The sequence below is a fragment of the Dreissena polymorpha genome, chromosome 13, assembly GCF_020536995.1.
Source record: "Dreissena polymorpha isolate Duluth1 chromosome 13, UMN_Dpol_1.0, whole genome shotgun sequence".
In the NCBI taxonomy this organism is placed as follows: Eukaryota; Metazoa; Mollusca; class Bivalvia; order Myida; family Dreissenidae; genus Dreissena; species Dreissena polymorpha.
Genome location: NC_068367.1, coordinates 7458351 through 7530439, shown reverse-complemented (window position 1 = coordinate 7530439; position 72089 = coordinate 7458351). Strand labels below are relative to the sequence as shown.

General features: G+C 33.8%; 5 protein-coding genes across 14 annotated transcripts; 2 read left to right on the top strand and 3 right to left on the bottom strand.

The window, feature by feature from the left end:
- The first annotated feature begins 23521 nt into the window (after positions 1 to 23521).
- On the top strand, positions 23522 to 36827 carry LOC127856132 (uncharacterized). Of its 7 annotated transcripts, none has more exons than XM_052392134.1 (7): positions 23522 to 23929; positions 24600 to 24767; positions 25610 to 25739; positions 35438 to 35473; positions 35884 to 35949; positions 36243 to 36281; positions 36655 to 36827. In XM_052392134.1, exons 1-7 carry the CDS (start codon positions 23788 to 23790, stop codon positions 36761 to 36763), a joined length of 690 nt encoding a protein of 229 aa, XP_052248094.1. In that variant the 5' UTR covers positions 23522 to 23787; the 3' UTR covers positions 36764 to 36827. The 7 variants fall into 7 exon arrangements, with proteins under 7 accessions (XP_052248094.1, XP_052248090.1, XP_052248092.1 ...); XM_052392130.1 differs by lacking the exon at positions 35438 to 35473 and adding an exon at positions 25973 to 26008; XM_052392132.1 differs by lacking the exons at positions 35438 to 35473; positions 35884 to 35949 and adding exons at positions 25973 to 26008; positions 26419 to 26484.
- LOC127856131 (putative nuclease HARBI1) lies at positions 27353 to 41531 on the bottom strand. Of its 2 annotated transcripts, none has more exons than XR_008037862.1 (6): positions 40319 to 40521; positions 39847 to 39958; positions 38867 to 39093; positions 38154 to 38261; positions 36908 to 37536; positions 27353 to 27493 (listed from the first exon to the last, which is right to left on the bottom strand). XR_008037862.1 is itself a non-coding variant. In XM_052392129.1 (6 exons), the coding sequence occupies exons 2-6, from the start codon at positions 40504 to 40506 to the stop codon at positions 27957 to 27959; spliced, it is 801 nt and encodes a 266-aa protein (XP_052248089.1). In that variant the 5' UTR covers positions 40507 to 40517; positions 41293 to 41531; the 3' UTR covers positions 27353 to 27956. The 2 variants fall into 2 exon arrangements, 1 of the variants encoding a protein (XP_052248089.1); XM_052392129.1 differs by lacking the exon at positions 36908 to 37536 and adding an exon at positions 41293 to 41531 and having other exon boundaries at positions 27353 to 28122; positions 40319 to 40517.
- Positions 41532 to 44722: 3191 nt separating this feature from the next.
- On the bottom strand, positions 44723 to 46389 carry LOC127855854 (uncharacterized protein KIAA1958-like). The gene is made up of 3 exons (XM_052391737.1): positions 46132 to 46389; positions 45687 to 45859; positions 44723 to 45530 (listed from the first exon to the last, which is right to left on the bottom strand). Exons 1-3 carry the CDS (start codon positions 46387 to 46389, stop codon positions 44792 to 44794), a joined length of 1170 nt encoding a protein of 389 aa, XP_052247697.1. The 3' UTR covers positions 44723 to 44791.
- A 789-nt stretch (positions 46390 to 47178) lies between these two features.
- LOC127855536 (perlucin-like protein) lies at positions 47179 to 52324 on the top strand. 3 transcript variants are annotated; one of them, XM_052391255.1, is made up of 6 exons: positions 47179 to 47211; positions 49327 to 49421; positions 50223 to 50323; positions 50974 to 51060; positions 51770 to 51893; positions 52201 to 52324. In XM_052391255.1, the coding sequence occupies exons 1-6, from the start codon at positions 47194 to 47196 to the stop codon at positions 52229 to 52231; spliced, it is 456 nt and encodes a 151-aa protein (XP_052247215.1). In that variant the 5' UTR covers positions 47179 to 47193; the 3' UTR covers positions 52232 to 52324. The 3 variants fall into 3 exon arrangements, with proteins under 3 accessions (XP_052247215.1, XP_052247216.1, XP_052247214.1); XM_052391256.1 differs by lacking the exon at positions 47179 to 47211 and adding an exon at positions 48354 to 48471; XM_052391254.1 differs by lacking the exon at positions 47179 to 47211 and adding an exon at positions 48388 to 48471 and having other exon boundaries at positions 49289 to 49421.
- A 6567-nt stretch (positions 52325 to 58891) lies between these two features.
- On the bottom strand, positions 58892 to 67497 carry LOC127855535 (universal stress protein in QAH/OAS sulfhydrylase 3'region-like). The gene is made up of 4 exons (XM_052391252.1): positions 67233 to 67497; positions 64805 to 64885; positions 64044 to 64150; positions 58892 to 61354 (listed from the first exon to the last, which is right to left on the bottom strand). The coding sequence occupies exons 1-4, from the start codon at positions 67321 to 67323 to the stop codon at positions 61148 to 61150; spliced, it is 486 nt and encodes a 161-aa protein (XP_052247212.1). The 5' UTR covers positions 67324 to 67497; the 3' UTR covers positions 58892 to 61147.
- Between the last annotated feature and the right edge of the window lie 4592 nt (positions 67498 to 72089).

Here is a 72089-nt window from a genome sequence, read left to right as displayed (position 1 = left end):
ACTTGTTCAATTTGTTCATAAATGGCCAATGCAACGTAAGCAGTAAGAAGGACATGTTGAGCTTTTACATAAACGCCAATATACCATGTATGAATGTTAATAGCAGCAACCAGTTGTTTTATTGCACGTATTGTTCAAACACTGCTGTGGGGATGGGTGTTCACATTGATATCTATGATATCCCGTTAAACATTCTTGACATCTATGAGTATACATGGAACTTCCATTTTTACATTGACCTGAACATTTTTGGTCACATCCATTACCAAACCTGCCTATAGCGCCACCGTAAAAGAACAGTGGTCCTATACATTTATCATTTATCATTTATTACCAGCAACATTTATCACACATGTACGAGCATGGCTTTTCACAAATTGATCCGTAAAAGCCATTCATACAACTTGTACAATTACCCCCCTCACTTCAGGTGTTACAAGTGGAAGGACGTTTTGCATGGTTTATATACTAAAAAGTGTATATGTCACAAGATCCATCACTGCGATTCGACTTGCATGGTCGTTGGCATGTCATTGCATATTTACGAAAAAGACACATAGTGCATGATGTTCAATTGGTACAGTCAGCACAATGACCCATACCTCATTCTACAAGCGAAACCATGGAAGCAATGTTTGCATCGACACACTCCTGTTGCGATGTCGCAACCGTCTTGACAATATGGAGAGCAATCTTAATTGCAACAAGCAGAAAAGAACCCATTCAGTACTACTAATGTTACACGAACAGTTCAAGCATCCAATTCGACAAGTATTAACACATGATGTAACCCAATAGCCTTGCGTACAAGATTGACACACCTCACACTTCATTCACTTTTGCCAGCAGAGATAGTAACCTTCAGTGCAACTATAACACGTAGTGCCTCTGCAAGCTGTACAACCAACAGAGCACTTGGCTGTAAATTAGTAAAATGATTATTATAAGTACAATGTATACAGCCATAACTTGTTGATGATATTAAAATGTTCATAATTAAAAAAAAACAGACCACCAGTATAAATATCACAATCACCACATAAGCAGCAGCTGCAGCATTAACAACGACAACAGCATATTTCTTGAAGGAAACATTCGAGCACACTTTCGAGTATGAATAACCAAAAATAAACGAGTTCGACGTTATGGTCTGGTAGCATGTATTTCGAACCAAAGAAATAGTTTTATTCCTTTTTTACCTTCCTGCTTAATATGAAACGCCTGTATTCAGGTATATTTTAAGAATCAATATATTTTTGGCAAGCTGAAAACAAAACTTATGCACAAATAAAGATATACCTTGTCATGGTAGTAACGACGTGGTATGTTATGATACAAACTGATGGACGGATAATCGGGATTGCAGTCAACGTAAGTTATGTTTCAAGACGATGATTCTTCAAATAATCAGTGCCACGAGGGTTTACACTTTTGCTATATTTTTCAGTACGTAATATTCACCTGCATACACAATACACATTAAAAATGTTTAACACCTAGAGTCACAAAACGGAACAAGATACTCCGAGGCTGATATTTATCTTATTAACTGGCGTTTAGCAAATATTTAAACGAATTTGGAGTATTGATTTAACTGCCTTGTTTATTACTAAACATGTTTGTACTTTATTGAAATTCATTCAGGCGTGCTGCATGCATTTCAATTTGAGCACGTTAAAAAGGATACTAGATTTCAGAAGTAAAATTACAAAATAACAATATTAATCTTAAACAATTATATTGCGTTTTTGTTACTTGAGTACTGTTTAAGTTCAGTATGTATTCCCATAAAACCGCATTAAGTTGTGTATGCTGTATGGCATATGTATGTCCACACGTTGCCATGTTTATGAATTGATGAATGCACACCAAAAATACTGTGTATTTATGTAGTCAAGACTATCCGCATTTTTAATAAAAACGAACATAAATATAACAGTGTAAAATATCAGTCGCATGCATTTATATTCAAAAGCCAAACTGAATGTGGTTAAAGCGAGTATGCACGATTTTTATATGTGTTAAATTGCAATATATTGATAAAAATATGTTACAATAACACAAAATAGGCAAGAAAAAAATATACATTGAAGACGAATTTCATAAAATGCAGCAAAAACTAATTAGCGCCCCGAGCAGATTGTGACGAATATATTTCGTACATATTTTCCTACAATAACCGAAGCATTCGTCTTTTTATTAGGATCGGATTGAGTATTCGTGTATCTTTGAATAGATATCGTTGGAGGAAATTAAGATGATCCGTAAAACTAAATTTAGATTCACATCGTTCATGCATGATATACATGCTGGCAAATTCGACTGTACAGACATTGTCGATTTCAGAATAAAATATCTGGCTTATTTCGCATTTTTCGACACATGTTCTTCTTAACTTTTAATTTAATTTATATTGAACTATATGTATAAAACTTTTTTTTTACACATTTTATATAAAATCATAAATATTTGACAAAATCGTGCATTATCGCTGGATAATGTCACGAACAATTTTCAATTTCCAAAACGAAGTGTAACAATGGCTTTAACTGTCTGTTTGAAGCATACCAGTATAACGCCTTTATTATTATTTTGACTCAATCAATATGTTAGTTGGTAGAGTGACATAATAATATTCCGGGGGTCGCAGGTTCGGTTCCCATTCGGCTTCGGCCGTAAGTAAGTGACCGGCAGTTGTGAAATATCATTAATTGTGTATTAATTATGTATTTGCCTTGATTGCGGGAGGTAGAAATTGAGGGCACAAATACATGGACAAATCGTGCAATGTGGTGAACGTTACCTGATGTAAAAATGTATAAGTCGTTGATAAGCCAACTTATTACGCTGATTGAAGAACTTAAATCAAACATATCGACAACTGACCGCTGCTGCTAAATAACAAAACACAACATGATGGCTTTCAATCAATTTATTTTGTAATAAATAACTGTTCTGTAATGATACAAACAATGAACATGACGAACAATTTAATTAATAGTTCATCTATATTATACAATATTCCAAACTATCTCGTTATTCACGGTTAACTTCTTTGATGGGATATATATATATTTTAAATAGACGTAGTTTTCATGTATTGCGAACAAATTAAAATTGTGTTGACAAGATTTTAGCTTAACATTCGACTGCGTTCTATAAGCATCAGTGTTAATAAGCATTACCTTATGGATAATAGCGTATATATTTCATTTAATTATATTTTTTAGCGCACTAATGTTTAAAAAAAAGCAACTTAAAGCAGTTGTTTTTTAACGAGAGGAAATTAAAATAAACTGTGTGTATCGGGACATTGGTGCTTATAAAAGTCATTTGCTTATTAGCTCTACAATAATCATATTGGCACCATACTAATTGTAATAAAAGTTTTATATTCGTAAATAAAAAAAATAACGAAAATTACAAACTCAAAACATTTAGAACTATGTACATAATCATTGCAAATCGACTAAATAAATTCATTTTCTTCTTAGCGATTACATGGCTGATTATATTTATGCATATCTGCCTTAATTGGCACATTAGTAGCACACTCTCATTAAGGTAGCGCACCCCTAACGGGCACATATCCAAATATAATCTAATTAATTATTTTCTTAATCAGCATCATTTCACTGAACTACATGCAAATGTGTAGGTAGGCTTTCCATGCTTTTTAAAAAATATATACCGATTTTTTTAAAAACCACCCCCACGCTCGGCTTTTGTCCAGTTTATTTTCACCCCTGGGTTATATAAAAGTTCCATAATTCATTCAAATTTCCAAATATGGGCATGCAGTTGGTATGTACAGTTGCAGTAAAGGTGTTTAACGTTTAAACAAGATGAAATAAGAATTCTTTTACAGACATTTATTTTTTACAAATTTTTATCTATGGAAGAGCGCCATGAAATGTAAGTGATTTCAGCCAAGTAAAATTGGGTCGGTTAAAAATAAAGTGTCATAAAATTCAAAATAGTATCATTTAAGTTATATTTTAAACGGAGTTTTTATAGAAACACTATATACAGCAAAAACACCAAGCAATAGACAGATTTACCGTTTACTTTTTGAAATAAAAATAAAAATGCAACATGCATCATTCGTATTTTCAGCAGTAAATCACCCAATTTTGCCATTACGTTGTTTTAATTTTAAAAATTGAAGGATGTGCATAAAAATTTCAACATATTTAACAATAAACATAGCTTATATGCTATATTAAATCAAATTACGGTAGAAAAGAAATAAAACGCGTCGAAAAAAGTATGCGACGCCGGCAGGATTCGAACCTTCGCGGGTAGATCCCAGAAGATTTGTAGTCCATCGCCTTAACCACTCGGCCACGACAACTTTACACTTCTGAAAGCTTAAATTAGATATCCATAAGTAAACAGGTAAAAAGTCTCGTCGATCTTTGAAGAAATCGCGATATCGTATTTTTTCAGATGATATTTGGATCAAAGTCAATATTTATTGTGAAAATAACGTATTCTAAAGGAATTACGTAAACATATATCAAAATTCGAAGTTTGAAAAAAATAAAATGCATCTCTCGGAAATAACCGATCATTGAAGATCGGCAATGATCGTAAAATAAATCGCGGGAAATTGTTAGGGTTGCGCTACCTTAAACGGATGATCGCGCTTAAAGCTTAGGCTTAAAGCTTATTCGTTAAAAGATGGAACATTCAATAAAACAGCAATCGTTTATCAATGTTCTTTATCAATGATTCTTCCTTATGCAAGAATATTATTAGTTATAATGTAACACATAGTATATGAAATCGTCACTAAGAGATGATATGTCGGCATTTGTTAATGGCTTTCACCTTAAGCTGAATAGTCGGACTCTCGTCTTTCCGTGTGTTCGCATGTGCATCTAGATTTCCTACATCGGGACATTTACAAATGGCTATCGTTGAACTAATATAACGTAACACTTAAATGATTCTTTTCATTGCTATGGATATTTTGTCCATAAATTAAGGGTGTGTTTTCAGACGCCAGAATTTCAGTGGGAATTGAGTAAAAAAGACATATTGATGCTATAATAAGTACTAGTTATAGCATTCTTCAGTTTTAGTAGCACATTTTTCGTGAGAAAACATATTCAATGGAATTTATCAGCTGCTAAAAATGACGGAACTCAATTCCACATTTACCAGTAAATTGCTTGAATGTTCATGCATTTATTTTCAAGTTTGCGTAGTAATGCTGTCCGAAAGGGGATGACATTGAGTTTGTTAGTGCGTGAAACTAATTGCTTTATGATTATGCATTCCAGTGTTCACATAGTCCAGTATTTATTTCGTTACATCTTTTGTCTGTCAAATTTAATTTGGGAACATTCTAGAGGCTGCATATATTTCCAATCTTCAAAAAGCTTGTTGAGATCATTTGTCCATAAAATATCGCAGCCGATTTCAAAACTGCGTAAAGTAGGGTATAAAAACTAGGTCACTTAGTTACAAATAAATTAAACGCTTGTGAACATTCCATTATTCGTACGTTTGTCTAATCGTCATCAAACTTGTTCCCAACGTTTGTTCTATTGATATTTCGGCTGAGTTTAAAACATGTCTCTAGTCCTTATTAAAACATGGACACCAGGGGGCGTGAAAGTAATATGGCTGTAATGATTCATTTACAACACTCTCGCAGCCCCATTTTTCTCAAAACTTCATAAAAATAACCAAGTTTACATGTACTAAAAATACCGATATCATATAATCAATCAATGCATTGTGGTTATAAAGTAGACAAACTATATGTTTATCAATGCAACAACAGTTAGTACATTTGTGTTTACCTTTGATTTTCCTGACCTTTGTGATAGAGATAGGATTATTTTGTTACTCCAAAGACTAATCCAAGATATCATATGTGCAAAGTTACAAGTATTCTATTTGTCTTCAATTAATCGTAAAGTTTAAAAACGAAAAATAACTATCAATTGACCTTGAAAATTAAAAGCCCTTAAGCACTAAAAATCTAAGAATATTTCGTTCAATATTTCGGAAACATAAAGTTAACACCTAAACAATCCTTATAGCAATAGCCAAAATTTCAACGCTCTTTGTGGTATGGTAACATAGATTTACCAAGATAAAAAATGATCTATTATTTACTTTGTGGGACAATATATTCTTACATGTATCCAAGCAAGTTACATTCCGAAAAGGTTTGAGGACTGACACACAGACACCGACCACACTTTATAGGACAAAATGATGTACTTATATAATTCCCAACACATATACATGTGTAATTATGAATTACCATCTTATTACCCGGATTTTACGAGGACATAGCAACTGAAAATCACAGCATGCATTCTGACATTGAATCGGACCTCTTAGAGCAATTGAGTTAACACCCATAAAGGGAAGTTATCTGTCCTTCAGAAATAGTACAACAAAAAACAACCGCACGGAAGATACTATCTTGATAATGAAATACCAAACACCAAAACAGGGTGTTTTCGATATATGTATTACAAAGCTTTACACGATAGAGATCTGACACGCGATCATCTATATTGTTCAATCTGAACAAGCCAAACACATGAAACACATTATACCTATCACTGGACGTACGTTACAAGGGGCTTGAGCACATATTTCTGTCAAGCATACGTAAGTAAATATAAACTCCATTCGGATATTCTTGTGGTAAAATGCACTGCAGTTTGCACTTAATAAGGCAATATGTTTTAAAGGATTTAAATGATTGCAAGACGCAAGTCCATAAGAAGTTTCATTCTAAACAGTTGTAGAGGATGTACTATACAGCCTACATGATTAATACATGTTTTGTTTTGCGATATCAAAATAATGTTAAACAAAACGGCATACCTGAGTATGAGCGAATTCAATGGTCAAAACTTGACATGTTATTCTAGTTTGGTTGACACATGAGACCGAGACTTGACCAAGGTAGTACATGTATCAAGATAAAAGGTCTTACAAAAGCTCATCAAGATTAAGGCATTAATGTTAATACATGCTACAAAGTTGAATCTTCGGGAATTTCTTTACTGAAATGCAACTAACATGTTTTTACATGATTAGATATTGTTCATTTATAAGTTCAGTCCATTGTGTTGAATCGTCTTTGTTCAAATTTCATTTGAATATGTTATTTAAAATAGTTATATTTGGTCATCTTGGATTGTATATATACCAGACGTACACGATAGCGTAGGTCTGCGTGATAAAAATCGCTCGAAGCTTGTTGTTATTCAACACTCCAAAGACACACACATGGAATAACACAATATGAATGTAGTTCGTCAGGTATGAATGAATGGCACACGAGATGCAGATGATTGTGTGTTTTGAAGCATCTATGGAATACTAGCTTAATGTTTTTTCTATGCTTGCCAGAAGCCCATGAGAGACATTTAAAACTAGAAACTACAAATTTAATATTAATCTTGGTTGTACAATACATCAATATTCCTTACTGTCTTGTTTCAAAAACATTTGGATTGATTATTAAATATATATGCGCATGTTTCAGGCGTGCAATAATGCATTGTTTATAATCAAACTTCACAAGCTTCATGCCTTCGCTTTGAGTTTGATTGATCGGTGCAGCTGACCACAACCTTTACAAAACACAAGGACATATGTAAATACAGATCTTCTTTTTAACCTCCATGTTCGCGTTTTGGTTATTTGCCATACCGTCTGGTGTACCGGTAATTCTTATGCCTCAGCTCCCTTGTTTTGCAACAAAGGTCCATGATTTAGGTCGACAACAATGGCTTTGTAATTCTCTTTCTCTCCCTTTTTAATTCTCTTTCTCTCCCAAGCACTTCTTCGGCCGATGAAAGTAGGACATCCTTGATGCTGTTGGTTATGGTGTCGATGTAATTGTCTAAGATGTTCAAGGCTGCAAACCGGCCAACTATCTGTGCTTGAAATAGGTCTGCTACATGTATCACTGGATCGTTCAATTTCTCCAAGTCAAATCTAGCGCGAGGATTCTCCGTGTTTCGTTTGCTCTTCAACTTCAGCTTGATGGCACAGAGAACTTAGCTATAGTAACGGCGGCTATATGAAATCGATCTTATTGTGTACTTGCCCGTTTGGAGCATGGCAGGTCGCTGTTCTAGACGGTTTGTGTTGATGCAGCGTGTTAGCAAAGGTGAGTTGGTGGTTTCTGGCGAACTCAAGGAGTCTAAATCTTCAGTTGTTAGTCTCTCCTAAATCAAATCTACCTACTGTCCCTGACCACTTTTCGTATGCGTCTGGTCCAACCTTGCCGTTTCAGTTGCATTGGACATTGAGGATGTCTTTATTGGGGACCATGACTATGATTATTAATAGAACTTGTATAGTCTTTGTAGTTAAGGACGAAGTTGAAAGAGACCAAAAAGATGACCGCAGGAAGCAGCAGCTATGCATCATCAAGACCCTCACGAAGACCAGTAAGCCCAATGCCAGTGTTATATTACACGTTGACGGGAATCGCATTACCGAGAGTTCCGCAGTTCTAAACAAGTGGAATGAATACTTCAGTGACATCTACAACAATCAGCCTCAACCAAAATCAATATTCCTTCAGAACGATCCCAAATCAGAAGCGAACGTCGAAAGTCCGTCCATAATTGAGGCAGATGTTGAGGAGGCAGTGCATAGTCTTAAGAGAGTAAAAACTACGTCCCTTCCTATCGGATTAAGAATAGATGAAAGGCAACTGCTGCATTAATGACGGTACATTGCCAAACGATCTTGGAGGAGAAGGCGTTACCCAAAGAGTGGACCATATCACTGGTCATACCCAGAGAATTGTGCGAGAATTACCGCAACATCAGCCTCATCAGCCATCCCATCCATGCTACGGCTGACTTTAAGAAATCTTTCGATGGCGATTAGCATAATGGTCAATGGTATGTTATAAGAGGATTCAACATTGACGAAGGGCTGGTGCAAAACATTCAAGAAATGTGTGGAAACGCCATTAGCAAAGTATTTCTCAACGGACAGCAGGGGGGATTTCTTCAGGACATAGTGGTCGTCCGAAAGTTATGATTGCTCGCTCCCGTCCTGTTGAACTTTGTGCTTGAGAAGGTAATGCAAGAGACTATCTATGACCACCAAACCTATCCATATCCAAATTTAGATTTGTTGATGATATTGACCTCATGGATGGCACCAGCACTTAACAAGATCTCACAAACAGACTCTATGACAGAGCACTAGCATTCGGGATGGAGATCAGCACAGGAAGTCGAAGATCAATGTGAACTGCACAACAAAACACAGTTAAGAAAACACCATGAAAGGCGGGAAGCTAGAACAAGTGACCATCTTCAAGTACTTGGGCGAAACCCTGTCCTAGGATGGTACCAGTTCCGCTGAGGTCCGAATAAGAATTACCATGCCGACCGCAGCAATGGTCAGACTAAGCAGGTTGTGGATAAGCAGTTCTATTAGCTTCCCCACCAAGAACATGCTCTACATGTCACACGTACTCTTCATTCTACTCTACGGCTGCGAGACTTGGAGGCTTCACGACAAGGAACCCAGCATACATGCATTTGAACATAAATGTCCCCAAAGATTGATCCGCATCTCCTTCACGGAACACGAGTACGTGAAATTGGTCTTATTAAACGCAGAAATAAATTTTCTTTCTGGAAATGTACATTTCTTGCCATAGTTATACAATTGGTGGGTCAAATTTTGGAAATTACACGATTCGAAAGACCTACTCGTCGACGATCTGACCCGATCCAAGCCTAGTTGATTCCGTCAGTGGTAAACAATAACTAACGGTCATATTATCAGAAGACGCCTGGATGAAACCAAAGTTAAAGTATAGCCTGCCATCAATCGTTTAAAACATTGTTTTGAATTTGGAAAAAAACAATGGTTTGAAATTCGGATTGATAATCCTACTATTTAAAAAGTACCTAATATATATGTAGCAAAACGAAGCTGAACAGCCAAACAAATTTAGGAGATTCAAAATGAAAAACAAAATGTCCCTTGAGACTTAAACAGCTTATGGGCATTTAAGAGACAAAGAGAGAGTCTGTTTGTCATGTTAGTTAATACTTGCAGCACAGTGGTCAATATGTGTAATTGTTAAATATGGCGGGCCTTCAGCGAGAACCATTGTATTAACGATAACACATGTTTATTTGTCAGCTATCCCAGTTGTGATGGTACTAAAGCGCTGGATAGACCCTAACAGGTTTTTCTTAAAACAATATTAAATCGTAATTTCAGTGTTTCCTCTGATAAGCTGACCGTGCATTTATGCTCGTAGGGACCAGCTGACTGAGACCTACGTCCCATCTTGTTTGCCGACCAACTGGTTACTCGAGACCGACCATGCATTATTGTACTTTCATCACGTATAATGTTCGGATTACCGAAGTTGGCAACTCAGAAGCGTTTTTATCAGGTGACATGACATAAGCATTGAGTAAACTTTGTCTGTTGCATCAATATTGATTGATATCGTTTGTGTTATTAAACAGACACAAAATGCTTTGTTGTTTAGTAGTTTTTACATTTGCATTTGATATTCACCTTTTTTTCTATAAGTCAAAAACTCGTCTTCAAATAATTTGCACTATACTGAACTATACTAAAGTTTAATGAACTTAAGAACATCTTCATATACGGCATTTTCAATAATTCTGAATGTCTATCAGTTTCCATGGATATATGTTGCGATAAAAGCAGCGGAATCACTAAAAGGAATACATATATCGTAAAATATTGTTGTAAATTAAATTGATTAAAAATGTCCATGAATCACACATTGGGTCATCTCCTATGTGTGCTCATTTGTTCTGTATTTGAGAGTCGGGCAATCTTTGGTTACACTATAGAAAGAAGTTTATATATCTATATGCAATACACAAAAAACAACGACACCATAGAACTATATGTTTTACTTTTATTACTTGTTGTACACTTAGCTTTCTTATTAAACACGTTAGCATATTAACAGTTATGGTGCCATGTGGCAATGTATTACAGCACATGATTTCATTTAATAGTAATAAACATGCACTAGAGCTGTAACGTAAATAGTAAGAAATATACAATTAAAACAATAACATAGTATGCTATTTTGGAGTTGTGCAATGCCAAATGTTGTAAACGCACGCAAAAAGCTTAAACATTATTGTAAATTAAGCATGTGATTCATAGTATGACAATTTTGCTAAATATATAGTAAATATATAATCGAGTATCAGTTAATGATAGTAACGATATTTTTACACTTAATCACAGCCCGTTTATAAGCAACAGGTTTCCAAATAATTGAGCATAACAAAATCTTCGCGAATAATTAGGCATAGCGAATGGTGGGCTATTGTTGACCAATAGAAGTTTATCTTGAAAAGCCCGTTGAACAACTAATTGTGGTAAATGTTGTGTAGGAATGTTCAATTCTGAGCAGGCTTAATTAATACTGTTTTTGCACGGATGTTCTTTCGAAATTTCGTAGCGCACGATGTCTTCTTGAAGATGGGAGAATCGCTTCAAATTTACAAGTGTCGATCGGGTAACACCAACATTTACAGACGGCTTCTGTTGAGACTGGAATACATATGGTTTTCTTCCTGGTTTACTCCCAGAGTTGTGTAGTTTGATTCAGAATTTGTTTGGGGTCGGTTGGGATTTGTGTCACCTACTTATGAGAATTCACGTGAGATACATGTCGGTTAAAAGATTGTGGTGCCTCTGCATTACATGAATACATGAAGATAGTCAAATCATGTAACTGGTCAAAAACAAATTGGGAAACGGCTTGAATTGACATTTTTGAAACAGAATTGTCAGTAGATAAAAAATGTTTTACACAATTTGTAAAGACAAATTTTTTAAATTTATAAACGTGCTGCCTAAACCGAGTTTAAGCGATTGATCTGTCTTATTTTGCCCCTCAGAAATGATCATTTCAAGTTAGGCCATTAAAGACCTGAAAAATATTTATGAAGCATCACTTTTGATTTTAACGGAGAATGTAAAATTATTTACTTATGAAATAGCAGACATTTTAGTATCTTAATATTTACAGCATATACACTTCATTATGGTGTCCCATGTTAACGAAAGAGTTTCAATTACAAAGTTAGATATTCAAAATACGAGCAGATGGTACACAAAGACTTTTTAAAGTTTACATGTTGTTGAAGTCTTACCAGTTCCAAACGTTGGCATATTATAATTTTTATTCGCATCTGTGTGTTGTCTTCTGAAAATAATGTAATAGGCAATATTTGTTACGATAATTTTTACAAAATAGATCGATGTAAATGTTTGAATCATTGTAGTGTGTTGATATTAACACAAACACGAAGTTCCTTTTGCAACAAAAAGTGTTAAATGTAACGAAAACAACAGATTAACAGATACGATACAGTTAAGGGTGGGGGGGGGGGCACGCTTGAATACGGCTCATACCGTGAACGACGTCGTAATATAAACTTGGACTTTGAGCATTATTTAATACTGTTTTAGATGTATATCCAATAGAAAAAACCCTGATCTGAACCAGTGACGGGTTAATATACGCATGAATGTAATCCGACGATGGATAATTTTAAGGTGATCTAAGGAAATGTAGAAATCTGTAACGACCCGCATTATGTGTATTAAATGATTTGTTGTATGATTTCTTATTTAACTTGCTGAACTTGCGTGTGTTTACTCTACCTCATTTATAATTGAATATCGAGGTACTTGATTAAAAATTACTTTACTTTCTATTTTCCAAACTAAACAAAACACTATCGATCGAGGAGTTGTGGGAGACGTTGAAATGTGTAACATAAATTGAAATTAAACAAATCAACATCTTATAATACAATTATTGGTTTAGTGTTAATATTTTTTTATTTGATTCCCACTACCATTTTCAAATAAATTGTATTAAATAATCTTCCTCTGTCTATTGTTCACGACCACTATGACCACACCGATGACAATCACCACCAACAACCCGCCAACTGAGCCTGCGAAGACAGGAACTGGGATTCCATTTTTGTTTTCAAGAGAGTTTCCTGCATTGTCCACGTTATCCTCGGGCATCTGTTGGGTACACGGAGTCAATATAAGACATGACTAAATTTTAAGGAGTTAACATTAAATGACGGTTATTTTCCTTCCTCGGCGTCGTTAGAGCCATATTTGAGATAAATGCTTTGTATAATTAGTTTTTAAAAACCATTATATATCTTATGCAGAAAACATTGTATAGTTTAACATTAAATAGAGCGTTCTAAAAATGGAAATTAACTGAACAATCTGTTATAGTGTGTTTTTTCTGTTTTGATAAAGGGCTGTATCTGTTTAATACTTTAAAGTCTTAATCCCTGTATTGAAAACAAAAACGCATGAAACGTTTTTGATTTGAATTGGTTTAGTTATTTACTTTGCCTCCATAAATTTTCGAATATCACAGAACAGAGTGAAATAAAACAATAAGATTAAATACTGCTACAAAAAGACCGAGGAACATAATTGTCTGACTGACGACTGTTCAAACTTTTTTTTATTATGCTGAATTGTGTTCAGTGTGTATAAAAAGAAGTAAGTAAAATTATAAATATTCCATTGGTATAAAGATTTAAATTTTGGTCCTTGCAATTAACACCACAGGAAAATAGCTAAAAATATCGCTACATCTTCTAAAAAACAAAAAATCTTCTAACAAAAATTGTTAATGAAGAACTTTGTGTAAAACTATTATTGTCTCGGGTAATTACATACTTGTGTGTTCAGTGTTCATATCTCCATAATATCCCGTGTAACATTCATTACATTTACTAGAATACATGTCACATCTATCTTTGCATTTACTTCCACAGTATTTGTCACAATTTTCACCGAATAGTCCAATAGCACAACTATGACACATTCCAGATTCCATACTGCAACTTGTCGCACACAGGACATTTAATAGGAGTGCGATAAAAGGATTCATACGTAAAATTGCTAAATAACAATATACATTTATAAACACATTATTTTGCGTATGTGTAAAATGTGAAAATAATGATAAAATAAATACGTGCGTCACAGTTGTTATTCATACTCTATCACATTTAATTGTTTAATATAAAGTGGCGAATTCATGTATACATGTATACATTTTTATGTATCGATGCATGTATATGCAACGTTTGCAAAACACTGTATATGCCTATACTGAAAACCATTGGCATTTATATAAGAAAAACAAGTACCGAAGAATTCATACATATTCAAATGCTTATCTGAATATGCTCAAATGAACATGATACGAAATCACGTCTCATTATTGTGAAAACACCGAGTAAAACGGACCTTTATTTTAATATATATACATCTATGCACATGTGCAAATCAAATAATATTTATATTTTGCGATAGCTTGTTTTTCACATATAACTTATGTGATGGTATTACAGTATTGTGCTTAAGATAAGACGTAGTTGCTTTATCATATATTACGCGAATATTAAAGTTTTTAAACAATATCTTGCTATACATTTCATAGCGTTTTATAAAGATATTTATTAACATGCATAATTTTCGATTTTTGAACATCATAGTACAAATCGCTCACCCGGAAGATATGTATTTGCGGTAGAACTTAAAATATGTATATCTGGTGAAACCAGTAGAGGTTTGACTTGTATATTCTAGTTAGTAAAAAGTAAGTCAAAGTAGGAATTGTGTAAAGACTATATTTTACAATATTGACAATGATAAATGCTGCATCATGCTTTGCGTAGGGGTAGACATTGTTAGTTGAAAAATGGCAGCCATTTTTGTTTGTTTGCTTATGGGAAACAAGTATTACAAATAAAATTAAACTGTCGGTTTTTACGTGAGTGTGTAACAAGTGTAATGCTTATTAAATTAAAGTGTAGGCTTATGGCGGTATTTTGTCTAGTTACTATGCTATTTCATTGAATTGTTGAAGACTATTCTGCGTGGCAGATCACAAATCATGTTGATATTACTTCGCACTGCTCGTTTCAATTAATTTTATTTGTGTGTGCGATAAAAATTTAATCGACATTGTAGGACCGGGTTGAAGGATAAATATAATTACTATATATGCGTCATCGTGTCATCGCTGTGTAAACCTTTCTTCAGCTGTCGGATAAATTCAAATACAAAAAGACACTCTTATTACACGATACATACAGGCACCATGCTCTTACCATTAATGCATAAGTGTAAAATGTCTGCTTATATTTCAAAATCGTGAGACAATACGTGTCTTACAGGTATGATTGTTTCATTGAGTCTTGAATAGTAACTAAAAATATTATAGTTTATGTTTATGCTATTAATAGAGATTACGCTGGAATGAATAGATATGTTAATTTAGTTTTTACCGATTGGTTCGAACATATCTTTTTTAAATACCAAATATCAACATACTGTTTTATGCAACTAGTGTGATCTTAAGAAACATTGTGAAAAATGAAAGTATTTTAATACACCGTGATACACCGTGATGCATCATTTAGAAACGTCTCCCCATATCGACGTTGCAGTAATTTATGTAATGCGTATGTTCAAATATCACGATTATCTCGCAGATTAAAGAACATTGTAATTGTGCTCCTGTCAGATCGTTGTTATCAGATATGGAGGTCAATCGTATTAAATCGTGGGATATTTTTTAAATTATACAAAACTGGTCTTTTATTACGAAGGATTTTTTTCTGTAATTACTTATTGTCGACGAATGTAACACCTCAATGTCGTCCGTCGGGTCATGTATTGCGTTAGTTGTCTATATTTTAACTTACAATGTAAAAGTAACCTTAATTCGTAAATAGGACGGGTAATATGTTTCGCCAGAGATCCTGGTCTTCCTGTGAAATTATTATGTTAATCAATGCGCCTTTCATCTTAATTTCAATATCACAGTTCGATGAGCTAACTTGGCAAACACGCATGTTCTGTTAAATGTCGATACCAAGGCCATAATAAAAGGTGTATACACCATTGTCATATTTTAAGTGCGTGGATATAAACTTAAATCATATTAATACACATGTATCTTGCTTACGCTACACTTTACAAGTCCTTATCCCATATACATGTAGTAACAATTATAATATAAACTGACGTTGGGGGAGTTACACAAATAAAAAAAATCATTGCACAAAAACACTGTTTGGGCATTAAAATGCATGTGGTGTATAGTAAATCATTAAGGCGGAGAACGGAACATACAATTCTGACTTTAAAGGAATATTTGATAATATGAAACTAAATACACATCCGTTTATTTAAGGTATGTTTACATAATACAACGTTCATGACAAGAAAAAATTACATATTACAAACATATAACATATTTAAAAATAGTAATTGTATGCATTACTTGGATATAACATATGGTACATGGGTAGTTGGTAACTTATCATACAAAACAAAGCACGCGTTAGTAATTTTTCAAATATAAAGATTATTAACATTAAAAACGAAACACATAAACATCAGAATTAGATGGAAGCCTTTGTTTCCTGAAACAGTATAATTAATGTAAGACATAGTACAGGTGTTTGCCCACTCAGTCGCCCTTTTTACGAAGAATTACTCATTAGATAGGGTATCGATTATAAATGTAAGGATTTCGTACACATTTGTTTGATGAACTCTAAAATCATTGGTTAATACATCCGAAACATTATATCCGAATCGATCCATCATTTGATGAATAACATGTAAACTAACAATATCACTCTTAATAACAAGGTCACACAATCACATAACGTAATACTATTTTCTAACATAATTAATCTGTGAAAAATTAAGCGCATTTTAACATTGCTCCACATTAACAATCGTATCATGTTTCTCTGTATCACGAATGTTTACATATTGCTCTAAGGAAATATTGGCACGCTCATCTCATCGAATACCAATTATGATTAAAGCCAGTTTACTTGGTGGTTCAACTATTCCGGAATAAGGGTGCGTTTAAGTTTTAATAAAAGGTACACGTAGTAGTTGGTCGCGCCTATACAACCGTTTGATACAAATTACAGAAATGTTTAATACAACTTTATTGGTTAATGGTGTTAGTTTTATCACATGCAAAACTTTTTTTTTAATGGACATGAATATTTTTAATGAACATGTATAATATAGATTTTGAGCGTATAATGGCTACTTTTTGCACAACTGGCAAAGTGCGTTAGTTTAGTTAATTGAAATGACGCTACTACGTAAAGAGACGTCACGCTTTGTTAGAATCTGTCAGGATATTATCATAGTATAATGTTATAATATATATTATATTATAATATTGAATTTCTTTGCCTCTTCAAAAGCATGTGACAACAAAGAACGTTGTTCATTAGTACCATGCCTTATTAAACTTATCTAGGAATTGCGTGTGTAAGCTCTCAAATCTCTCGCTGACTAATATTATTGCATAATATCTTTTATAAAGTATGATATAAAAGGACAGAACGTGTCAGATTCTGAATACGTGCAATAGGTATACTTTTTATATACATGCTTTACACGTGCGTTACGAGCTGGTATTTTAGTACAAAGCTGTTAAGATTATCCAACAGCCGTAAATCATTGTATAGCACACATGTCTGTTTAAATCAAATAATTGAACTGATTAAGTTATCTGAATGCACTTCAAAAATTTGCAAAAATTTCGATAATGGTCAAACTTTCTTTGAACCTGGTAACCAGTCATATACTTGCATTAGCTTTGTATTTGAATGATTGAAAAACAGCCAGGTACTGTGATCTCAAATAACGACATATACAACTCAAAGTTGATATCGCGATCCGTTTCTGACGAATTATTAAACATTTGCATTTGAAGTGCTATTTGTAGAGATGTGTTTTGTTGACATAGGAAGGTTATATTGAAAACCATGGACAACACTGTGCATTCATAGTTATGAGCTACGTTGATGTGCTGAGTTTTCTTTGAAGTACGGTGCTATTTTTTCCCATTCATATAAATTACCAGGGCGATATGGGACAGCATTTACATGTTTCATTAGTTGAATGCAATGCTGTACCATTCGTGAGAAAATAATCTTCTGTCAAGACTCAAGTTTCGTAATGCAAACATATAACGCAATTATATACATTATAATTTCATCAATAAACTTAATGTATATAGAGCATGTCAATTATTAAATATATTTCTAACACGAACACGTTTAAGGTTGGAAAACAAAATAAAAAAAAATTATATTTTTGATTATTATTTTTTTATTCTTTATATTCGCTTGTATTAAATTCATGTATTTAAACAATACTGATTATTATAGTACGAATTGTTCTTTTAATATTCACTTGTAATAAATTAAATAGTTATGATTATTATCGTTCATAAGAGTTGGAATCAAAGTTTAAATATGAATATCGATTTTTACATCAGATGCGATCCGCCGAGTAAATATTAACACTGATTTAGTAACACAATATATTTTAAATAAACCGGCTACGAATGAAATGTTTAATGATAGATGTTTGCAATTACCACTACAACGACGAGTGTATACAAATTTGCCTTACTTAGTTCGAGAATGTTTGCTTAAAATATACAAGTACAACGTAGCAAGAAATTACGTTTAAGTTTAGTTGGACTTAAATTGTTTAATGTTTCAGCAAAATGTAATTGCGGTTTATGTATCAAGTCAATTAAATATAATTGTGTTGTATAGTAATGTGTTGTCATCTGTTTTGTCTTCTCAGGTGTAAGCAATCGGTCCATCGGTCTTAAAATAGGGTTTTCTTTTGGTGACTTTACTTCCTTGATGATATCTTTGGAGTTGTATTTTTGTAGATATAAGTTCTGTGTTGTTCAGTCAGCTTTTGTTACATGGGCAATATAAATTAAGTTTACCTGCCTCTTGGATAAGCTTCAACAAAAATTATAACTCTAAACAAAGAAGACATATGTTATAATATTCCATAAGATACGTACTAAAAACACATATAAATTATAATTATCATATTCATAGCATGAACTAAAACATCGGAACAAAGCATGCCTTAGCGATATGGAATCAAAATTTGGAACTTTCATTGTCAAGAAGAACATATATGCGTTCTTTATCTTCGAGGCGTTATTCCAAATGTTAAAGGGTATAAATTTGGCGTAAATTGTGAAACATTTTCAGAATAGTATCGACCGTAAACGATTAGTAAACTATTGTTTTTGTATTTTTATCAAAAGCTTTACTAGAGTCACATATTGCATTGAAACGGTAAGTTGCGTAATTGTAAAATTGTGTGAACATGAAAAACATACATGTATCCGTTGTGTTGTCTTGACGATATTCACATTGTTAAAACCCAATCAACGTGTTTAATACCGATTTGATATCGTTTAAAGCTAAACATGTTTGAGTAGTAGTTTATTGTACAACAATTCTATTAATTTCACGCATTGTGCGTTTTGTAGCAATAATATCTAAATAAAACTTTAACAACTTAACGACCAAATTAGGAAGATGTATACAAAATAAAATTAAATGAGACCTGTAGATGAACGCCACACTGAGATTATTTTTTTGCGTTTTGTATTGACTCACGGGGTGTTTCGTTAATGTCAATTTGAAGATGACACAAAATACAGTAACATTTTTCACGAATATCCTTGCTCCAAACTGGAATAGGTATGTTTTTCTTCCGGATTGCCGCCCAAAGTTGTGTAGTTAGACTCGGTATCTGCTATAGGTTGGTCAGGATTGGAAGCTTCATTGCCTATGAACGGAAGGCACGTGTTGATTAATAGTTAGATGCCATTGTAGTGTGTGCATGCTCTTATCATACACAATTACTATCCAGTTTTTATTGCATGAAATTGCATTTAATTACTTTATTAATTACAAACTAAATATCTGGCTGCGATGAAAAGAAATGGGAATTTATTGATTTTAATCCGATAGATAAAACACATGACACCACGAATAACACTTATATCATCAAAAATTGAATGGTCTTTATATAAATATTTGGCAATACTACTTGAATTTTGGCATCTGGCTCAAATATACCGCAGGTATATTCATATGAGATGTGATTGGACACAAATAATGCTCGGAAAACATTTTAAGTAAAGTTAGAAAACGAATTATATTTTAAATTTTACGTAATAGCCATTTTGTTTTCATATATTGGATGCAATAAAGATTGTTTAAACTTTCTAGGTAAACAGATTTCAACCCCAAATTATTACAGTTTTGAGTGTTTGCTATGTGTATTTTAATTTATTAGCATTTCCGTAAAATAATGTAATGAACTCTTGTCATGTTTAAACAAATTTAAATAAATAAAACACCAAATGACAAAATGACTTTCTCAAACTTTAACATTTATTATTTATATATCTTACCGTCTCCAAAAGTCCGTTTATTATAATATTCATTAGTATTTGTAGGTTTCTTCCTGAAATTAATGTCAATGCTTATATCTCATATTAATACACATATGAGTGAAAAATATGGGATGTCAACGAATATCCGAATATCCGAATATTCGGTCCCGGACCGAATATTCGGATACTATTTTCCGAATCGAATATTCTGAAGAAAAAAATAAAAAAAATCGAGTAATTTCAAAGACTTTGTATTCGTGAAATTTGCTTCAAACATTGTAAAAAAAGTTGTTCCTCGTGTCATAATGTTTAGTCCGGTAGGCGCGATAATGCGTCGCTATGGTGATGACAGTATACCGGTCATAAATCCCGCTAATTGCCTAACAAAGACAGTCACTTTGTGTCAAAATTATGATAGGTGCGAATCGCATCGGCAATCAAAACACCGACCTGCACTTGATCCAATGACTCAAACTACATTTAAATGATCAAAGATTAAATGAGTAAAGGAAGTGCCGACTTGGTGTAAAAAAAAAACAAAAAAAGATTGTATGGTTATAATCACGTTGTCCAATAAAAAACGCATTTTGAAAATAATTTACTCAACCTCTTATGAGTATTTGCGTATCGTATGGTCCAAACTTTAATTAATTACTCAATATTCAATCAGGTATTATACTTAAAGAAATGTGCTTGGTATTTCGCCCTTATATCATTTGCTTATGAAAATGGAGCCAAACGCTAAACCTCTTGACTGGTGGAAACGTCACGAGAGCGAATTTCCGAAAGTCGCTTATGTTTTAAGAAGTGTTCTTTCTGTACCTGCAACTTCTGTGCCATCTGAGCGTATATTCTTAACCACTGGATTGCTCATCAATAAACTAAGAAATAGACTCGCCAGTGATTTTGTCGACGCAATCGTGTTTTTAAATAAGAACAATGTTCATGTGTCCAGTGACGCCGATCCGTGTGACTTTTAAATGTGGCAACGGTGTTTTGTTTGCACGTGTTCGCTATGTAAATAAAACGTTTAAGTTCAGATTAAATTATTTATAGATCTGTTTTTTACTTATGTAAATATTATGTTTCTCGTTCTATTGTTGATGTACCATATTAAAGCTCGTGTTCACTATGTAAATACTACGTGTAATTTCGGCTTAAATTATTTATAGATCTAACTGTTTTGTCTTGTAATTGTTTTGTCGTCATGTAAATATAACAGTTTAAAAACAGTTTTCGTCATTCAATTTTAACAATAAGCGACGGTAATGCTGTGTCAATATTTATTCACTTCAGGTGAACTTCCGGTAAAAACGAAAGTAGAATTCATGGAGTGATGGTACGGTAAACAAAGTTGTTTTTTTTCCAACAGATGTTGACCGAATATCCGAATATTCGTTCGGAAGGATGACCGAATATTCGAATACCCAAATCAATATTCGTTGCCATACCTAGTAAAAACCCAACAGAACAAAAATTGTATAAATGCAATATGTTCAAAAGTCAATATTAATATTTGAAAATAAAACATTGATTTGAAAAGTGTGCACTGTCTTTGCTTTTATATAATAAGGGCTTATAAAGAATATAAAACAACATATACCTCTTCATCCACACTACAAGTGCGATCACCCCACATGCAACTGTTAGGGCCACACCACCAAAAAACGGACCTGCCACGATTCCTGCTGTACTAGCAGATTTACAATCGTCCGGGGAAAGTGAGTCATCTCGTTGCCCTGTTGGAACAGTTAATATGCTTTTTTTATTAAATTCAGAATTATAACTTGTTGTCTTATGTTAAATGGTATTATTGTTTTGTAATGCAATTGTTATAATTCAAAAGTTATTCAGGTGATATGGTCGGTTATCAATTGTGCTCGAGATTTAATGCCCACGTATATAATGCGAACGTTAATTCTAAAACGATGAAAACAAATAAAGTGTTCGTTTGGAATTGTTCATTGCGCATTCTGTTTAATTAAGGGACATTCTTCAGAAGTTTTTCAAACACTCTTTCTATTTATCGATTCTGGCAGAGATATAATGGTAACAAAATCGTAACAGAGCAGACAAGTTTAACTTGGTCATGATTTTTTAATTCATTGGGTAAAAATTCAGAAGTGCTTTAGGCGATCTAGCTGGGCGAGATATAAAAGGTACTACTCTTATCAACAAGTGTCATCCTGGTGCAGGTCCAATTTAAACTCGTTGAATTAGAGAGAGGGCGAGCTATTAATTTAATATTCAAAACTGCTTCATGCCACCTGGCTGGTGAACGCACTCGGTCGACGCACTAAGCTCACATCTATTATTATCTAGTTTAATGATGAGATTTATAATTTTCGAGCTAGAGGGCGGACGTGGTAATTCTGGACGCGGAGGTCCTCATTATACATATTTTTTTCTAAAAAGGGGCTACACACTATTTATTCACGGTCAATGCATAATATCAATTTGTTTAATCCTACCGCATCTTTCTCCTGAGAACCCTGCAATACAGCCTTCCTTACATGTTCCATTATCAACGCATCTGTGTCCGGTACCAACCGATAGACACTGTGCTGGACACACGTTCTCACACCAACTGCCATAATTATGAAGCGTACATCCATTGTTACATATTTCGTCGCTAGAGCACCTGCTTCCATTCGGCACTTGTACACAGTGTGTGGGGCACGTTCTGTCACATGACGGTCCTATGAAGTATGTAACACATCCGTTAATACACACACCTTCTCTAGTACATATTCTGCCGGTCATATTGCACTTTAAGCCGATACAACTCAAACAATTAGCAGGACATAAAGAAACATTGCATAGCTCACCAGAGTATCCATGTATGCATTCGAAGCAATGACCGTTTGTTTTATCACAGATATTATCCTGGGGCCGTATCCACAAAGATCCTTAGGCATTTTCTTAGTTATTTACTTAAGTTCGAAAAATCACCTAAGGCAAGTTTTTCCCTTAAATATTCTTCTTAAAAATTCCTTAGGAAAAAGATTAGGTAAGTTTTTGTCTCGTGCATTTTTTTCCCTCAGTGAAACATAATTCGCCTAAGGAGTGACTTAAGTTTGTTGTCAGGGACATCCCCGGGTTCCCTGACATAAAAATAGCATCACGATGACGTCGTCATTATAACATACCACGAGATTTCTCGGCATACAAAAATGGCGGTTGTCTCTGTCTAAAGAGAATCGGTTGAATTTTATTACGTGTTTTAATTTCCGAAGCGTGCCACAAGGAGTTTTTATGGAAAACATAAAGGGAGTGACTTTTATTACATGCATACAATGCTTGTGAATTTAAGCAGCATTAAATGCCATGTTTTATTTGTGATTCCCACTGTCGGCGTTTGGGTTTTTTGTGGATCTTAAAATAGCACTGAAGCGATACCGGATGTTTATAGCAGACGACGTTTTGTCAAAACTGTCAAAATGGAAGAAAAAAGAAAACGCAATCCCAACTTTTCGCTGCAAGATTCCTTGCTTCTTACCCAAATAATGGGAGAGACGCATCCCGACTTCCATGATATGGACATGTCTTTCCACAAGGTTGATAAGGCTAGATTCAGCAATCGTACGTATCAAAATATTGGTATCAAGCTTTAGACACCAACCAGAGAATCATTTGCATAACACTCAGTCTTCAAAATTAGCTTTGAAAAGTTAATTGCCAGACTGGCCAGCTACTGAAGAATTCACTACATGCCTTTTATTATTTTTATGTCCAATAATAATGTTTTGACACATATTCATACAACACTTATTTAAGCTCTTGATTTGTTGGAAATTAAGTCAGTGTTTCAACACAGTATTAGGTATGAATAATAATCTCTGCAATTAAGAAGGATCAGTTTCCACTTAACCATTTCATGATTATTCAACGTGAAATTTATTATTGGCCCAACAGTTTTTTTTATATGCTACGGGCATTTTTACATGTGTTAATTTTTATGACTGTGAAATGTCTGTTAGCAGAATGGTAATAATATGCGAATATAGCCATTGCATTATGACAAAAACTTTAAATGAACAATGCGATAAAAATAAAAATAAATAAATAAACGTTTGATTAAAATAAGTGCATATTATTGAATATTGATCTATTTAACATGAGTTGCTAAATGTTACAATGAGTAATATGAATAAAACCATTGTTAATAAATATATTTCATAAACTACATTAACTTGAGCATTATTCATTTTATGTACCTGTAAGTAAAAAAAGAATATATGTATGATATCAGGAATCAGCAAAGCAACAAAGAATGCACTGTGGGTGGCAGTTACTGAAAATTTCAATGCAAGAGCCCAGTTTAGAAGGGAGCAATCCATTTTGGAGAAAAAATGGGAAAATCTACAAAGGGATCACAGAAATCTGTACATGGATTTTCAAAGAGAAATTTCATTGACAGGTACCTTAGATATTAAACTAATTGTTTACCATTTCAAACATTTGTCAGAATGAACTTTGTTTTTGAATGTAAAAGGATAATTATGAAAATTGACATTTTTACACGTAACAGGAATAAATTGCAATTTACTCATGTAAGAAATAGTTTTAAGCTATTTTAATTGTTCAAATGCACATATAGACTGATGTAATTATTTTAATCTCAAAGACCTGTTAATAACATGAAATTATTTCGTTTCACCTGATAGAAGTTTTTTATGTCCCCAGCCATTAGAGTGGGGGACGTATTGTTTTTGCCCTGTCTGTTGGTTGGTCTGTTTGTTGGTTTGCATATGTATCTCATGGAGCTGCACATTTTGAGTGGTGAAAGGTCAAGGTCAAGGTCATCCTTCAAGGTCAAAGGTAAAATATATAGCTTCAAAGCAGCGCAAAAGGGGACATAGTGTTTCTGGCAAACACATATCTTGTTTATATATATAAAAGAATGCATTAAGGAATAAAATAGGTGTTTGTTTCCATCAACATCGCCAAAAAAATAGGTAGGTAGGTCGCCATAACTTTTATAAATTTCATCTTTACATGTTATTTTACACTTTAAAAGGGTAATTTCAATGACCAAAGTCTTCCAAATGTATAAACAACATTATTTCTACATAATTATGAGATGGAACAACCTTTATTTTGATAAAACAATGCATTTTAAAAAAAATAATAATAACAATGAATTTTTAATGTAAACTTTACTACAAATCGCAAAAAAAGTTGAGTCGGCAGGGGTTAGTAGAAACAGTGACCTTTTTTAGGCCTAATGTATAACTAAATATGCTGAAATGTATTAAACAGGGCGAGGTCCAATTGGCAGAACATTGTCTGTCCTCACAGAGGCAGTAATTGATGTTATTGGAAAGCAGAGTGCGGCAGTTGTTGGGGCAGCAGGAGCAGCATATGACTCAACATTGGCCTCACTTATGCTGTAAGATTCACAAACAAGTATAATTAAAAATATGTTACTTCCTTAACTTTATATACTCAATATATGGATCAATATGGAATAGGAAAAAATGCTGAAGATACTGATGATTATTTTTGAATTCAGTGTCACAACATATTATGTTTCATGTATGAATGGTCAAGTTTTTACAGAAAAAAGGGAAGTACAATAATCATGTCTGATTACTTGTTTTTCTTGTGCTTTTAATTTTTCAGTCCTCAACAGTTTGACCTATGTGACAGTGAAGAAAGGTGATTATTTCTTCTTCTGTTTGTGTAATATATATGTTTCAGATGTAATCATTATAAGGCATGACAATCCATACTCATTCGGGGTAGTGGGAACAAACAGCTTTTCTATTTTAGTCATGTTTACTTAAAACACATAATTCACATCCAATACATGCAAATCACATAAAAAACATGTTACACACCTCCAATTAAATAGCTAAGCATAACCCAAACAGAAGTTGTTCCTTTATTTGCTATTAAATATTTTATTTACTTCCCATGTTAATTAAGTATGAATTAGTTACCAACAATTTAAAAGAAAAAAGAAACTAATGCTGCAAAATTTTCACGTCAGTGCATATTTTTCATATCAATACAAATTCCCATGGCATCTACCATTCAATGTATATTTAATTTGATTTTTGCTACAGATCATCAGTTTCGGATGGTCCAATCTTCAATGTAATGGATCTTGTTCCAGTAAAACCTTCCCAAAGGTATGATATAATTGTATAATAAAAGAATGTAAAACATATTGTACAAAGCTGATCTTGTCAGTGTTTTAAAGAAGGTAAATGACATATAAACAGTTAATCAATGCATTAAAACAATCATTACAGTTTGCATCAGTGATACATGTACATAATGGTATCAAAGCTCACTGTTTTTATTTATTTTAAGTAATCTCATTATAAAATGAAACGTTTACACAGTTATGTTTACAATTTACAACATATTGTGTAACTATGGCATTGAGTGGCAAAATCTATGTACAGAACTTTTATTTTAGAGTCCAATCATGTTCAACAACAACCAGTACATTGCCAAGGTATTATCATAACATTAATAACAAATTTATGTTTTCAAGCTATAAGCAATGATCACTAGTTATTAAATTATTTATTAAATTATTATAATTATGTAACTTCTGTCACTTTCATTTGAATGCTGCTGCATTCTGATTGTATAATCTGTGCACATGACCGTTTTTTTTTCATTTTTAATGTCTTTTAAAGACATTAAACAATACACTTTACATGACACATTCCTGTCAGTAAATGTATGACAAAATATTGTAACTCAACAAGAAAATTCCATGACTTTGTGTAAACAAACAACGTTAATTGAAAATGAAAACTTTAAATTGAAATGTCCTGACATTTAAAGCATTGCATGAATAAGGTATACATGAATTTTTTTCAGCCCAAATCAAGCGCACTGTTGCTGTTGTAGTGACTCTGAAATGAGAGCCTTAAAGAAGAGAAAACTAGAGTTGCAGATAAAGTTTTATGAGAGACAACTTAAATTGTAAAATGACATATTAGTGTTTCTTTGTTAGTTTTTCAATAATCTTTTTTGCAACAGTTTTTATATCATATCAGCTATGTCCCCCGGCCCCCAAACCAATAACATCAGCGATGGCCTCCGACCCCCAAACTGATATTATCAGCTATGTTTTCTGGCTCCAAAACCTATAACATCAGCTATGTTCCCTTGCCCTGAAACCTATAATATCAGCTATGTTCCCCAGCCACCAATCCTATATTAATCAGCTATGTCTCATTCAGCACACATTTTATATACTTGTTTTGTCTTTATCAGATGTTAATGAACACATATTTTTAAGACTTGTTTTGTGTTTATCAGATGTAAATGAACACACATTTTTAAGACTTGTTTTGTCATTATCAGATGTAAATGAACACACATTTTTAAGACTTGTTTTGTCTTTATCAGATGTAAATGAACACACATTTTTAAGACTTGTTTTGTCTTTATCAGATGTAAATGAACACACATTTTTAAGACTTGTTTTGTCTTTATCAGATGTAAATGAACACACATTTTTAAGACTTGTTTTGTCTTTATCAGATGTAAATGAACACACATTTTTAAGACTTGTTTTGTCTTTATTAGATGTAAATGAACACACATTTTTAAGACTTGTTTTGTCTATATCCCCCGTAATTTACAATCTAAAATACTGTTCGCATATAATATCACGGAAGCGAAGTCCATCTTCTGGACCAACATGAATCCCGTCATTGCGCACAGGATCTTCCGGCAGATCATCAACATCTGGCACACCATGCAGCTTGCAGATGTTGTGCAAAACTGCACATGCAATGATCACCCTGTCAATACACATTGTTTGTTGTTTTGCAATATATACCACTTTCACAGTAAAAAGATATTTTTATTGATACAATGTTGATTTTCTTGCAATATATCATGGTTTCATAGTAAAAATGTATTTTTATGTCCCCCCACCACTGTAGTGGGGGACATATTGTTTTTGCCGTGTCTGTTGGTTGGTCTGTTGGTCTGTCTGTTTGTGTCAACTTTAACATTTTGCCATAACTTTTCCTATATTGAAGATAGCAACTTCATATTTGGCATGCATGTATATCTCATGGAGCTGCACATTTTGAATGGTGAAAGGTCAAGGACATCCTTCAAGGTCAAAGATCAAAAATACTAAGTCAAAGCGGTGTACAAGTGGACATAGCGTTTCTGACAAACATATTTCTTGTTATTATAATGTTAACAGACAAAATCCTATTTAAAGGCATTCTTTGCAACAAACAATCATTTTAATTTGTATTAATTAAAATGTACATTAATTTTAATGCATATCTTTTTTGAAAACAATGCATAACTCAATATTTGATTAAATGATGAGATTTTACATTTATTACATCCAAGTTACCGACACTTTTATAAAATTTCATAATGGTGTCTGAAAAAAATATATATACTTGCACGTTTTTTCTGGAGCAAGTCTAACTTCTCCATGCAGAATTCCCCATCTGCGTTTCAGCTGTCCTATGCCCCGTTCAACCTTGCTCCTTGTCAACTTGTGTGCCCTGTGTTTAAAAAAAGTTAAAATAACATTTTTTATGTTATCGCTTTATGATTCCATTATAAATACCAGATTTAAAAAAGGGCTGTTTGTAAAACATGCATGCCCCCCATATGGGCTCTCCGTTGTAGTGACAGCCATTGTGTGAATATGTTTTGTCACTGTGACCTTGACCTTTGACCTAGTGACCTGAAAATCAATAGGGGTCATCTGCCAGTCTTGATCAATGTACCTATGAAGTTTCATGATCCTAGCCATAAGCGTTCTTGAGTTATCATCCGGACACTACTTCGGGTCACCGTGACCTTTACCTTAGACCTAGTGACCTGAAAATCAATAGGGGTAATCTGCCAGTCTTGATCAATGTACCTATGAAGTTTCATGATCCTAGCCATAAGCGTTCTTGAGTTATCATCCGGACACCATTTCACTATTTCGGGTCACCATGACCTTTACCTTAGACCTAGTGACCTGAAAATCAATAGGTGTCATCTGCGAGTCATGATCAATCTACCTATCAAGTTTCATGATCCTAGGCCTAAGCGTTCTTGAGTTATCATCCGGAAACCATTTTACTATTTTGGGTCACCGTGACCTTGACCTTTGACCTAGTGACCTCAAAATCAATAGGGGTCATCTGCGAGTCATGATCAATGTACCTATGAAGTTTCATGATCCTAGGCCCAAGCGTTCTTGAGTTATCATCCGGAAACCACCTGGTGGACGGACCGACCGACAGACTGACCGACAGACCGACATGTAAAAAGCAATATACCCCCTCTTCTTCGAAGGGGGGCTTAAAAATTGGTATGTTAAAAACATTATTTAAACATGCTTATGGCGATGAGCTGCATGTTTATGTCAAAATAAAATATGATCTGTTTCATTTATCTTTTTACACTGACCTGTTATACGCTTCCTGAGCGTTATTAGCTGGTCTCACATAAGGCGTCAACAGCCAGCGTTTGCAGGGATACCCACTATCGCCCAGAAGAAAGTGGTCATTCTGTGGAAGCAGGTTTCTATCGAAAACTTGCCACAGCCCACTTCCTCTAAGGATCCTGCTATCGTGGGTACTTCCTGGCCATCTGGCGACAACGTCCATTATCATGTCATTATGATCAAACACAATCTGAAACAAGCAAATTCATAGAATTTATATGAGGTGAATGAGACAGAGTTTTGGAGGGACAAAATCAATTAAGGGGACAAAACTCATGAAAATCCAAACTTCAATTACTGTGAAACAGCTCTTAAAATTTTTGGACGGACACTGCCAAATAACATCCATCCATTTCAGATGGGTGTTAATAAGGTTGTTAATGACTTATAAGTATCGCACTTGACACAAGCAGCTATAATGTAGACAAGAGCACCGCAAAACGGGTGCCACGCTTGGGTGCAAAAAAACGTTTTTTTTGTTTTTTAAGAGGTTACAGAGACCTTGACCTTTGACCTTGTGACCCAAAATGAGTGTGGTGTGTAGAACTCATCAAGGTGCATCTACATATGAAGTTTCAAAGTTGTAGGTGGATTTTAGAGCCAATGTTAAGGTTTTAGCACGACGCCTAGGGTGGACGGCGGACGGCGAGCTGGCTATGACAATAGCTCGGGTTTTCTCGGAAAACAGCCTTGCTAATAAAATCAACAATACTTCAATTAAATGACACTGTGTGCATTAAGAAAGTCAAACAATAAAAGGGTTAAAATCAACAATAATACAATTAAATGGCAGTGTGTGCAAAAAGAAAGTCAAACAATAAAAGAGTTTTATCACAATGCACAATGTCTTTTCATATGGGGACTACACACAATCTGTTAAAAACACAATGGTTTACAACATACGATTCACTTTGTGACATATTTCACAATTTTAAGAAACATTACCTGTGTGTTGATGGAATGGTAACCCATTCTGTTCACGTACATGGGTTCATCAATAGATGGTGCCTGCATCTGTACATGAGTCCCATCTATGACACCGATCACATTTGGGAATCTAATTAAAACAACATGCAGAAAATGCAGTTGTTAATAAATTGAACAAATACCTGTTGCAAGGGCACAATTTAACACAATTATATGATATTCCTATTATATAATAGGATTAATCAAGTATTTTCATTATCAGAAATTGGAACAACAAATATCTTATAAAGTGAAGTACCTAGCAATATGAAAAAATCCTTGTTTATTCCTGTTTAATGACTCAATGGTTGTTGGGAATCTAATGTGTCTCCTCACAACATTTTGAGAGCTCAGTGCATCAAGTGTTTGAGATACTGCTCTCGAAACACTTGATTGAGCTACAGAGTGCAGATCACCGGTGTTGAGCTGTATCACACCGGTAGCCAGGTACCTCAGTGTGATCAAGACCTTGTAGCCAGTAGAAAGGCTGTGGCTCCTGTCAGTATTGGGGGCTAAGGCAGCATCCAGCTGGGCAATTATATATGCCAATGTGGCATGGTTCACACGATATCTCTTGTACAGATCATCATTGGTCAACTGTGCAATGTCAATTCGCTCACGATACTCCCGAACTGCCATTTTGCTGCAAGCTGTATAACCAAAATGTTGAAAATATCACAATGTACTGTATGAATTGCTATATGGTAGAAAAGTAACTTACCATCAAATATATCCTGCCATTTATGAATTGATTTTCATTATCTTGCAAGGCAAAGTACATACAAATACTGGAACAGTGTTCGTCCCGATATAGTATAGATTAAGCCCAGCAAGATTTGTAACTTTTATTTCATACAGTATCATCTTGGTGACCGGATATTCCGAAACGCCAATGTTGTTTTTTCATCTCCAAATTCAATACAATGGGGGGATGGGGCGTCTGTCATTTTGTAACATAACGTTAAAAATGGCAATTGAATTGATAATAGAAAACACAATCAGTTTTAATTACTGGTTACAAAAATAACCGATTTGGTTACAAAATGATCGATTAATGATTACGAAATAACTGAAAATGAGTAGCTACGAGTACGAAACGGCTATGCTACGAAATGACCGTAAACCCAATTCAACATTTCCGGATTTTCCTCGTTACTGACTCAAACAAACAAGTATGATTCTTTCATAAACACAAAAACACTTCACATCAACTGCTTTTAAATCAGTGTTTACATTTGTATAACAAAATAACAACTTGAAACCAACGTGCGAAAACTTCCTCGATCAATTCCTTATTTTTTTACATACGGAAGTAAACATTGCAACTTCCCGTCTCGCTAACAAATATAAACGGGTAGAAACAATTACTATTTAAATCAACTGCACTATCGATAAATTTATCAAAAGAAATAAGATACACCCACCGATTGTGATGATTTTCTAACTTCTCTCCTTGAAAACAGGATTCCGCGTTAAAATGGACGCTACGTTAGTTTTTTCCTTAATATTTAAGGGTCCTCCGGAGGTTCCTTAAAAGTTAAGGCGAAAATGCCGACTTAAGGCAAAACATAAGGGCATTTTGTTTTGTGGATAATACTTGAGGAATATCTTAAAAATTAAGGGAAAATAGCGAAAATTAAGGGGAAAATATTTAAACTTAGGCAAAAATCTCCCTCAGGATCTTTGTGGATACGGCCCCAGGGGCCGTATCCACAAAGATCCTTAGGCATTTTCTTAGTTATTTACTTAAGTTCGAAAAATCACCTAAGGCAAGATTTTCCCTTAAATATTCTTCTTAAAAATTCCTTAGGAAAAAGATTAGGTAAGTTTTTGTCTCGTGCATTTTTTTCCCTCAGTGAAACATAATTCGCATAAGGAGTGACTTAAGTTTGTTGTCAGGGACATCCCCGGGTTCCCTGACATAAAAATAGCATCACGATGACGTCGTCATTATAACATACCACGAGATTTCTCGGCACACAAAAATGGCGGTTGTCTCTGTCTAAAGAGAATCGGTTGAACTTTATTACGTGTTTTAATTTCCGAAGCGTGCCACAAGGAGTTTTTATGGAAAACATAAAGGGAGTGACTTTTATTACATGCATACAATGCTTGTGAATTTAAGCAGCATTAAATGCCATGTTTTATTTGTGATTCCCACTGTCGGCGTTTGGGTTTTTTGTGGATCTTAAAATAGCACTGAAGCGATACCGGATGTTTATAGCAGACGGCGTTTTGTCAAAACTGTCAAAATGGAAGAAAAAAGAAAACGCAATCCCAACTTTTCGCTGCAAGATTCCTTGCTTCTTACCCAAATAATGGGAGAGACGCATCCCGACTTCCATGATATGGACATGTCTTTCCACAAGGTTGATAAGGCTAGATTCAGCAATCGTACGTATCAAAATATTGGTATCAAGCTTTAGACACCACACAGAGAATCATTTGCATAACACTCAGTCTTCAAAATTAGCTTTGAAAAGTTAATTGCCAGACTGGCCAGCTACTGAAGAATTCACTACATGCCTTTTAATATTTTTATGTCCAATAATAATGTTTTTACACATATTCCTACAACAGTTATTTAAGCTCTTGATTTGTTGGAAATTAAGTCAGTGTTTCAACACAGTATTAGGTATGAATAATAATCTCTGCAATTAAGAAGGATCAGTTTCCACTTGTAATTTTTTTTGTCATCTTAAACAATAACCATATCATGATTATTCAACGTGAAATTTATTTTTGGCCCAACAGTTTTTTTTATATGCTACGGGCATTTTTACATGTGTTAATTTTTATGACTGTGAAATGTCTGTGAGCAGAATGGTAATAATATGCGAATATAGCCATTGCATTATGACAAAAACTTTAAATGAACAATGCGATAAAAAGAACAAAAAAATAAATAAAAAAACGTTTGATTAAAATAAGTGCATATTATTGAATATTGATCTATTTAACATGAGTTGCTAAATGTTACAATGAGTAATATGAATAAAACCATTGTTAATAAATATATTTCATAAACTACATTAACTTGAGCATTATTCATTTTATGTACCTGTAAGTAAAAAAAGAATATATGTATGATATCAGGAATCAGCAAAGCAACAAAGAATGCACTGTGGGTGGCAGTTACTGAAAATTTCAATGCCAGAGCCCAGTTTAGAAGGGAGCAATCCATTTTGGAGAAAAAATGGGAAAATCTACAAAGGGATCACAGAAATCTGTACATGGATTTTCAAAGAGAAATTTCATTGACAGGTACCTTAGATATTAAACTAATTGTTTACCATTTCAAACATTTGTCGGAATGGATTTTGTTTTTGAATGTAAAAGGATAATTATGAAAATAGGTAGGTAGGTTGCCATAACTTTTATAAATTTCATCTTTACATGTTATTTTACACTTTAAAAGGGTAATTTCAATGACCAAAGTCTTCCAAATGTATAAACAACATTATTTCTACATAATTATGAGATGGAACAACCTTTATTTTGATAAAACAATGCATTTTTAAAAAATTAATAATAACAATGAATTTTTAATGTAAACTTTACTACAAATTGCAAAAAAAAGTTGCGTCGGCAGGGGTTAGTAGAAACAGTGACCTTTTTTAGGCCTAATGTATAACTAAATATGCTGAAATGTATTAAACAGGGCGAGGTCCAATTGGCAGAACATTGTCTGTCCTCACAGAGGCAGTAATTGATGTTATTGGAAAGCAGAGTGCGGCAGTTGTTGGGGCAGCAGGAGCAGCATATGACTTAACATTGGCCTCACTTATGCTGTAAGATTCACAAACAAGTATAATTAAAAATATGTTACTTCCTTAACTTTATATACTCAATATATGGATCAATATGGAATAGGAAAAAATGCTGAAGATACTGATGATTATTTTTGAATTCAGTGTCACAACATATTATGTTTCATGTATGAATGGTCAAGTTTTTACAGAAAAAAGGGAAGTACAATACTCAATAGATGTAATCATTTAGAAAAAAAGATAAACCCCCAAATAATGTAATAACTAACCTATGGTAAGAACTCACAAGACAAAAGATTAACACTATTTTACTGCACCATTGAACACAATTCTATCATTATTTAAATAAATCAATTACAGAATATTTTTTGTAAACGGCATATTTTTAAGCAGCTTTTAATTAAAAGTTTTAGTATATAGAGGAAATTTGTTGGATCCGGTGGATTATCGATTTTTATTCACGAGTGATCATAGAAAATAATATTTTCACGAGTGGCGTAGCCACGAGTGAAAATATATATTTTCTATGATCACGAGTGAATTAAAATCGATAATCCACCGAATCCAACAAATTTTCTTTTTATTAAACGCATTTTTTACAGTTTATATACATTGTTTAAGAGTTTAACTAAAGACTTTTGCTGGGATAATGACGTCATTTCGTTAAAAAAAATGACGTCATTTCACAGTAAACAATGAAAATTATCGATAATTCTCACTGATAATTTTCACTGTTTGAAACAGTGAAATTATCAGTTTTAATTCACTAGTATTTCTCTATAAACCACCGGAAAGCATTAAATAAAAAATTTTAATTCTGCAAATTAAATGCAGAACAAGCCATTGATATCCCCCTTTTAAACTGATATTGTCTGATTACTTGTTTTTCTTGTGTTTTTAATTTTTCAGTCCTCAACAGTTTGACGTATGTGACAGTGAAGAAAGGTGATTATTTCTTCTTCTGTTTGTGTAATATATATGTTTCAGATGTAATCATTATAAGGCATGACAATCCATACTAATTCGGGGTAGTTGGAACAAACAGCTTTTCTATTTTAGTCATGTTTACTTAAAACACATAATTCACATCCAATACATGCAAATCACATAAAAAACATGATACACACCTCCAATTAAATAGCTAAGCATAACCCAAACAGAAGTTGTTCCTTTATTTGCTATTAAATATTTTATTTACTTCCCATATTAATTAAGTATGAATTAGTTACCAACAATTTAAAAGAAAAAAGAAACTAATGCTGCAAAATTTTCACGTCAGTGCATATTTTTCATATCAATACAAATTCCCATGGCATCTACCATTCAACGTATATTTAATTTGATTTTTGCTACAGATCATCAGTATCGGATGGTCCAATCTTCAATGTAATGGATCTTGTTCCAGTAAAACCTTCCCAAAGGTATGATATAATTGTATAATAAAAGAATGTAAAACATATTGTACAAAGCTGATCTTGTCAGTGTTTTAAAGAAGGTAAATGACATATAAACAGTTTATCAATGCATTAAAACTATCATTACAGTTTGCATCAGTGATACATGTCCATAATGGTATCAAAGCTCACTGTTTTTATTTATTTTAAGTAATCTCATTATAAAATGAAACGTTTACACAGTCATTTTTACAATTTACAACATATTGTGTAACTATGGCATTTTGTGGCAAAATCTATGTACAGAACTTTTATTTTAGAGTCCAATCATGTTCAACAACAACCAGTACATTGCCAAGGTATTATTATAACATTAATAATAAATTTATGTTTTCAAGCTATAAGCAATGATCACTAGTTATTAAATTATTTATTAAATTATTATAATTATGTAACTCCTGTCACTTTCATTTGAATGCTGCTGCATTCTGATTGTATAATCTGTGCACATGACCGTTTTTATTTCATTTTTAATGTCTTTTAAAGACATTAAACAATACACTTTACATGACACTTTCCTGTCAGTAAATGTATGACAAAATATTGTAACTCAACAAGAAAATTCCATGACTTTGTGTAAACAAACAACGTTAATTGAAAATGAAAACTTTAAATTGAAATGTCCTGACATTTAAAGAATTGCATGAATAAGGTATAATGAAATTTTTTCAGCCCAAATCAAGCGCACTGTTGCTGTTGTAGTGACTCTGAAATGAGAGCCTTAAAGAAGAGAAAACTAGAGTTGCAGATAAAGTTTTATGAGAGACAACTTAAATTGTAAAATGACATATTAGTTAGTGTTTCTTTGTTAGTTTTTCAATAATCTTTTTTGCAGCGATGGCCTCCGACCCCCAAACTGATATTATGAGCTATGTTTTCTGGCTCCAAAACCTATAACATCAGCTATGTTCCCTTGCCCTGAAACCTATAATATCAGCTATGTTCCCCAGCCACCAATCCTATATTAATCAGCTATGTCTCATTCAGCACACATTTTATATACTTGTTTTGTCTTTATCAGATGTAAATGAACACACATTTTTAAGACTTGTTTTGTGTTTATCAGATGTAAATGAACACACATTTTTAAGACTTGTTTTGTCTTTATCAGATGTAAATAAACACACATTTTTAAGACTTGTTTTGTCTTTATCAGATGTAAATGAGCACACATTTTTAAGACTTGTTTTGTCTTCATCAGATGTAAATGAACACACATTTTTAAGACTTGTTTTGTCTTTATCAGATGTCAATGAACACACATTTTTAAGACTTGTTTTGTCTTTATCAGATGTAAATGAACACACATTTTTAAGACTTGTTTTGTCTTTATTAGATGTAAATGAACACACATTTTTAAGACTTGTTTTGTCTATATCCCCCGTAATTTACAATCTAAAATACTGTTCGCATATAATATCACGGAAGCGAAGTCCATCTTCTGGACCAACATGAATCCCGTCATTGCGCACAGGATCTTCCGGCAGATCATCAACATCTGGCACACCATGCAGCTTGCAGATGTTGTGCAAAACTGCACATGCAATGATCACCCTGTCAATACACATTGTTTGTTGTTTTGCAATATATACCACTTTCACAGTAAAAAGATATTTTTATTGATACAATGTTGATTTTCTTGCAATATATAATGGTTTCATAGTAAAAATGTATTTTTATGTCCCCCCACCACTGTAGTGGGGGACATATTGTTTTTGCCGTTTCTGTTGGTTGGTCTGTCTGTTTGTGTCAACTTTAACATTTTGCCATAACTTTTCCTATATTGAAGATAGCAACTTCATATTTGGCATGCATGTATATCTCATGGAGCTGCACATTTTGAATGGTGAAAGGTCAAGGTCATCCTTCAAGGTCAAAGATCAAAAATACTAAGTCAAAGCGGTGTACAAGTGGACATAGCGTTTCTGACAAACATATTTCTTGTTATTTATAATGTTAACAGACAAAATCCTATTTAAAGGCATTCTTTGCAACAAACAATCATTTTAATTTGTATTAATTAAAATGTACATTAATTTTAATGTATATCTTTTTTGAAAACAATGCATAACTCAATATTTGATTAAATGATGAGATTTTACATTTATTACATCCAAGTTACCGACACTTTTATAAAATTTCATAATGGTGTCTGAAAACAATATATTTACTTGCACGTTTTTTCTGGAGCAAGTCTAACTTCTCCATGCAGAATTCCCCATCTGCGTTTCAGCTGTCCTATGCCCCGTTCAACCTTGCTCCTTGTCAACTTGTGTGCCCTGTGTTTAAAAAAAGTTAAAATAACATTTTTTATGTTATCGCTTTATGATTCCATTATAAATACCAGATTTAAAAAAGGGCTGTTTGTAAAACATGCATCCCCCCCATATGGGCTCTTCGTTGTAGTGACAGCCATTGTGTGAATATGTTTTGTCACTGTGACCTTTGACCTAGTGACCTGAAAATCAATAGGGGTCATCTGCCAGTCTTGATCAATGTACCTATGAAGTTTCATGATCCTAGCCATAAGCGTTCTTGAGTTATCATCCGGACACTATTTCGGGTCACCGTGACCTTTACCTTAGACCTAGTGACCTGAAAATCAATAGGGGTCATCTGCGAGTCATAATCAATGTACCTATGAAGTTTCATGATCCTAGGCCCAAGCGTTCTTGAGTTATCATCCGGAAACCACCTGGTGGACGGACCGACCGACAGACCGACCGACAGACCGACATGTGCAAAGCAATATACCCCCTCTTCTTCGAAGGGGGGCTTAAACATTGGTATGTTAATAACATTATTTAAACATGCTTATGGCGATGAGCTGCATGTTTAAGTCAAAATAAAATATGATCTGTTCCATTTATCTTTTTACACTGACCTGTTATACGCTTCCTGAGCGTTATTAGCTGGTCTCACATAAGGCGTCAACAGCCAGCGTTTGCAGGGATACCCACTATCGCCCAGAAGAAAGTGGTCATTCTGTGGAAGCAGGTTTCTATCGAAAACTTGCCACAGCCCACTTCCTCTAAGGATCCTGCTATCGTGGGTACTTCCTGGCCATCTGGCGACAACGTCCATTATCATGTCATTATGATCAAACACAATCTGAAACAAGCAAATTCATAGAATTTATATGAGGTGAATGAGACAGAGTTTTGGAGGGACAAAATCAATTAAGGGGACAAAACTCATGAAAATCCAAACTTCAATTACTGTGAAACAGCTCTTAAAATTTTTGGACGGACACTGCCAAATAACATCCATCCATTTCAGATGGGTGTTAATAAGGTTGTTAATGACTTATAAGTATCGCACTTGACACAAGCAGCTATAATGTAGACAAGAGCACCGCAAAACGGGTGCCACGCTTGGGTGCAAAAAAACTTTTTTTTTGTTTTTTAAGAGGTCACAGAGACCTTGACCTTTGACCTTGTGACCCAAAATGAGTGTGGTGTGTAGAACTCATCAAGGTGCATCTACATATGAAGTTTCAAAGTTGTAGGTGGATTTTAGAGCCAATGTTAAGGTTTTAGCACGACGCCTAGGGTGGACGGCGGACGGCGAGCTGGCTATGACAATAGCTCGGGTTTTCTCGGAAAACAGCCTTGCTAATAAAATCAACAATACTTCAATTAAATGACACTGTGTGCATTAAGAAAGTTAAACAATAAAAGGGTTAAAATCAACAATAATACAATTAAATGGCAGTGTGTGCAAAAAGAAAGTCAAACAATAAAAGAGTTTTATCACAATGCACAATGTCTTTTCATATGGGGAATACACAATCTGTTAAAAACACAATGGTTTACAACATACGATTCACTTTGTGACATATTTCACAATTTTAAGAAACATTACCTGTGTGTTGATGGAATGGTAACCCATTCTGTTCACGTACATGGGTTCATCAATAGATGGTGCCTGGATCTGTACATGAGTCCCATCTATGACACCGATCACATTTGGGAATCTAATTAAAACAACATACAGAAAATGCAGTTGTTAATAAATTGAACAAATACCTGTTGCAAGGGCACAATTTAACACAATTATATGATATTCCTATTATATAATAGGATTAATCAAGTATTTTCATTATCAGAAATTGGAACAACAAATATCTTATAAAGTGAAGTACCTAGCAATATGAAAAAATCCTTGTTTATTCCTGTTTAATGACTCAATGGTTGTTGGGAATCTAATGTGTCTCCTCACAACATTTTGAGAGCTCAGTGCATCAAGTGTTTGAGATACTGCTCTCGAAACACTTGATTGAGCTACAGAGTGCAGATCACCGGTGTTGAGCTGTATCACACCGATAGCCAGGTACCTCAGTGTGATCAAGACCTTGTAGCCAGTAGAAAGGCTGTGGCTCCTGTCAGTATTGGGGGCTAAGGCAGCATCCAGCTGGGCAATTATATATGCCAATGTGGCATGGTTCACACGATATCTCTTGTACAGATCATCATTGGTCAACTGTGCAATGTCAATTCGCTCACGATACTCCCGAACTGCCATTTTGCTGCAAGCTGTATAACCAAAATGTTGAAAATATCACAATGTACTGTATGAATTGCTATATGGTAGAAAAGTAACTTACCATCAAATATATCCTGCCATTTATGGATTGATTTTCATTATCTTGCAAGGCAAAGTACATACAAATACTGGAACAGTGTTCGTCCCGATATAGTATAGATTAAGCCCGGCAAGATTTGTAACTTTTATTTCATACAGTATCATCTTGTTGACCGGATATTCCGAAACGCCAATGTTGTTTTTTCATCTCCAAATTCAATACAATGGGGGGATTGGGCGTCTGTCGTTTTGTAACATAACGTTAAAAATGGCAATTGAATTGATAATAGAAAACACAATCAGTTTTAATTACTGGTTACAAAAATAACCGATTTGGTTTCAAAATGATCGATTAATGATTACGAAATAACTGAAAATGCGTAGCTACGAGTACGAAACGGCTATGCTACGAAATGACCGTAAACCCAATTTAACATTTCCGGATTTTCCTCGTTACTGACTCAAACAAACAAAGTATGATTCTTTCATAAACACAAAAACACTTCACATCAACTGCTTTTAAATCAGTGTTTACATTTGTATAACAAAATAACAGCTTGAAACCAACGTGCGAAAACTTCCTCGATCAATTCCTTATTTTTTTACATACGGAAGTAAACATTGCAACTTCCTGTCTCGCTAACAAATATAAACGGGTAGAAACAATTACTATTTAAATCAACTGCACCATCGATAAATTTATCAAAAGAAATAAGATACACCCACCGATTGTGATGATTTTCTAACTTCTCTCCTTGAAAACAGGATTCCGCGTTAAAATGGACGCTACGTTAGTTTTTTCCTTAATATTTAAGGGTCCTCCGGAGGTTCCTTAAAAGTTAAGGCGAAAATGCCGACTTAAGGCAAAACATAAGGGCATTTTGTTTTGTGGATAATACTTGAGGAATATCTTAAAAATTAAGGGAAAATAGCGAAAATTAAGGGGAAAATATTTAAACTTAGGCAAAAATCTCCCTCAGGATCTTTGTGGATACGGCCCCAGGCAACTTGAAGTACATGCGTGTTCACAAAACAGTCCATAACGTCCAGGGTAACATTCATTGCACGTACCACTTTCCTGCACACATTCACCGTTGCATTCCAAACAACTAAATTCACAGCGGTCACCATAGTAACCAGTATAACATTCTTCACATTTACCTGAAAACTTAGCACAGCCATGTCTACATTTGGTAGGACAGCTTTTGTAACACTGCTTACCATACCAGCTTATGGAACAATTGTGACACCCACCTGTTCTCATGTAACAACCTAGTTCACAATTAATAGGACACATATGTTCACATGTTGTTCCATAATATCCGTTAACACAATTCGTGCAACTGTAGTCATCTATACAATTCTGGCATTTGACAGGGCATGATTTCTCACATTTGCCAGTGTTCATGTCACATCATGCTCCGTTACTGCACTTTGTAGCACAGTCCATATGGCATGTTTCTCTATATTTGCCGGCTGGACATACAGAGCACGACGTTGAATTGGTACATTCGGCACAAGCACTCATGCATCTGTTACATGCTAGTCCATAGAAACCGGGTGGACACCTGCACAGACCACTCGTTTTATCACACACATCTTGACATCTATCCGAGCAAGCCTGACTGCAATACGATGAATAAAATCCGTCTTTTCACTGACATTGGCCTGCATGAAAATCACACCTACCATTGATGCTTCCTGATCCACATGGGTTGTAACATATTGCACTATAGAATCCTGTCTTACATGATGTACACACACCAGCCGTGTCACATGTCCTGCAGTTGAAGCTGTTACACTGCAAACAGTCCTTACTACTGGGATAGTAACTATCAATGCAGCGTTCGCACATTTTCCCTGAGCATTTTGTACACTTATCGGAACACGTTGATTGACCTACAATGAAATACACATATTTAAATGTAGAAGGTTATCGATGAGAAAATAAGAAATAATGTTACACGTGTTATAGCATGATCTTTATAGCCTTGATTTTGTCAATAATATAATAATGATTTGAACAAAGCTATTAACTTGAACCGCGATAGCTCCACAAATAACCACAATGACAAATGCATCAATTGTTGCCATATTTTTTCACTGCGCTTAAATACAATTATTCAATCACAAAATAATTTATTTCATATAAAAAATCACTTATTATAATATCATATCCGCTTATACTGATATATATCTTAGAACTGAGTATTTTAACGATATACAATGAGGCTTTTGTGAATTAATGAAACGTACTGCATTGATAATCTTTCAACCATGAATCATAAAGTTTGATATCTATCAGGAAGTTTATTTAAAAAACTCTAACGTAACGCTTATAACAAATCACGACATATATACAACGTTTCAGTATGCTGATATGTTAAATATTACAGACCTGGATAATTATATTTTTATGATGTTTAATGTTTTAGCTTTAAACCAAATTTTAGATCAATATTTACTTATTTGTGTGCAAACAAGTTGTATATTGACCGACATTCGCCAAAAATAAAACGAGTATACACAGGCGGGCAATTATTTAGACACTCATTTAGTACACGCACGTGGAGGCTCTATGGAACAAAACAATGTAAACAAATCAATTTGTAAAGGTTTGATAATTACGGTTTCATGTTATAATTATGTATGCTAAATATTGAAACGGGTTTTTAAGGGTAACGTGTTTCGTGTACTGACAGATTTACGTCTATGTTTCTGCTACAAAATTGGACATGATGACAATCTCTTGCACGACGGTTACATTACATTCACGTATATGAGAGCAAGGAACGAAAACTCTGCGTGGAGATTGACATGATGGATTTATTTCGTGTGTTGGTACATTTGTAAACCTCAAGGAAGAGTAACCGTTAACTTTAAAAACAAATTGTGTGTGAATACTATACGCCTAATTCAATAATCGCGTGTGAATTAAAGCTGCGGATAAAAGACTACGTTTAAAAAAGTAGTAGACTGACGCACTGAACCAGGTCAGTCTTAGCAGTAATTGTTTTGTAAAATTATGGTAGGCTATTCATTAATATGCGTTTAAAAAGCTTTCGTAGTCATGACCAATTTAACTAGCGATTAAAACCGCGACACAAATATAATAATCCGAAAAACATCTTGTACAAAACGAACATAAAAGAAATCTTCGAATATAATTCCCATAAAGACATTGAGGACCATGTCCATCCACATATGCACTTTCGATACCAATTAGGTTATAATGCCATATTGGTTTACACATGTGCAAGCTTTACAGGCTTGCGTTCGAATACCAGCGGACTTAATATTTTATCAAAAAAGCTATTAATGATTATTTTTTAATGAATGCACCAATATTCAAATTTTGCTACCTATGTGTGAACGTTAAGCATTTTATATGTGTCTATATTAAGGTATAAATAATGATAGAGGGTGATAGATATAAACATGCTAATATTAAATAGACATTTGTAACAGACATGACAACCATATTATCATCCCATCAGAGCCGTGGCAGCTTTGTTCAGGGGAAAATAAGTCAGGCACTGATTATAGGGGAACCTACATATGATGTTGTTAGTATCCATTTAATTGCTTTATCGATTTGGAAGTATTAAGCTCCAAAAACTTACAATATTTAATGAATAATAAGTTACATAGAGAATAATAGGTTAGTGTTGATTATAGATCAGGTTTATCATGCGAGGCTTCGAAAAAAAAAAAGCACGAGCCTTGGCGAGTGCTTTTTCGTTTTCGTGCCTCGCATGATAAACCTGATCTATAATCAACACTAACCTATTATTCTATTTATCCCACTTTTTTATTCAGTAAACCTTTTTATTTTAACAAAATTAGTTTTCATGAGTATTTGTCGTACTTTGATAATGACTGTAGTGTAACCAAGATCAGTGTATTACTCCGCGTTCCAAAAATAACCGATGATCAAATTGTCATTTAAAAAAATCAGAATATCGTTCTGTGACAAAGAATCGTGCGTTACTAATAACAATTTTATTCATATTGAATTGCAAATCTAAAAGTTTTATAACATTAATATAACATTTAGTTGTTATATACAAGGACCTACATTTGTATACAACGTAGCCTAACACCACACACAATTCACTTTCGATGTTCAAACTATCAACTAGAACACGAGGTGCAAAACATTTGCTTCTTTGTTGTAATATGTGGTTATTTCGTGACGAAATAACAATAACAACTTGGATTTAATCTAATTATTCACATTAAAATTTTGAATGTGGAAAGTGGCACCAAAGAATTGTGAGGCAAAGTTGTTCGAACGAGAGAAAGACATTTGCTGGTGAAGTGACTGGGTGGGACGAAAATCAAGATCAACTTGTTCAACGGTAGACAGTGGTTGTGTAGGCTGCATTTCGACCATAGTTTCAGTGCATGAAGGTGAACAAGAGGAAGCTGTTTGTTTGTTACATTTACTGGACTGAGCAAGAATGTTGGAACACTTTTGCTGCTGTTCAACAGATATGGTGGAATAATTGGCTATGGACTGGACATTTTTGTGCCCTGTTATGGCCATGATTTCAGTGGGTGGAATGTTTCCATTTCGAAGTTTTTGGACCAGGAATTTGCGAACTGAGTGGTTGGTTATTCTCTTGTGCTCGGGAAAGCCGGCGTCTTTTGCCATGGCCTTCAGCATCTGACCCAGCTTGTTGACATCCAATTGTTGACGCAAGAACCACTGGGATGCAATGTCAATTGTGCGTGTTGCCAGGTAGAAAGGGTGCTGATCTGAAGAAAAATCAGATGGACGCATATTCGAGTACAGCTTGTAAATTAACACGGGATTTCTTGGTCCAGAAGTGCCGAACATCTTGGGAGACACTTTTCTTATGTCAGCGATGTTCTCTCCTGTGCGCGTTTTCGTTTGCCGCTCGTTTAACTCGAGATACTCGACACCATTCGAGTCTACACGGAGGCGGACGTCTCCCCACCTAACAAAATACAAGAATCTTAATTTAATGTCAGATATGAACAATAATAAAATACAGCATTTAAGTTGAAGCGGATGTACTTAGTGAATGGGGTGAAAAAATAATGCGAAAAATTGATACATATTTTGTGTGTTTGTGTGTAAAAATGTTTCTTACCGCAAATTGTATTGCTCCGTTGTTCCTCGCAAGCCAAAATGAAGGCAGTTGTTCAACCAGACTGTATTTAACAAGGCTTTCGGAGACTCGGTGCCAAGGATCCCCTTCTCCCAGAGCAGATCGATGTCGGTATCACTCAGCGGATGGGCCTCTCTAGGACGGTTTCCCATACCCTAAATTGGTGATTTATATTTATTATACTGTTTCATTTAACTTTTCGACTATATTTTTTAATTTAAATTTATTTTTTTAGTATTCTATCTTTCGTAGGCTTACAGTATTACTTTTAATGTGACTTTTCGACTTTTATTTATTAACTGCAACTTTATGTCGACAGGGTATTAGTTTCGTACAGACTACAATTTTGTCATAAATGATACGTTTTCTGTTGAATATGTTATTTTGCCAAATTTCTGTTAGTTATAACCGTTCATCTCAATTTTACCTGTTTCTTAAGACTTTTTTTCTTTGCATTGTAGGTGTCCCTTGTGAGTGCAAATTGGGCTCCAGTCCCTGTCATGACTGAACATCCATAGCGATGTCGTTTCAGGTACCTGTCAACACTAGCAATGATGCCACGGAGGGAGCTTGGTTCAAAATCTGTGCCATTTGACTTTTTAAGGGACAACAGGAAAGTGGCCAAATACTCATCAAGAAGAGTTGGTTCTATGTGGTGGATTTCTTTTGATTCAGCTTTTGACATAAGAAACCTTTTAAATTTGTTTATGTCAGACAAGGTCTTCGATACAGTCTTTTTATGTTCATTTTGGACAATGAAATCACCAACATCAGTGAGGTTAACATCTAAGAACTCTTTATTCTCATGCAGATCTAAAGTTGGGGGGAAGACATTGCTACTGGGTGGTGCGTTACTACTGGGGCTGGTTTCATTCTCAATGGTCAATTCAATTTCATTTGTGAACAAAATAGATGGATCAAACCCATATTGTTCCTGGAACTGGCTTAGTGTTAATTCCACTTCAGTTGCTTGTTGCTCATGTTCATTATTTAATTCATCCCAAGTTAATGAGAAATTGACTTTGTCAAATTCGTCAGACATTTTGAGGGGTTTACGATTTCGCAGACGATTGTGTTCTATAGTCAAAGGGGAGCAACTCGAACTGACTCCGTCAAAGGGGAGCAACAACAACAGAACCTATTTGCAACATAGTGTTAAATTGACCTAATACTAGAAGTTTAGTGACAATAAATGACAACAAACACGTTTTTCCTATTTGTATTTGTTTTAATGTCATTAAGATTGACAAACATTTGAGATTGTTTTTATTATTGATGCACTTGGCAAATACAGGTGACGAGGTGCGTGGGAAAAAGTAGTCCCGGTTCGGCAGTTGATGACGTCATTTCGTGCCATTGATTATAGCCTTGCCGTTGATTATACATGAAATTTAATCAAAGGGGCTTTAATCAACCGATTTCGGTGTAAAAGTGGGATAAAAATCTATATATACTCAACTTAATGCTTGTTCAACAATTTATTACACTCATGTGTGGCCATCTTATGGTTTGTATTGTTTCTGTTACTTGGTAAAATTTCTCATGGTTGTCTCATCTGCGACTCCGTTTACACCATTCAACTATAGGACTGATCAGTTTCCCACACATAATACACTTCTTTTTATAAATAATAAACAAAACATAAGAACATTCCGAAAATTCAGGTTAAAAAGTTCCAATATTGTAAATGAATTAAATTACATTTAATCGAATTCATTATCCTACGCTAGGTCCGTATGCAATCTTACTAAAATATAAACATTTATTGTACTACGTCTATATAATGTCATATTAAAAGAAAAGGTTTTTCTATTTTAAGCAAATGTATATGAACTTTATAGTTGAACTGACCACGTAGTTTCATGATACGAACGATAAGAAAGATCTCCCACAAGTGTCTGACATTTGTAAATTTCATGAAGTTGAAATTAGTGAAGACATTTCACTATTTAAACATTGATAAATAAGACCATAAACTACTTGTACATACTCAGTAGTGTTCACCATGGCACGTTACAATATCAATGAAATTCTTTGATAATGTGCGAGACTTCGTACGCCCAAGTCCATTTGTTGTTTAATATTTGCTTCTTTTAAATATTCTGACGATGTTTCGGCTTATGCGGCGTCTTGATTTAATACAATGTTTTCATGCTTTAACCGTATATTTGAATAAGAAAAAGCAATTTAAATAGCAGTTTAACATTAAAAATTAAAATTAGAAAACATAAGACATACATAAAACATTTTTTGATAATTGATTTCTGTGTTGCCCAGGTCGTGTTTAAAACAACATGTTCGTGTGGTATGCCGTTTTTGTAATGCTTGATCTTTTATGCGAGATTTAAATTCTGCCTGACCTGTGTTATGAACGCCATCTTGTATATTGAAATTAGTCTCGTATGTTCAAATAACTCAATAAATGCGTATATTTTGCACTTGGTATGTATTGCTCTCTTCTATTTATTTGCTCTAAATGTTTATTTAAAATATAATGTTCGTCAAATCTGTGTGTATAACTTAAGCAACATTTCAGTCAAAGTCGAAAGTGCCGCGACATGCATGTCAATATTCAGAAAATGTTTGTGGACAAGTCTGCTTAAATGGTATGTAATGGAAAGGCGTAATAAAAATCACTTGTCTTTGCATCGGGACACTTGTACGCGTTATTTCACGCTAGGACTCTTATCAGTTCGCGAACTTCATTATATAGAAGGGATAATGTCGAAACAACACGGTCTTGTTATTCTATTCGCTTTGTTGGCAGGTAAACAATATGTTATTGTTTTTTCGTAGTGTATGATTAAGATTTTGCATATAAGATAAAAGCAATGATTTTAACAATATGGCTAATCATTTTTGTAAAAAAATAAAAGTATTTAAAAATGGCGTGTAAATGTTTAAAACCAAAAATTATTGATGTCCATTGTTTATGGGTATTTTGCAATTTCATTAATCTTGTTCCCGTTTCAACACCTTGTAAAATCTTGCAAAAATTATACAAACGATTAGATACATAGAAATAAAATAAGTTTTATTGTATTATCCAATAGCTATAATATAACCTTATTTCATTTTATCATTCGTTATTTCAAATCAATTATCTTACAAAGTCAGAACAAATCAAATTTCCTTAAGATGTATGCAGACATACCGTGTGCTTATTTTTAAAGTGTAATGTACTTTTAATTAACTGTACATACGATTTGCAAACCGTTATAAGAGAACTTATGATCATCTGAATCAAAACAGAACGTTTTTTCACACAATATTATTCCAAAAGAGAGCAATATAGCAAGAAAAAACTATTAATCCGGGGTTACACACATTTAAAATTAACACAGATTTAAATCAAGCACCATAACTTAAATTTGTGTAGTGCTCGTGATTTAAAATCAGGATTTGTTCATTGACATTTGAGAAATGCACCGACTGAGCTAGTCTTAAGAGAATTTATTTAAAAGCAATATAGTACGATTGCTAATTGTTACGATTGGGTATACACTAATTGTGTTTATGTTTGCAAACTGTTGTAAATCATGCAAACATTAAGCGAAATAAAGAAATTTTAATTTTTACCATATATGGCATATATGGCATACACAACGAATCATGTCAACAGCCTCCGAGGGAACCGATTGTCCAGATGGCTGGATGGCATTTGAAGGCTCCTGCTACTAGTGTGCTGACAGACCTGCACACTTTACTGAAGCTACGGTCAGTACATGATCAGCAAATATACAATTGTATTATTGTTTAAAGGGACCTTTTCTCGTTTTGGTAAATTGAAAAAATTGAAATAATTTGTTTCAGATTCGCAAATTCTCGTTGAAGTTATGATATTTGTGAGGAAACAGTAATAAGGAACATATACCATGCTCTAAAATATCCATTAAATGCATCATTTGACGATTCGAAAACCTGAAAATTATAATTCGTTACAATTCGAAACGATTGAATAATTTGGAAAGTTATGTCCCTGTCGTTAAATTGTGTGACACTTCGAGCATTGCTTATATAAAGTATAAAATACATTATTTTCTCCACGTGGCCGAGTGGTGTAAGCCTTAAACTTTTACTCCAGGGTCCAGTGGTTCGAGCCCAGTTGAGGGTTACTTTATTTTCTTTCTTTAATTTTATTATTGTTTTTTACTTGAGCATTTTAGATCCTATGTTTACATTTATCAATATAAAGCATTTTATGAAAAACTTCAATACATGCCAACATCTGTTAAAAGTTCCCTTAAATGTGCAAACGTGTGTTTTAATGTAGGCTAAATTATATTTTTTGACAAAAGCATTAAGAGATTGACGAAACTTTCAATATATCTTCAAAGAAATGAACTGTCGAGTTCTTTCGTGTTTACTTATGTTGTACAAAGGTGTGTGTTATATAAGGAATATTTTCGACATTATTGAAGCGATTATTCGAAACAATTCTTAAAAATAAAAACATCGTTACGATGTTCCTGCTTATTTTAGGTGTATTGATGATTAGAACCTATTTCTCTTTTCTAGGCACTACTGTCAGCAACATGGTGGGAGTCTTATCCACGTTGATTCAGACACGGAGAATGATTTTATAAGGAATTATCTCAGAGGTCTCAGCAGATCGAGTGGTATGAGAGAACATTACATTCATAACATTTAAAGCATAGTTCTTTTTTTTGTCTGTTTCTGGTTGACGAATTTACAAAATGCAACAGTTTGGTTTAATAGTTCAATGTTTTTCAGAACAAACGTTTCTCTTGACATTGGAACTACTTGAATTTCCAATGCTCATTTTTATTTAGAAAATTAAATTAGAAATACGATCGTCTAAAATGGAATTGCGAATAATTTATACATGGAGGTTATGAACTGTGTCATCAAGTTTAAGTATTTAAAATATTTACTGATCCTTACCTTTTTGACTTGCTTATTTCACATGGCTAATAAGTATTTCTAAGTGCAACAAACAAATTATTTGCTTAGCTCAGGAAACATTTATAATTATCGATGTTCAAGTAAGGAATGCTTGAGGACAAGGTTTATGTAACCAAACACCTAAATTTACTTTGTATGATTTTGAGGAAAGGATTTTATATACCGATAATAATAACTTCTTACTTCTCGTGTCAAATAATATGGACATAACTTATACTTCTTTTTAAGATGCCTTTTGTTGTTATAGGAATAAAATTGAACTTTTAGGATTGTGACCAGCAACAATCACGCTATAGAAACATACGAAATGATATTTCTGAGAGAAAGTGATAAATACATTTAGGGCATCAATGGTGGTTGGGACTTACCGACGAATTGGTAGAGGGACACTGGAGATGGACGGACGTAAACAAACCGGCTACGTTTCTCGGTATGTTTGTTGTGTAAAGGAAATTGTTACTTTAAACAAAATTGTTTACAAAGAGAGACATGCGTTTATTTCACTTGTAACACTTAGAATAAGGACAAATATACTTTACATATAAGTGATAGGGAAGTGTAACCCGTAATTCAGTTTTTATATTGCACGAGAGAACAGAAGAACTGACGATCAAACATAACAGGCAGTGCCTTTAGTTTTTTCACATTAACGTCACATAAAATACCAAAAATGATGTAATAAGGCTAAGCGTTCATCCGATTAACTTTCAGTGAGTCAGGTAATAGATGAAATAGTTCTTGGTGTTATAATTTATTTCGAGATCGTTGTGGGCGTCTGTTTTATCCGTAATAAAATTATAATAGTTATGTTTATTATTAAGTGTGTAAAACACTCATATTATGTATAAACGGTTTTAATGTATTCAATAAAGCTATGTTTGCATACACACATGGCGACTTAAGTGCCATAATTAAATTTTTATTATTTGAAATACCCGTGAACATATGTGAACACATCGTTAAAAGGCGAATATTATCGTAACGGAAAAATATGATAGCTACAATCCAGTACTCACGTATATACTTTTCAAATATGTTCTGGGTCAGTATTAAAAATACACTAAGGCATACAATTACTGTTATGTTAAATTAAACGGTCCCATGGCACTTAGCTAGTGTTGTGCTGGCCTTGTTTCTAGACTGGGCGCCCAACGAACCGAACATTGCGGTAGAAGATTGTGCTGCAATTATACCTCTTCTAGACTTCCACTGGGCGGATGTTCTCTGTGATCGTCTTGACATCATCCCGCTGTGTGAGATTAGGTTTGTCAATTTAAGTGTGTTTTGTTTTAAATTGAAACATGGATAATTACGAATCCAACTTTGAGTATTGTTTATACGCATGACACGTTTAATAAGCAACAACATTGTATATACTATAACAATAATACATTTAATCGGTTTGTCGTGCTGTGTGTTTGTAAAAATAAATGTGTTTCTTGGATGCTAATTAAAATATGAATTATTTCTGCGAATCATGAAGAGGTTTAAAACAAAGTTGAAAGCGAATGATCAACAATAATCTACACTATGTTTTGTTTTGTCATAATAAGTTACTGTTTATTTTTAGGCTCTCTGAGGAAACTGTGATTGTTGGCTGATAAACGTTTCTGCGTTGATGCGTCTGATTTCTGGCTCAAAGCAGCGTATTAATACTTAAAATTTTCTGTAAAAAAAATAAACATACTAATTAATATGGTTTATGTATATAAAACATGATAATTGACGATGCTGCGAAGCAGCAAGTCTAAGTTATCATACCATGAACAAATTCTTCACAATGGCGACCTATGTAAAAGACCGAGCCAGTCCGCTTGAGATAGCTCGATTTTTCTAATCGGCATACCTCGCTGATTATAATTGATAAAGGTAAAGGAAGCTCAGCTATAAATAGGACAGCATATTCTGGGAAAAAGATTTAATAATAGTTTGAAAACGTTAATTTTAAATCAGTTATATTCCATCCATTATATGTTTATAGATCAATGAAACAACTATGCATTTTCTGTATTGTATTAGACATTTGTCGTGATTCAGTAAATAAATTGCGAATTAAAACGTGTATAACGTGTATAATTAACTTTCAACGCGATCATGAGTGTAAAGAAAAGTATGTCAGTGCACATACTATGTTTGATAATTCATTCGTTTGTTGGATATTGTTTGCTGTTTTAAACACAAATAAGGTCATATCGCGGAGATTTAGTTAACCTTACCATGTGTTCATGGGCGAACTCACGTATTCAAGTGCTGTTACGACTATGTGCCCATACCTACTTTCGGGAATCATCATGCAATTATTGTCGTACTTAACGAACAAACATGCCTAAGCTTATTGAATTAGAGAAAAAAACAATAATCAAAAGAGAAAAACTATATGTTCATGCACATGGGCATGTGAAATCACGTCACATAGCATCATTAACTTAAGAAAGGAAACAACGAAATATAAAGTTTGGTATGATATACATGTGAAATAAAAGAGCATGGTATAATTTAAGAGCATGTCAAGTTTTGAATTTATATGCTGAAACGTAATGTTAAAAACCCACAAACGTTTTACTGTAACAGAACGTTTTTTTTAAGATAAGTGGTACAGAAAATACACGTCGAATATCTTTTTAAAGATATTTCTTGTTATATTTGATCGAGAATGTAACACGCCTCCCAGTTTCGCTGAATGGATCAAGTTCCCAACGGGTACTATTTCCCCGTACCCCCATTTTTTTTTCGTACCCTACATTTTTCGTACCGAATTTTTGTGTACCCAAATTTTTGCTCGTACCCAAAAATTTTTTCGTACCCATTTTTTTTTCTTACCCAATTTTTTTTTCTTGACCAAATTTTTTTTCGTACCCAATTTTTTTGTGGCATAATTTTTGTACCCAAAATTTTCGTACCCATTTTTTTTCCTACCCAAAATGTTCGTACCCAAATACACAATTGTGGTGATGTAGATAAACTTAAATAGATGCTTTTATATCAATCCTCTTCAAAAGCATCTTCACACCAGTACTGTCAGTACTTTGATTTTAATGGTAAAATATTACTTAAGAAAGTCATAGTTGTAATAAAAATTGTGTATTATAATATTTTAATTATGCTAATGCTAATATTAATACATTTCATATTAGTTTGTTGTTGTGTCCATGATCATAACATGTTTTTAACACGAAACATCGCATTTGAAATTAATAGGCAACACCATAATATATAAATTATATATAATTTGTAGTTATATCAATTTATATCATATACTGCATAATCCAGATAATCTTACTGCAGAAAAAACGAGGTTTGTTTTCTTTTCATTGTATTAAGATATTATGATTTAAGACGATTTTTTGACATTTACATATCATATATGCATGATACACGCGTGTTGCTTATCAATATTGATTAATATACAGTTCTATACTGTATCGTCATGGAAAAAGACACATCGAAATAAAGGTATAATCAATCATTGAATATAGCAATTCTTAGTTAACGAACCTAACTATTTGTTAAGTGTAATTGTGTCACATTGCAAAATGTACATTTTCTAAATCAAATATAATAATTGTACATACAATTTCAAATCGAGTGATACTGACAATGAACAAACATTGGCATATTATGAAAATACTTGGAGTGTATGTGCAACATATGCAGTTAAATAACACGTATATGGAGTGTGATAGCGTTCATGCAAGCATCTAGCGAAAATTAAAAAATAGCAATATCTACGTTCTAGAACAATATATTGATGCGATCGCGACTGCGCGGAAAAAATCTTACAGTGTAAAATATACGTTGATCACACTTTTTTTAAAAAGATTATTCCAAGTTGTTGTATTATACCAGTATAAGACCTGGAGTCGGCGTAGGGTCACACGTTGTCACAGACATACGTATATTGAAGTACACACCGAACGGAAGGATCTTGTACAAAATTAATTACGAAGATGACAATTACAACGAATTACCAAAACCAAGAAAAGTAACGAGTCCTTTATCTGACTTTGTGCCACGCGCTTTTGAACAGCCACTGAAATTGAAGAAGAGCAAATATCAAAATCTGCAACAGATTAAAACTGTTATACCAGTTGATTATCATGCCTATTATAACGCTCTTCCACATCATCTTTTGCAGGTTGGAAAACATGTTACGGAAAGTATAAACAATAGGAAATAGTCTTGTGTTACATTATACATTTAGAAAGGCCGTTCATATCTTTATCTACGTATAAATAATATTTTGTGACTGTGCTAATTTTTGGACGTTAATTTTGTTGTCATTATGTTGATAAAAAGTTTCCTTGAGCGTTTAGTGATGATAAGCAGCCGTGCGATCATAACGCATCTTTTATACTTTGTGACTCGAATGGACCTTTATAATGTCGACAAAACGTAGGAATCAGCAGACTGTTTAAGTGGTTTTGTAGTGTTACTTCAATGTTTAAAACATTAATAACTTTGTTGATGTACGACATTTTACTGTTGATAAAACGTTCTTTTTAGCATGCATCTGCTATCAAAATTGATGTTGCTGATTAAATGACATTGGTTGGCATCATTCCGGAAATGGTCAAAGTTATAGACTTGAATACTTAGTTTAAAGGCTGTTGTTGAGAATAACATTCAAATGGTGAGAATTGTAAACTTGAGCATGCTACATGAAATTTAAGGATGCTGTAATTAAAATAATGATTATTGTAAACTCGAGAATGCTAGTTTAAAGGGTTATGGCATCATTTAATTGAACATGTTCTAGTTTTAAGTTTGTTGATGGATGACAACGTTTCATTGCAGCAAGACGTTGGCAAGTTAAACAATTTGTTTCATTTAAAAGATAATCGATTTGATTTCTTTTAAAGGACTTTGAAGTTTCAACACTTAAAAACGGATTTCTTGCAAGCTTTTCTTTTATGATCAAGAGTTCCAATAGGTATAGCAGTATATGACCAACTTATGACCATGTTAGTTTAACACTTACAAATTTTCGTGTTCATTGTTCCTGTTCAATTTGTTCAATAGATAAATAAGTTTTATCTTTCTAATTGTTGTTGTGTCTTTTCCGCCGCAAGTCATCTTTATTTTAAGACATCTTTGTAACCCCTTTACTTACATAATTAACCTACACAGGCGCTAATCCGGCGCAAATTGTCCTGCCATATAATGCCGGATATAACAAACATAACACATACTATTTCATATCGTTTTATTACGCAATATACTAGAAAAATATATTTCTTTACAAAACACAATTACCTCTAAACTGTCCATAATGACGAACCTACACATAAATGAAAGACTAAATGGCGAAGCTACATTTTTTCTGCAAATAAACTAAACTGAACTAAAATTCGCATTATACAAACGTGTATCATGCCTAGACATTCTACAAAATACTACAAAGTAACATTTATGTAATATTTTGCTCTTGATAATGAAAAATAGCCCTCCTAAAAAGTTGTGTTTATGTAGGTTCGGCATTTTAAATTGTGACCATCGATATATTGTTAATTTTAGTCTATAAACAACTGTTCTTTTACACACTTTAACTAAAAGGCGAACAAAAGAATCAAACATCTACTGGTTCTTGTTCTACTCAACAAAGTGTGTAACAACCATGTTTGTTTTCCCCAAGTTTTGTTTGATTTCATGACTAGAAAATTGCATGACAGTTCTGCACACATTACAAAATATATATTTCTTTTTTGCCATCAATCTTTCCCATTTTAAAGCGCTTGGTATAAGCAGGCAATGTGTTGTGAATAGAAATTCTTTGAATTTCTTAGAATTCTTTGATCGACTGACAAAGGAACGGCTTATTGATCAAAGAAATTACCCTTTTAATTCAACATCGATTTTTCACAGAGCACGGCTCATATGCTGGCAAATGCATCATCTGAAGCAGCGGTATTATCCGTATGGGAATGTGGAAAGTAGATACATAGACTCAAGAGTTGAAACTTTCTACCACGGCCATGAACATCAAGAATTGATGATCGAACTAATTGAAAGATAATAACCTGCTTCATACTATTCAACACAGTCTTAGGTTTGCCAGTTTTACCAAGTTGTAAATGTCATCATATGAAATAGAATCATCTTGTTCCTGGTTAATTGGTTAATTTCTGAATATGTATTATGGTGGGAACTTCCAAAAACGTTCAGTATGTCAGTAATATATAAACTTAAAAGTTTAAAAATGTTCGTTTTTGGTAAACGATGCACTTGCAAATATGATTTACTAGCTTACCACAGTGAAAGTTAAAAAAAAAAAATCGGAAAATTGATATATTATTCATCACCAAACGTTACATATTTCTGTGTAAGTTAATCCCCTATTCAAATATATTATTACATATATAAGCGTGCTTAAGAGACAGTTTAGAACTGTTGCCGACGTTTACGGTTAATAATTCTCGTCCGCAGAATAGGCATGGACTGTTGTTTTTAGAATAATATTTATTCAACAATACAATATAAGAATTCTTAGCAATATCTTTCCTAAAATCATTGCTTGTTATACAGTTAGAGGGAATACATCCGATAAAATAAAGTGATACTATTTGTTGATTGCAGTACACTTACGATTTATAAGGTTATTTGAGTACGTGATAATTCGTTAGTAAACATTTCCTGAACGGCACACACATACTACACGTTCTTGTTTATAACTATCGTAAACAACACATTGTATAGTTATTGTGCAAATATATATACGTGATTCAAAGCTTGTAAAAATTGTTCGCGCACCTAACGTCCACTTGTATTCTGCTATATGCCTTATATCTATATCTATGATTTTTTGCCTATATTTGTATTGCCAATTCCCCAACAAATAACATTGTATCCTTTAGTGACAAAGTCGTTTTAATCCATTTAGAAAATTGTCGTCTGCATATCACGTGTAAAAGCGTTATCCATTTTGTGGCTGTCCGCAATTCGCAAGGGTTGGTATATTCGCTTCTCACCTACACAACCTAAGTTCAATGCCCATTTCCGGCGTATGACAGCTTGGTTGGTGGTCACCATACCGGACAGGTGGTGTTTTTGCCGGGTACTAAGGCTTTTCCCCACAGCACAATGCCACACCAAACTTTTATGAATTTTAGTAAAAATTAATAAATAGCTTGAATATGCACCTATAATTCAAAATTAGTCCCAAATTGTATAAGTCTAATCTTAAAAATGTTTATAAAATTTTCTTTTCTTTCATTTTAGTTATACAGTTAGAGGGAATACATCCGATAAAATAAAGTGATACTATTTGTTGATTGCAGTACACTTACGATTTATAAGGTTATTTGAGGTCGTGATCATTCGTTAGTAAACATTTCCTGAACGGCACACACATACTACACGTTCTTGTTAATAACTATCGTAAACAACACATTGTATAGTTATTGTGCAAATATATATACGTGATTCAAAGCTTGTAAAAATTGTTCGCGCACCTAACGTCTACTTGTATTATATATATATATATATATATATATATATATATATATATATATATATATATATATATATATATATATATATATATATATATATATATATATATCTATGATTTTGTATTGCCAATTCCCCAACAAATAACATTGTATCCTTTAGTGACAAAGTCGTTTTAATCCATTTAGAAAATTGTCGTCTGCATATCACGTGTAAAAGCGTTATCCATTTTGTGGCTGTCCGAAATTCGCAAGGGTTGGTATATGCGCTTCTCACCTACACAACCCAAGTTCAATGCCCATTTCCGGCGTATGAGAGATCGGTTGGTGGTCACTATACCGGACAGGTGGTATTTTTGCCGGGTACTAAGGCTTCTCCCCACAGCACAATGCCACACCAAACTTTTATGAATTTTAGTAAAAATTAATAAATATATTGAATTTGCACCTATCATTCACAATTAGTCCCAACTTGCATAAATCTAGTACGTTAATCAGGTTGGAGTGACTGGCCTCTATGCGGGCCTCACATAATGTGGCCTCATGATCGGAAGGACCTTTTAAACTTTGAAAATACCACACTTCGAAAATACTACACGACTGCGTTGTCTGCAACGCCAGTTTGAAACGCTTACTTTAACAAATGATCGATCACGACTTTTGCCATTGTACATGTCGTGCTGAAACAAACAATTGTAAACTGAAAACACATCTTATAAAATGAATATGCATATATGGTTTAATATCGAAGGGTCAGTGTAAGATACTGTCGATACCGTTGATTATTGGAACACGTCAAAGAAACTACACTCACAATTATTGTCATACTATTTATTTTCTATTTGTAAGAAGACACATTCATTTGTGCTTTATTTCATAATGTGATACCGTAAGACTTCATTGCGAATTTATAAAACTGTGTAGACCATGAAACGTCAACGATGAAGCAATATAAATGAACAAACAAATAAAACAAATGAGCACAAAACACTCTAGCGTTTAAATAACACCTTATTTAACCAGATTATTATCGCGGAATCATTTACAGATCCGTCTAATATTATAATTTAAAGAACTAAGTGTTTGATGATAAACCATCCAATAAACACAAAAATAATCTTGTAAAATTAAAACATATTCAATCATAGTAACAATTATATTTGTTTAAATGAAAATAAAAACAATACATTAGCGGGTATTAACCAAATAGACATTGTTGGCTCGTGATAAAGACCTATTCGTCAGAACTCACCTCCGTTGTTCATTAACAGACCAACAACTCAAAATCGAACGCTAGGACTTAACCTACGATGCCTGAGAACATTACATGTCACATGTATTGTATAAAACATTAGTTGAGAACAAACACACGTTGTTAAGTTACAGTAGCAACAACTTTGTTGGTTTTTATAAGTCGCAACTCAATAACATGAAATGCATGTCATTAATTTTGTGTTGAAACGTGTTTATTTCGGCGATCGTCTAATAAACCTCGATTTGAAAAAAAAAAATATTAATGCAACAAATTGAAAGACCATACGTCATAATAACATAATTATCCTTCTTTCTACAAACAATGTCTTTAAAGTAGATGGGAACTTACCCAGAAACGTGAATTGTACTTTGTAATATATTGAATAACGGATGTATTTAATAAGTCAAATGTTTTACAAAAGGATTCATAAACAGCCCTTTGCATATTCTATCCATGCTATGATCATAAAAAGTGTAACGGTTCATGCAAACAATGGTGCTTATGAATACACTAATAATAAGCATATAAATAAAGCCGGTGTGTACACGTTGGTGAGGATTATAGTTTTAAAATTTCAAAACGCGTCCACACAATCAAATACATACTACTTTCAAGGAGTAAATGAAGCTTTAACCCTCATACAATTCCTCCACTCATTTAAATACCTGTTCTAATTGTTTATTATTATTTTGAAAGACACATCACTTTTAGTAGGGCTTACACAGTAGTTCTGTTTTTGTGCGTGGTTCATGCATGGAACAACAACAACCTATTTTATAATTTGCAAGAGGTCCATATACCCAATCGGGTAACACTGTTTCTTAAATTAAATCAAATCCCAAATGCCTGATAGCTCTTTTAATGTAGGTGGAAGTGCAACGTTCATGATTAACACATTGTATTGTTATCGGTTGAGCATGGCAATATATGCATTAGGAAAAAAACAATTATTGAGATGGATATACATTCTGATTGCCATAAAACATCAAAAATGAGCAAATAAAGGGGCATTTTCACAGATTTGGGTATGTATTGAAGTTTGTCATTAAATGCTCTATATTGATAAATGTAAACGTTGGATCTAAAAAGCTCCAGTAAAAAAACAAGAATAAAATTAAAGAAAGAATAAAAAAAGTAACCCTCAATTTGGCTTGAACCACTGACCCCTGGGGTAAAAGTCTTTCGCTTAGACCACTCGGCCATCCGTGCTCATTCAATGAATGATGTACTGTATTCTTTATATGCAATATTCGTAGTATCCCAAAATATAACAACATCAGAAATCTCCAAATTAGTCAATCTTTTCGCGTTGCAACGCCTTATAATGTTCAGGTTTTTAAATCGTCAAAAGATGCATATCATGGATATTGTAGAGCTTGGTTAATGTTCAGTATTACTGTTTCCTCACAAATATCATAACTACATCGACAATCTGCGAATATGAAAACATTTTTATTTATTTTGTCAATTTACCAAAACGTGAAAAGACCCTGCAATGTCTAAAATGCAAGCATTAACAGTAATATACATAACAACGCACTATCTTAAAACAACTGTGCTTATTATTCACAAATTATTATGTAAGCCGACCATTAACACCCATACATTCTCTTCAGTAACTAAATGACACAAACTTAAAGACGAACATAAGATTCACTACAACAATTGTTACAAGCCTAACATTCCTAAATACAAAGAAGTGTCTTTGGAACTTAATATCTTGAAAAATGTCTGAAACGTCGCCTGATGCCGGCACAAAGGCACCTAATGAACTAGTAAGTGCCATCATGACCGACTTATATGACGCTTCACCGAAACTAGTGATGCGAATGTGGAAGGCGGCACACGATGACCGGAACTGGCGAATGGTGAACCACATAGTCGCTGACACTTCCCAGAAAGGTCCGCCTAAGCGTCCCGAGGCCACGATTTCCGGTGATGATGAAATCAGCGCCCTCCTGAACCGCAGCCTCTATCAGCTGGTGGCCAGGATCGCCACCCATCTCCTTGACAGAGCCCTGGATCTAGCAAATCAGTGTTAAAGGCTTTATGGAAAATCATAATAATCAGCAAGTCATCATATAAAAGGGACTCTACTCTTTCTCGGCAATATTATATGTATTATTCTAGTAGCCCGCCCTTTACATAACTTTTAAGTCGGTTGTTTGTGTCCCGGGCGTTTGTGTTTATGTTTATGTACATATGATATGTGTATAAAGTATGGGACATTAGCGTGCGTTTTAAGAGTATTTAAGCAGGCATCGACGGTCAACAGGCGGAAACTATTTGTATTTTCAATCACGCACAAAATATATCGTCATGTCATTTTTTGACATTTATTTTACCCTCAACGAAGGCATACTAATTGTGTTTTAATGCAAAACTGTCATTTATGAAGCTTTTGCTATGGGCATTATTCAATTAAGCGTTATAATAAACTGTATAACTACAAAGGCAATTACATAAGGTATACGTCATAACGCGCATGCGCAATTTCGCTGTTAAAATATTTTCGAATCACGTTGTCAAATAACAAGGATTAGTTGATCTTACGCCATAAAATTTAACGTAATGTGATACTTCTCATGACATAATTGTGCGTTGTCAACAATTAGACAAACGCACAATTTGTCAATCAACGATAAGCGATAAAGAGCACATTAAACAGTGAGGGCATGATTCACTTAAGTGCGAGACTTTATATGCGCGAGTTCGAATCGTGTAGGAAAAAGCGTTTCCAAGAGCTGGGTGTATTCCTATCACACGTGTATTGTGTGCTATTTTTTACGTGTACATCAACATAGTTCTGTATTATAGTATTTTATTAATAAATGACATGAGAGTATCTAATATCCGATATACGCATATGCGAAATCAATCAATGTCTTTATAAGACAGATTAGCTGATCGACCGTTATAAGTACATGCATACACATGTGGCATACACATACATATAAAAAAGAACTTAACATTTTTTGTCGATATTTACTCTACGCGACTTCTTAGTTTATTAGTATTGCGGAAACAGTGTTTGAGTATTGTTTAATGAAAACTAAATTGTCCATTTCAAACAGATGCTTTCTTTTTCTAGCACAAATGTTCTGTATTATGCAATCGACGGTATACATCCAGGCTATGTCTTTAGAAACATAACACAAATATAAGTGTTAATCTATTTTAACAACGGAAAAAATAGTCCCATAACTGATCGCAGCATTTCGAAAGTATTCACATTTTATTGCAAGACAATTTGAAAGATCAAGTTGATACTCAGTGTAGAAGGATACAGACCATCAAGTTTCATACCTTTAAGTGAATATACAAGAAGTGAGAGTTTTATATATTGATCACAATCTTCTTGCTCAATTATCCATATTGATCTTGGTTTAAAAGTTGTTTATAAAACAAGAGGGTCATGATTACCATTACGCGCTCACCTAGATACACGAACAGTTAAAGAGAGAGAGAGAGAGATAGAGAGAGAGGAGAGAGGAGAGAGAGAGAGAGAGAGAGAGAGAGAGAGAGAGAGAGAGAGAGAGAGAGAGAGAGAGAGATAGAGAGAGAGAGAGAGCGAGAGAGCGATCGCGATAGCGCTATAGCGCTCGATAGAGCGCTCAGTCATCCTATCTCATATGCCCTCTCGCTACTGCTCTCGCTCTCTCGCTCTCTTCCGCTCTCGCTATCTATCTATCCTCGCTCTCTCTCCATCGATCTCTCGCCTCTCCCTCTCGCTCCTCTTCTCTCCCTCTACTCTTCTTCTCTATCTCAGCATCTTAAGCTCTCGCATCTCTCGAGAGAGAGAGAATAACAGGTTACTGCCTGATTTTTTCGTAATATATTAGGCAAGGCTAAGAATAATATAACGGCGTGGCTTGCCGAACCGTTATTTTTATTCGTGCCGAGCCTGATATATTACAAAAAGATCAGGCAGTGACCAGTTTATCTGTTTATCATACCTCTACGTCCCGAGTTTTAAGAAATAAAAAAAAATTGCGAAAAAGCTGCATTTTAAGCGGGAAAGAATATGATTTTTGTCGTTTGACGTGATAATAATGACGTCATGAGCACTAGCGCTTAATATTTCTAAAACATGTTTTTTGCTGTTTGTTTTGCAGTTTGTGTTCAAAATATATTACATCTTGGTATCCAAGTGCTTGGTTTGTTGAATCTGATTCGATTTTACTAAAAATGACTACTTTATAGTTGATTCCAAGTTATCATCCTAGCATCGACTGATATACGAATTTCCTGTTGAAGTGATATAAAGATATATATTATGCAACATTGTATCAGACAGATATCAATGAAGCGGTATGATAAACCATGGTCCCAGTTATATAATCGTCAGCAAGTCGTAATTGTATCCCATCAATTAAGCCGAATAGTTGAAATGACACACGATCTGATAGGCTTGGTGTATTTAAACCTTATAACTGTGAACACGCGCCGTCTCGTGAAAACAGTTGTTTGTGTGTTCGTCATTTAAATGTGTTTTCAACAGTGTATTTTGTTAATTCTCGATCTGAAAACACGTGAATGCGTAAATGATTTTCATAAATATAATTTCAAGTAAGTATCTAACACAGAATCGTGTTTGTTTTTTTGTCGCAATAACGTCTGAAACATTATCTTCATTACCAAATATCTGGGTATAAGATTTCTTAGTTTCGGGTAATAAACAACAATAACCTAGCATTATCTATACATACTTACGCCTTGATGGTCTAGGAGTGTTTGGAACTTCGTCATGCGCTCCGTGGTCACGTGTTGCTCCTCGTCCACGATCCTCGACATCAGAGCGGCGTCTGACGTCATCACCGCTGAAAGGAACGATAATTACGGCATTCACAAATAACGCTACGTCACGAAAACATATTTGTGATCATAATATAACGATCACATAGCAAACATATAGTCCTTAGTTGACCATAGCATTCTGAATAGAACGGCATAGATTTAGTTTTAAATGTATTCAATAAGACATTAAATATTTAAAATCTTAAGTGTGTACAAATTCGAATCAGTGGGATGTGGAACTACTCAGTTTTGCAGTATTTTTTTTCAGACCATTTTGTACTTAATTTTGTTTTAAGTACATTATGTATAAAATTATTCCCTCAGACCATTTTGTATGAATTTTTTGTATAAAACCATTTTGTATGAAATTTTCGTATAAAACCAATTTGTATTACATTGATTTCTGATACCATTTCGTTTAAAATGCATTTCTAAGAGCGTCTTCGTGAATAACATGAATGCCTGTGTCTTTCATTTATATTACTTAGTACATTAATTTACTATGATAACATCTAAAGCATGAACACATAAACATGTTAGCGTTGATTTCTGCTCGTTAACTTGATCTATATATCGCTTCATAGTTTACTCAAGTAACATATAAAGCATATATTAACACTATTTTATCAACACGTATCGTTGTACAAAGCAATGTACATAGATTTACAACTGCTTACGCATAGTGATAAGATGTTTATACTCCGGGATGTGCACCAATATCAAAAAGTCGCCGGGTTCGTGAAGATTTTCCTTAAACCCTGAAACAAAAGCCATCAAACAAGGTCAATGTAATTAATATTTTAGTGTAGGACTATCGATAAGGTGGCCTCGGGTCCGATTCCCAAGCATTCACAATAGCTTATTTATATACTTGGTCTACCCAATCGAGCTCGAACTTTGCTATTTAAATCGTTGGTTTTGGATGCAATCGAATAAAAACATAAGTACGTTCAATCTAATTTTATCTATGTAACCTATTGTGGTCATTATAGTCTGATGCAGTATCTGTTTATATAAAGGGACATTTCGTATAAGAGCGACTGTGATGCAACCTATAGACAAACTTATAGTAAAGTTATACACAATACACCTAGTTATAATATTCTGTATGCATACAAGAAAACTACGTTTTATGTAAAAGTAATATTGTAAATAAGAAAAACACCATCAAATAATACCATAACATATTTTTTTCAAAATGACAAAGATCGATGCATAAATTCGATGGAATAAATTCGTTAGCGTTCGTCTTGATTCATGCTCGAATATTAATAATAAAAAAACGTCACAAAGCAATGACATCTATATTCTTTGCTTAAGATTATGGCCATTAAAGTAAGCTATATTGCATTTTGTGTATCGTTTACTATGATATACTTTGGTTCAGACCATACACATATTATGTATACTTCAATTTTGCTCCTTATCTCTATTACAAACTATTATCGCAACAGGAGGAGGACTCGACTCGGTAAATGTCAAGGCAAATGTCAAGATTAACCATTTGCTTAGCACATGTCTCACACATTTAACATTTATGATATGATACAATCTAACATTTGTGAAATGGCACACACGACACAGCCGTTAATGCAGTTACTAGCTTCATGAAGTAAACACACGAGCTTCGGAATGTTAACTTCAAACATATCTTCGCGAATGAAGAAAACATGTATTGACTTACATTATGTTAAAATAATGCATACATAACTATACAAGTTAATAAACCAAATAATAAAAACCATCTACCCATAAGCAATAGTTGCAAGATTATCAGTAAAAAACTAGAAATACGAGGAAAGATGGCAGTATAAGAAGTAGTGATGGCAGTATTAGAAGTAGTGATAGCCACAGAAAGATAAGTAGTAGTAGAAGTAGTAGTAGTAGTAGTAGTAGTAGTAGTAGTAGTAGTAGTAGTAGTAGTATAGTAGTAGTAGTAGTAGTAGTAGTAGTAGTAGTAGAGGTAGAAGTAGTAGTAGTAGAAGTAGTAGTAGAAGAAGTAGTAGTAGTGGTAGTAGTAGTAGTAGTAGTAGTAGTAGTAGTATTAATAGTAGTAGTAGTAGTAGTAGTAGTAGTAGTAGTAGTAGTAGTAGTAGTAGTAGTAGTAGTAGTAGTAGTAGTAGTAGTAGTAGTAGTAGTAGTAGTAGTAGTAGTAGTAGTAGTAGTAATAGTAGTTGTAGTAGTAGTAGTAGTAGTAGTAGTAGTAGTAGTAGTAGTAGTAGTAGTAGTAGTAGTAGTAGTAGAAATAGTAGAAGTAGTAGCATAAGTAGAAGAAAAAGAAGAAGTAGTAGCAGAAGTAGTATAATAAGTTATGTTGTTGTTGTTATGATGGTAGTTGTTGCAGCATAAGCTGCGGTAGTGGTGGCACTAGCGCTGATAAATCAATTAGGGCTTACTTGAGAGAAATTATATTGATTAACTTAAACACGAAGATATAAAAAGTGAGAACAACAAAAATACGGTTTAAACAAACTGTAGCTGCCTTAAAATAAAACCTGAAAGCAACGGCAGTCCTATCATACTATCACACGTGCGAGATTAGCTTGGGTATATGTAGTCTAAAAGATATGACGTAATAAGCTTATCAAGAGCTATGTTTGTCAGAGGAAGAATCCATATTGACCTGATATAGAAATAGTGTATATATTATGTGAAGTATTATAACCTGACATTGTTTTATATGGCTTATGGTGTTACATAAAACAAACACCGATGAAATTACGGAAAAAAGAAAGTGTATCTAGGTTCACCTTAATTAAGATGAATATTAATTCTAACAGTCGATACATTGATCCAAACTATGCACTAGAGCAAATTTGATTTAATATTTTCTAGATCTGAGCAAAATTGATTAAACATTATCTTGATCTGTATTTTTAACCATAACACATATGTGACATTATTGTACATTTTTAATAGACGCAATCTTTGCAACTTACATTTTCTTTACAACCATGCTAAGATTAGTATATATAATAAATGTGCCATATATGGAGCATGACTTCAAGTCATTCACGTGGTAATTACAAAACAAAACAAAATGCTTCCCATTTAAACACGTGTCTTTTGGCGAATAAACTATGAACTGATCACAAAACCACTTACATGTCAACGCTTCTTCCGCGTTTCTACTCCCATCCATCCCCATTATTATCTTTCTTTTCCGAGAAGTATCTTTATTCCCGGTTTCCTCCATCGTTTTCCCAAAACTTTAATGTTTAGTCAAAAGTTGAAGTGTAGAATGATCCAAAAGTACGAAGCTATCGGTAAACCTCACGAAGGTAAAGTACGAGTGAGTAAACAGTACTGCACATGCCTAACGCGTTTAAAGTAAGATAAGTAGATAAGACTGTTTGCATTTATACAGTTTGCAATATAGATAACTTTAAAGGAATCAATCCATGAATAGATTATGTGCCGGCCATTATATATTTTTCGGTGCGTTACTACTCAGAGGTTGTGGACTCGGACGTCTTTAAACAACTGTTTTCATTCCACATGATTTGCACTTATATATGCTATATCATGTAATTATTGCTATTTCATTTTGTTCCCTACCATGATATACTTACAAAAGTCATGTTGGTTGATATTGTAAATTATTAAGTATTGCATGAGCTTCGTTCCAGAAAAAATATTGTTCGCTTTTGTTATTAACGTTGCACATTCAACTCGCAGGATATCAACGAAACGCAAATCAGATATAAACTTTAAATTTGAATAATTGGAAAGAAAAAACGTAAATACGTAATGTACCATATCAGGACACATATAATATACTATGATGTAGTATCCTTTATATCTACGTCTGCAAGTGTGCAGTTTGAGTATACTTGTACCTAATTATATGCACTTAATTTTTCATTCATGTATTTTATTATGAAAAACAACAGCAAATATACGTGTATAGAAACTGTTTTGATTTGAACGCTCTTCACAGCTATTCAGCAATATACATCTCATGTTAATTGATTGTAATACATTTTATTTATCTAAACAAGAAATGGGGCGACTTTATTATGCGTATTAACATGAACAAAATGTCTCCATCATAAAATGAAGATGATCTCCGCGTTGTCCCATTATATATATATATATATATATATCGTCATTCGTGTAGTCTAGTATGCTTAGCCCAACTCCTCCTTTTAGAATGTTACCAAATTCATTCTTATACGCACATTTTTTGTCTTTAACATTTAATGAATACGTGATGTCGTAAAGAAACACATACACAAGCTTTTACAATGAATTGTTTCTTTGAAGAATTTTTGCAATTATTATTGGTGCTATGATCATGAAGTGAAATATATTGTAAACTTTTCGTAGCAAACGGCAGCCATTTTAACCCAGACTGTTTTCTTTTTCGGCATAGCTATCTCACCCATCTATTCACCTTAGCAGACCTGTGTAAGCCACCAATCAATTTGAATATAATAAAATTTCCCGCCGGTAGGTCTGAAACTTGTCGCAGACGAAAACATGCAATCTACAAACAGTTTTAACATTTACATTAATATGTTATTGGATCGACTTTCTATGAAAGGGTATGAAAGGGATACTACAGTTCGTTTAGCAACGATGTTAACTGCGTAGTCAGCATGAAACAATTTTATCTCTAATGATAAGCTTGAGAGATAGAGCAGTTTCACGCTCAACTCTTGATATCAATAAAGTATGTGAGTGCCCCTTTATGATAAGAAGTGTGTCAGCGCCAGAGCGTTTGGACTTTTTGGATTTTTAATTTTAAAATCATATAGGAATTGTTGTTCAATAACCTGATATACGCTCCGACGCACATATTAAAAAAAATCGAAATTGACTTTTAAACACGTAAATGTATAAAACTTTAAACAAACCGTCGTTCCAGCAGTGGAATCGTTACCTCATTTTAATGCTTTGCATTCCAACCCGCAAGGTATAAAGGTCAGTTTGCGGTCAGTTACAGAAATCGTTATGAAAATGCTATCGCGTAAACTCTGTTAACTTGAAGATTATTTTGATCAAAAAGATATAAAATGAAGATATTCGGCGATATTATGATCGTATGTCAATCAAAGATTCTTTATGTGTTTTCAACAATTGCATGATAAGTTTTGATTTATTTAATAAGAAATATTCAAACATATAAACCAATTTATTAAGCATGAGCGCGGTGAATCACGATACTATTAATAATGGAACCAAATAACAATGACCGACAAACCACAAAAACAGATCTGTTCAAATATCATACATATTTCAAATATGTACGGATGATTTATGTGTTACCGGCTGAAATATAGGCTTTTATTTATATTGATTCTACTTGTGATTTTCTTTTCTTATCAATAATATCTAATAAAGCGAAATAAGCCACGAAATCTGGCGCAAAACCGCAAAAATGATTTGCGTGTGATGCAGAACTGCGCAATAAAAAAGGCATTCGCTTTCTTTGATCCCATAGTTAACTTTTGATCGTTCATCAACACCGACCACACTCAACGCCGTATTTTTGTTAAAGATATTTCTTGTTATACCATTACAATCGTTGTAAAAATAAACAATACGCAAAAACCGGTCTTCAGTAGAATATACGACCTCGCGTCGAAACCCGATCTTCAGACAATATGCGACCCAATCTCCACGCAGAGTTGTCGTTCCTTGCTCTCACGTACAACTTTGCGAAATGCTCAGCTAGCCATTTTGTCTATAAAATAGGTAAAACCGAACAAACGCATTCAATGTACAATGTATATTTGATTGGATATTTAAGATCGCATGCATTAAATTAAGAAATATGACTTTTAAATGTACGATAAATCGTGCAAAAACTTGCGAGTTTTAATGCAACTCTTTGGAACTAATTTATTGCCCATTTACGCAGATGGAATCATTCCACGCACTTCAAAAATGTAAACAATTTAAAATATTTTTTTTGAGTGACGTTAGGAATTGCTTCGACGTGTGTATGTATGTTGGTTTCTTAACATAAAAAAACCATATCAATTTTATAATAATGAATTAAGACTGATATAAGATATCATGGTATGAGATGGTTTTCTTTAATGCAGTGAATGCAATGTAACCGTCGTGCAAGAGATTGTTTAGTATTCTGTAACCTCAATGATGAACGCTTTGAATGATCATGACATAAATGAGACGCTTTCATAACAATAGTCCGTTCTGAGCCCAACACAGAGGTGAATGTAATGTAACCGTCGTGCAACAGATTGTATGCGACCTCGCGTTACGTTATTGTAAAAGTATTCATGTTGGTTAGCCGAATGGAATTGACCTCTCATACGCTTTAGAAAACGTTATTCAATGAAACGTAATGTTGTGGTGAGCTATCGGGTAATAAGGCGGGGCAAACACGATGTGTATCATAAAGGAGAACGGGCCATTCACTGTATAACTAAGATACACAATACATAGTTACGTCTGTCTACAAAATATCGACCGGTTGCAAAAGTTGTATACACATAAAACAATGGAATAAAGCTTGGCAATAAATGATTACTTTCAAAGCCGATCATTCCACCCCTTTCTTTCGATTGTCGATCTTAATTTATTATTGTTTTTAAGTACAAACCTAACAGACAGTGGTTTAATTTAATCAAGGAATACGTTAACAGGCGTGCGGTTTAATGTTAATTAAAGGTTAAATAATGTTTTTAATTCGTAACACATAAGAAGAATAACTTATTCAGTAAACGATAACAAAGACAGTAACACATGTCTGAACAGTCGCTTAAATGGTTTCTTTTAACTACATGCTTCATTGAACGAACATTACTAAGGCAAAACACAAAACTTTAAAAAAACAACACAAGACACATGGTAAATTAATAACAAATGGCTTTTGCTTTGACTCTGTAACACAATTAATGTACGGTGACCTATGCAGAAGTTCCAGAGATCAAGAACATTTAAGGTTGGTTGAAATATTTTGAAAAAAAAAAACAACAACAACACATGCTAAGTCTAACGGTAACAGTTTCGGAATGAAAATAAGCCAACTATATTATGTTTTGATATTGTTCTATGAAGAAAACAAGCTTTGTTTGTATTGTATGTGGTGCACGAAGTGTGTTCATAAATGTATATGCCATCTATCTTTAATGTTAATAATGTTCTCTACGTCAACTAGAGATGTGAACTACAAATATGAAAAGTGTGCTTACATATATCAAATCCATGTTGTCTTGTTTTTTGTACCAAGTCATGATTGATTGTATCGTTAACAGTATGCTACATTATTATTGGTCATACAATAAGCTTATATCATGTATGGAATTGTTAATATTTTGTTCTTAATCAACATTTTTTTGCAAGACGACAAACGAAAATTGGTAACACTTTGCTAAAAGGAATTCGCGTCAAGTAGCTTGTATGTATAGTGGAAATACAATAGTTACAAAGTACTATACATTGAAATGTATTTTTGATGTTCAATTTAGTTTTTCACCCAAGCAAAGTGTTTTGAAATAACAAACGTGTTTGAATTCGACTTATTCGTTGTGTATCCTTCCATGGTTGAAATTAGTTCCTAATAATTAAGAGTTGATTGTTTCTTCTTCGAAATTTTTCTGCCAAATACCGGCGTGTTTATTAACCCGATTGATTTCTTGGCTAAATCAGTTGAATAGTCGAATGCATTATGCTAGATATACTACAAATCTGCGGTTAAATTACCAGTTAAATTATCGGAGACAAATTAGCAGAATTAGTATTTCTCTTGGCCGGGATATATCGGTCAGGTGTTAAACACAGACCAACGAGTAACACATAAAATACAATACACTTTACTAATTACTAACTGTTTCAAGTTGCCAACCCTCTATTTTGTTAACACATTTATTAGTACCTACCTTGATCAGGAAGGAATAACTAAAATGCGTGTTCCATGATGTACAGGGCAGGGGAAATTCCGACACGATAACACATTAACATTTGCCTAATTGTTAAACTGCAAGGTTA

Excerpts from the sequence above, each read along its gene's own strand:
- LOC127856132 (XM_052392134.1), top strand. The coding sequence starts at position 23,788 with ATGGAAGAAAAAAGAAAACGCAATCCCAACTTTTCGCTGCAAGATTCC. Across the intron at positions 25,740-35,437 it reads ACATTGGCCTCACTTATGCT|TCCTCAACAGTTTGACGTAT; the intron begins GTAAGATTCACA and ends TTAATTTTTCAG. Across the intron at positions 35,950-36,242 it reads CCAGTAAAACCTTCCCAAAG|AGTCCAATCATGTTCAACAA; the intron begins GTATGATATAAT and ends CTTTTATTTTAG.
- LOC127855535 (XM_052391252.1), bottom strand. The coding sequence starts at position 67,323 with ATGGAGGAAACCGGGAATAAAGATACTTCTCGGAAAAGAAAGATAATA. Across the intron at positions 64,886-67,232 it reads CGCGGAAGAAGCGTTGACAT|GGTTTAAGGAAAATCTTCAC; the intron begins GTAAGTGGTTTT and ends CTTTTGTTTCAG. Across the intron at positions 61,355-64,043 it reads CACTCCTAGACCATCAAGGC|ATCCAGGGCTCTGTCAAGGA; the intron begins GTAAGTATGTAT and ends CTGATTTGCTAG.
- LOC127856131 (XM_052392129.1), bottom strand. The coding sequence starts at position 40,506 with ATGGCAGTTCGGGAGTATCGTGAGCGAATTGACATTGCACAGTTGACC. Across the intron at positions 39,094-39,846 it reads ACCATTCCATCAACACACAG|ATTGTGTTTGATCATAATGA; the intron begins GTAATGTTTCTT and ends TGCTTGTTTCAG. Across the intron at positions 28,123-38,153 it reads GCTCCAGAAAAAACGTGCAA|GGTGATCATTGCATGTGCAG; the intron begins GTAAATATATTG and ends GTGTATTGACAG.
- LOC127855854 (XM_052391737.1), bottom strand. The coding sequence starts at position 46,389 with ATGTCAAAAGCTGAATCAAAAGAAATCCACCACATAGAACCAACTCTT. Across the intron at positions 45,860-46,131 it reads AAAAAAGTCTTAAGAAACAG|GGTATGGGAAACCGTCCTAG; the intron begins GTAAAATTGAGA and ends TCACCAATTTAG. Across the intron at positions 45,531-45,686 it reads ACGGAGCAATACAATTTGCG|GTGGGGAGACGTCCGCCTCC; the intron begins GTAAGAAACATT and ends GTATTTTGTTAG.
- LOC127855536 (XM_052391254.1), top strand. The coding sequence starts at position 48,426 with ATGTCGAAACAACACGGTCTTGTTATTCTATTCGCTTTGTTGGCAG. Across the intron at positions 49,422-50,222 it reads CACACTTTACTGAAGCTACG|GCACTACTGTCAGCAACATG; the intron begins GTCAGTACATGA and ends TCTCTTTTCTAG. Across the intron at positions 51,061-51,769 it reads CAAACCGGCTACGTTTCTCG|ACTGGGCGCCCAACGAACCG; the intron begins GTATGTTTGTTG and ends CCTTGTTTCTAG.